This window comes from Lolium perenne, chromosome 6, assembly GCF_019359855.2.
Source record: "Lolium perenne isolate Kyuss_39 chromosome 6, Kyuss_2.0, whole genome shotgun sequence".
NCBI lineage: Eukaryota > Viridiplantae > Streptophyta > Magnoliopsida > Poales > Poaceae > Lolium > Lolium perenne.
Window position 1 is genome coordinate 111,427,095 of NC_067249.2, and position 72,089 is coordinate 111,499,183.

Below are 72,089 nucleotides of genomic sequence, written 5' to 3' on the forward strand. Positions count from 1 at the left end.
GGGACGTTGCCTATCAGAACTTTTCTTGTAGTGGGTGTTAACCCATGGCGTAGTGCGACGCCTTCCACGTCCACAGCCACAGCTTTCGCCAGGAGGTGCACGCCCGCCACCGCGTCCTTGACGCGGCTGTCGATCATCACGGCGATCGTCTCGCCTATCCTCCCTGCGCGCGTCACGGCGATCGTAGTCACCGCGATCACCGCGGTCATGCGGTCACCATAGTCACCGCGAGACCGACGATTGTGTGTAGTTGGCAGAGGTCTCAAACTCGGAGGCAGCAGGTCCACCGAGCATCTCCTGGCGTTGGTCATAAGCCCGAAGCTGGGCATAGAGCGAGGGGAGCGTGAGCGGCGTGGTGACCGCGCCGAAGGCGGCGACCAGCGCATTGTAGGGCGCCCCGAGACCTGAAGGATGAAGGAGATGTGCTCCCTGGTGCGGATGGGCTCGCCATCAGCAGCAAGGGCATCGACGATGCGTTGTATCTTGGTGAGGAACGCATCGGTAGTCATCTGTAGTTTCTTGGTGTTTGCCAGTTCGATCCGTAAGTTCGTGACTTCGGTCTGACACTGCAAGACAAACATCTCCTCAACCGCCTGCCAGACACCGGCGGCGGTCTCGATTCCCTGAACGTGAGGCAGGACCTCAGATCCAATCGACTGAAGGAGATACCCGAGCACAATCTGATCCCGTGAGATTCACGAGTCATAGGCTGGGTTATTGATCTTCTTGGGAGTTTGATCCGTAGCTTCCTTGTCGGTGGGCGCGACCTCAAGCATCTCCGACGGAGCAGCATCGCTGCCATCAAGGAGACCGAATAGGCGAGCACCCCGGATCGGCGGAAGGACTTGGGCTCGCCACCCCGTGTAGTTGACGCATGTCAGTTTGTCGGACGGCGGCTGTCCCAGATTGATGGACTGGAACGATGAGGGCGACGCCATGGAGACGACGACCAGAGATGATCGGGGCGGCGGCGAGGTAGGGGATGGATCGTAGGGTTTTGGCGATCAGTTTCGTCGGTGAAGAGGCCGGCCTGATACCATGTAAAAGATCAGGTAGGTTTGATTCTACTCGGATACCGAGTTTGTATTTCTATCTTGGTTTATATAGGAGTACATCAGGGAGAGATAGAGAAAAGTCCTGAATACATCAGGGTCTAATCAACCGACTCAAGTACTATTTCTAACATGATTAAATGTCAGGGAAACTTGTCGAGGACTGCCAGTACGAAATTAAGCACTTCTTTGATGCCGGCAGTGTAGGCTTTTAGATTTTCAATTACTTTCCAAATTATGTTCAATACTTACTTTATAATCTGCTGTAGAAAGCAATATTAGTTAACCAAATTAATGTGACGCTTTTGCTTCCGTACGCACCCACCACAAACTCGCCAAATCGCGAAAACACATGGACGGTTAGGATTCGTTGATACCGCTTCGGGTCTGGGGGCATGATCGTCATCTCCTGTGTACTTCGGGTTTGGCTGGGTTCGTATCAGCCCACGTACAAGCCCGTATGACCCATACCGCTATGTATTATACGCCTACGTGTCCACGCGCGGCCACGACGGAACCGCCGAGATATATATATCTATCTTTCTCCCCTGTCCTCTTCAGCACATCCATCCAAAGCAATCCCCAAATCGGGAAAAAACCCTAGGTCAAGAATAGCACAGCTCGCTCTCGCTCTCGCTCGTGCTCTTGCTCGTGCTTGCTCGCGCTCGTCCATGGAGAGGGGGAAGGGGAAGGAGGGGAAGGGCAAGGAGGCGGCGGTTGAGGACACCCAGTTGGCCGCACCATCAGCGGCCGGAGCTGCCCCAGATCTGAGCTCCGCTTGGGGCCACACGGCAAGATTCGGCTCCACGGTGGCTGCACCGGCGAGCAAGAAGCGTGCGCACGAGACAGAGGCGCAGATGCGGCGGCGCAAGAAGAAGAACCAGAAGAACCGGGAGAGGCAGGAGAGGAAGGCGGCGGGGCTCAAGATCAACAACCCCGACGACGTGCCCACCTTTGACGAATCCGACTCCGCCGACCCGTCCGAGGTAAATTTCTCAACCTCTCAACCTTTTTTTTTGCTTTAGTTACCATTTTTTGCACATTTGGGGTTGTTTGCAAAGAAAACAGGGCATCATGGTCATGGTTTCTCAATCAGGCCATGGTTCAGAGCGGTTGCCTCCCGCTTCGGTTGTGGCCTAAGCACATGCATTTGCATAATTCCCTAGAGAAACTAAGCAAGATGTAAATGGTAATCTGACAAGTCGTCCATATGTACCTGTGCCTTTTGGCTCATCCAATTAGTAACAAGAGAAATCCAGTGGTCTTTAATCACACCCCTTGAAACATTGGTGTTTTTTGCTTCCATACTCTTGGTTGCATCAAAATAGAGTGATTTCAGATTTGACTTATGTTGTCTCCATCGTTCTCCAATTGTTTTTAATATATACTTTTCCAATCGAGGAGGGTAAAGAAACCTCATCTACATATCCAACAAAAGTAATATTATCATAACATGAAATATAAATCATGCATACAGTCGGTTATTATCATAACTTTAAGACTTAGAAAAGCAATTTACCATAAGCATATAGTTGGTTATTTGACAAAAGGCCTCATGCATATGTCTACCTGACCCTCTTAGCAATATCATGACTCTGTTTATCTCTTTAGTAAGGAAAAGCATGTAAACTAAGCATCACCTCTAAAGCATTTAGTTTCAGGACAGATTGTAGTAGTTTCAGCACATAGGTTTATAAGATAGCATGCTTGTCTCTGGGTAGTTTTGAAAAAAAAGCTGAACCAAACTACTTAAAATACAGAGAGCATGCAATTGCATCTTAAGTTTTCGGTTAAAATAGGAGCTACTCTCTGTACAAGAACACACTGTAGGTAATTGAACAGAAGTCATGTTGAGATTCAGTAGTATCATCATGGTTGTTATGCTATCAACTAGTACTAACTAAGGATATATCATCATGGTTGTACTTACTCATTACAAAAAAAATCGCTTCCACAAAGGATCATCATGTACTAGATGGTGTTAATAAGTATGGGTATATATATTGATTGATGAGAAAAGCATGCACAATGTTGTTTTCCAAGTCATAAACTTCACCCTGTACTAGATGGTGTTAATAAGGAGATCCACCACTGGCTTAGCTGCTTGTTTGTGTTTGGTACATTGTTTGCTTAGCTACTTGATTTCCTGTTTCATGTTGTTTACTTGAATTACATAATTGTGTGGTTCAAATGGAGCTTAAATCCTGGTTAGTAATTTGTATGAATGTGTTAAACTTTTATTTAACTGTGTGATTAAGAGAGGCTTGTCATATTAATTTAACACTTATTTCCATCAATTCGAACAACATTTGTTAACTAGTTAATTCACATTATTGCTATAATGTCTTATTTATACAAGTTTTAAATTGCAGATGCTATCTACAGTTAATAACTAATTTGCATTATTGATTTACTTACTTATTTATGCAAGCTTTAAATTAGATATGGTATGTATAGTTACTAACTAATGTGCATTTATACAAATAATTACTTTGCATTGTTTTCATTCATTTTCTATTTATAGTCATTACATTGTTTGTATGCAATAGCAGCTAATTAAACCAATTTACTTCATTTAACAGGAGGATCCTTCGGATGAAGTTGGTTCTGACCGGGAGGATAGGGACCAGAAGAGTAGGCATGTTCTCCGCAGGCTTAGGTCTGGGGACATTCCCTACCTTCTTGGCCCAGGGAGGTTCAAGTGCCCTCGGTGCAGCCGCAAGGAAATGCCGACGGACTTCCTCGGCATGTACCAGCATGCCACCTACACTGGTGTTGGCAGCGCCCAGACACCCACACATATCAGGGCCAAGCATGCCGCCTACGGCCTGTTCCTCAAGAAGTACGCCCCCAGGCAGTAGGAGCATGCGGAGGATGCTGCCGACCTGCCTGCCTACATGCCTGCCGACCTGCCTGCCTACCTGATGCCTACCTGCTATCATGTTCTTTTAGTTGCGTGTTTGTGTTAAACTCTGTCGTACTTGTGGTGTTGAAACTTGGTTAATGTTGTGTTGAACTATGTTTCTAATTAAGTATGCTTAGTGTTTAAGCATGTGTATGTTGTGCTTACTACATATGCTTATGTGTTGTGCATGCTTGGCCTCATAGTGCTTGGATGCTAGGTAAGCATGTTCTATTTGCTGCTGTTGCTCTAGCCTGTTAGCATGATGTAGTGACAAAGATTTTGCCAAAGTAAGCGTTTGATTATAGGAAATGTATTGTCAGTTTTGCTTCAGGGCAATAAAAAGAGAAGACAGATATTGCTCAGTTGTGTTGCAGACGTTTTGTACATAATTGATAAGGTTTTTTCCAGTGGAAATGGGGAAAAATCTCTGATAATCTAAAATAAAGACGGCGTGTTTGGAGTAGGGTGGAGTTGTTATCTTATGTAATACTTGACAGCAACAAATCTCTCAGTCAACAACAACAAATATCTCATTTGATAGCTACAACACTCGCAGCAGACAGCAGCCCAATCTAGACTTGACTAATGGGCCAACTCCATCCAATTAGGCCCATTAGGCTAGTACAGGTGGTACATATAAAACAGGAACAACTATCTCATTTGACAGCAACAATAATCGCAACGGATAGCCCAATCTAGATTTGACTAATGGGCCATCTCCAACCAAATTAGGCCCATTAGGCAAGTTCAGGTGGTACATATTAAATATCAAAAAAAAATGAAGCAAAAAATGGGTGTTGCCACGACTCGAACCTCAAACCTCATGGGAAGTTGTCTCGCAGGGATAGTCTGGTAACCAGTGGGACGGATAGAAACATATTGACACTTACAAGTAAGAAAGGTACCTATAGTCATTTTATCACTTCCGTTAGGTTATTAAACACATGTTTGTACATTTTTCAACACACAGATCTTTGTGTAGTCTATTATATACAATTCACTAATTTACTAATTGAATATGAAATAGATAATTCAATATGAATCTTAACACTAAATTTTTAATATATATGAATAACAACTTAAAAAATTGAAAATAGCTAAAATTCTTGTCTTAGTGGATTAGAATTTTTTTTGTTGGGTTTTGTAAACAATTTGGTACAAGAAATAGTAGTCATTTGAGGACGAACAGGTTTGAACACACATAAAGACTAACTTAGATTACATAAATATGTCACTTACATAAATAAGGATGTAAACAAGTACCACCGTCGTTACATAGATAAGTCCAGGGACACGACAAGGTACAATATATAAAAACACGACATTTTAAATAAACACGATAAAACTAAAAAGTAGAGAAACATGCATGACAAGCTTCACGAAATTCCTCCTCAACTTTCTTCCACCCTGGCCGCGCTACTCGACCAGTGTCATCAACACTTCACTCCTCGTAGGGGAGGCAGTGCATCTGGTTTTCGGTGGGGAACATGCACTCGTAGTTGGTGAAGATGTTGTACGTCGTGAAGAAGATAGACTCGCAGCCGCACCAGAACATTTGGCCGAGGAGCTCGTACGCGTCCCACGGGTTGGTGAGGGTGACCGTGACCAACTTGAGGGTGACGCCGTCACGAACCTCCTCGAGGTGGAACATTGGCGGCGAGCCCGTTGGGAGGTGGGCAAAGCCGGCGGTGAAGAATGCGTCTGCGAGCTCGACGGGGCTCCTCCACCTAGATTGCGCCCACACACGGAGCGTGGGCTCGACGAGGACGCCCGACGGGTAGCGCAGCTCTGGCACGTTAGGCGGCCGATCGAAGGTCGGTCCGACGTACTGCATCTTCTGGTGGTGCTTTGGGGTTCTAGGAAAGGATGAAGGGCGTCGTGTCTGGAGTGGAGCTGGGTGGTGTGTGGGAGAGGAATGTAGACGTATAAATAGGCTAGAAAAATGTGGTGTGGGAGACGAAGATTGTTGTTTGGCGATGAAACGACGCGAGTGACGCGTGCATGTAGCCGTTGCCGTTTCGCACATTAATCGAGGGGGTGTCCCATGTCGTTGTCGTTTCACACTGAAACGGGGGGCGCATCTGCTATCAGCTGAATCGACCGCACTGAAACGGGGCTTTGTGGCTCATTCATGGCGACGTCGTGGCGATGCATGCATAGCTGAGTCACTGCTGCGGGGCGCATGCATGCCGTCGTCGTTGCTTCCCGCGCATGCAGGCCTAGGCCGGCGCATTGCACAACGGGCACAAGGCCAGACCGCAACACGGCCCAACGGTCCACCTAGCGTGCCCGCTCGGAACCCCCACCCGTGTTCAGGAAAAAAAAAGGAGTCCAGCCAATCAGATTGCTGTATATTCAAATATTCGTAAAAAATTCAGAGAAAATCTAAAAAAAAAAAATCTTCAAAAACAGTCTATACAAATAAAGTAGATGTCTAGGAAATTTATTTGGGTCATATAGACAAGGTCGAAAAAAAACATGCTTAGAAACGAGGTCGTTTACCCTACCTTTGGAGCCTGTTTCTGGCACTTTTTTGACCAACCCTGGGATGACCCCATATTGTCGGCAGTGGTGCACCATGTCATTTAACACACTTCAAGCCATGAGTTTTGCAATTTTCATGTGTGAATGCACTTGTTCATGTGGTGTAGACCCCTCAAATACATGTTTCTCGCTGTCAAAACAGTGGATCGTCTGACGGTGTGTGTGCATAGTGGTCCCATCTTTTGGGATCTGCTTCAGCATGGCATGCAAACACCACTTACATCACCATCCACGGAAGAAAGCATGTGCTCCTTGCCTAGCCACCTCACGGGAGCCCGCACACATGGTTTACGTGCAAAACGGCTCTACCCAGGCCATAAAGTGGGCCCACAACCCTTGGGTGACCCCATGTTGTGGGAACTGGTGCACCATGTCATCCCACCCACTCCAAGCCATGGTTTTAGGGTTTTGCATGTGTGAATTCCCATGTTCATGTGGTGTAGACCCCTGAAATATAGGGTTCTCGTCAGAAAAAGGTGTCAAAACAGTGGATCGTCTGACGGTGTGTGTGCATAGTGGTCCCATCTTTTGGGATCTGCTTCAGCATGGCATGCAAACACCACTTACATCACCATCCATGGAAAAAAGCATGTGCTCCTTGCCTAGCTACCTCACGGGAGCCTGCACACATGGTTTACGTGCAAAACGACTCTACCCGGGCCACAAAGTGGGCCCACAACTCTTGGGTGACCCCATGTTGTGGGCACTGGTGCACCATGTCATCCCACCCACTCCAAGCCATGGGTTTAGGGTTTTGCATGTGTGAATTCTCATGTTCATGTGGTGTACACCTCCTAAGCATAATGGGGTGCCGGAGGCCGGAGATAATGTGTACGTCACACCAGGAAACCTTGGTAACACGGAGGGTACACAAGATAATCCTTTTATCTTAAATGATACCACAAAACTGGCATCATCCTCGGATATACCGGATGACATTTTCGCAAGATCTACCACCAAGGTGAATGCTGGACATAAGGATGACCTACATGACGGTGAAGATGAAGTTATGAGTACTCATAGTGTTGAAACAATGGGACGAGAGGCTAGTAGGAAGAAGGGCAATACATCAAAGTGTGCAAATAGTAATGGTAGAAGGAGAAACGCAGCGGCGGTACAAGTTGGAGGGAAAAGGAAACGAACAACGAATCAAAAATATGGATCACCATATGTGGTCGCGAAACCTAGAGCAAAACGTCAAAGCCGTGTAAAGAAAGGTAACACCATTTATTCGTTATTTCTTTGTTGGCAAATAAATGATGCTGCAAACTGTAACACATATGTTATTACTATTTTGTGCATCAGGGTTGTTTGCAGAACATGAAGATGGGGTATCTTCGGCAGTACCAACACAACATGAAATAGAAGCTGCCGCTATATATGTTAAAATAATATCCAAGATACCAAAACAAGCATCTAAAGGAGTGTACAAGAATGAATTTGGCGCCAGCTTGTCTTCAGAAAAACTTAACGTCGTTCTTGCGCACGAATGGCTATCTGATGATGTAAGTCTTCAAAACCAAAAATTTGCGTTATACTCGTAATTAAACTATTTGAATTTGAAATTATTGTTGTTGTTTTCAGATTATTGATGCTGCTATTGGGTATTTGTCTCTCCGTGTTGGGTCTGATCGAATGTTATGTCCAGCGTGGAGGACAAACTATCTCCTTGAACAAACAGAAAAACAATACAGAAAAACAATACAGAAAAAATACAATATTAAAAATATAGATGAGGTAGTTACAAGACCAAGAGCCATAGGTAGGGTTATGGATGAATATTTCAAGCGTGAGAAGGTACCAGCAGTTTCTTTCAATATTTCATGCCAAATTAGAATAAAACAATATGATAATTGACAAAGTTTTTTCCTTCTCTTGTAGACATTTTTCGCACTGAACATACGGAAAAATCATTACGTAACTGTTGTCATGCATACAAAGAAGAAGGAATTCCAGGTCCTTGATCCTCTGTTTGTTTTATGGGTGTCAAAATCAGTTGTGGAAGACTTGGTATTACACTCTCTACATACATGTCTTTGTGTACTTTCTCATGTCTGTGCAGTAATAAATTTGTTGTATTGTAGATTGGGCAAATTTCACTGGACATACAAGAAGCAAACAATAATTGTGACACAGAATATCCTGATGTCGAGGAATGGCCTATTAAAAGCTATGATATCCCTAAGCAAACCGATACGTAAGTACCTATATTGTATTACACATAAAGAAAGTCAGTTTTGTATATGCGGACACTTTTAAATTTTGTCACATTATATACCAGCAATTCATGCGGATTATGGGTATTGCAATGTATGGAGCACTGGGATGGAGATCAGATGACTTGCCCGATTTCTCAGGTTGGCTATACTATGTTCCATGCACTCGGTTAATTTTAACAATGTTAACAAGCCATGTGTATAACACCTTATATGTTTTGGCAGGCCAGAGTCAATGAATCGAGAGAAAGTACAGTTGCAAACATTGTTTTTTCACCTAACAACATTCTTGACAGGGTGAAAAACAAAGTGAGATTGCTAGCAAAGATCAGGAAAATATAAATTTGATAGTGTGACTGTTCGGTTTGCTCCCGCAGAAGGTTTCCGGATACATGGAATATTGAATTTATAATTGTCTTTGGCTGTAAACAATATTTATTCGGTTATGATTATCTACAAAATTCTGTAAAAATGATTTTATTTCCCATTGTCGAAAGTATGCAATTATTTTATCTTTGTACATGCATGCTATGATGTACATAAGGAAATGCCTACTTCACAATATATAATCTCTTTCGCCATTTTTACAAAAGAACACCAGAGAATTAACAACATCAGTACAAAATAAAAACATCAGTACGTAGCAAACATTAACAACTCCATCGAATACAAAGCTATTTTCGTCCCATTCATAATTAAGGAAATTTACCGCCCTTTAGATAACTATGAAAGAACTACCCTTCCTGCTGCAGCACATTCCTGCACATGTTCACAGACATAAAATTACACAACAAATCATAGGAATCTTTTAAAATATATGAAACAAAATGGCAGAAAAACTTACTTCGGATGAAATATGCATATTGGGTTTCTTCTGTTATGCCCTTCTTCTTGGCATGCCCCGCACACCTGCACCTTGCGTTTCTTGTGTCCTAGTGGTCTTCCATTTTTAGTCATCGGAGATTTCTGCGCTTCTTGCCTAGGTGCACCCTTAGTAGTCACTTTCAAAGGATCACCGATAACAATATCGCATGGTCCACTAGCATCTTCATTTTCATGCACCGACCTGAGGGGACCATATGCTTTACCTTTAGCATACCCCTCTCTTCTAGAAATTATGCCATCAATGGTACTGTTCAGCAGATCATATTCTTCTGAATTGTTTAATGCAATATGTATAGCCTGTGATACCTTAATATTCATCCTGTTGTATTTCATCTTCTCCTCTGCCCCATACCAACCCCACCCAAACATGTCGCTGGTGCGTCTAGCTGGCAACCCTAACCTGGCATTTTTTGTGAATCATCGTAGAGCACAACATTGTGGAATTTCAGTAAATTTCAAGAAATGCAGCACATGCAGTATGTGCTTTCAAGGGACCCCCTTTCGAATCATCCTTTGACAGCTGCACCTTATAATTTCTGCCTCGTTGGGTCTATATTCCACGTAGAACCTGGTCCTTACATGATTCCTCCATGCCACAATGAAGATGTTTGAGTCTCCTGCCTGCATTTTTTCTAAGATCTCTATGCCGCCAATCTTTGAAAGCTCACCTTGAATAATATAGAACACAGCAGGAGTGAAGATTTTTGCAGCAGCAACCTCTAGTTCTTTGAAATTAGTAATTGGCACTAGTGTAGTCTGTGAAGCCGTGCAGTCGTCGTGGGCTTCGTTCTCACGGAGACGGACAATTGCGTTGTCGTAGTTCATAATCATATCAACAATTGTCATTTCCCCATCTAGGTGCAGGTGCAGACAAGAGTTTAAACTTTCACTCCGCTGGTTACTTTTCATACCCAGCCAGAATCCTTCAGAGAGATACGCTGCAGCCCAAAGTTTCCTCTTGTTGTACATCCTCTTCATCCATGTTTTGGTTTTTGGGGATTGCCATTTTCTGTAAAATGCATGCCATCGCTCCTCAAATACTTGCTCTGAGGTGGTGTAATACAGAAGAGTCCTGAACTCATTCAGTTACTTGTTAGGTAGATGTATCTCCATATTTTTTTTTCAATGTGGAAGCTGCAGATGCGATTCGATAAACCAGATGATACTTCGCCGATTGCGCCGATCATCGCGGCATCTGCATCCGTGATTACTGCCTTTGGCTTCTATTGACACATCGCTTTGAGGAAAGTCTTTAAAAGCCAAACATATGTTTGTTCATTCTCGCTTGAAAGGATGGCACACCCAAAAACCGTTGTCCTACGGTGGTTGTTCAAGCCCACAAAAGGAACAAATGGCATCTTCTATTTATTCATCTTGTATGTGCTATCAAACACCAGTACATCTCCATAGTCATGGTAATCCCTACGTGACTGGGAATCACACCAGAACATGTGCTTCAGACGGCCTTCGTCATCAACGTCATATTCATAGAAAAATTCAGGTTCCCTCTTTTTCCTCTTTGCCATAATGCGGATGGCTGTGGTAGCGTCACCGTCGAAAAGCAGCCTCCTCCTCTCCCTAGAGCACATGTTGTATAAATCCTTTCTTGTGAATCCAACACCGGCAAATGAACCGGAGCCTGGAATGAATTTTCTCATAATGAGGTGCTTCCTGACCCCCATGGATCCCAGTGATAATATCTCTGATCTCTGCGCATCGTTGATCGTCCTATGGGACCGAAGAAACGGAGTCTGACATGGTTCAGCTGGGTCATGGTTATGTTTGTCTCAAAAATCTTCAACAACCCAGAAACCAGTTCTTCCATCAAACTTCACCACCAAACGTGCCTTGCAGCCGCAGCGAGACTCAGGTCTGAGCCTATATGCGCGGCCTTCCGTGGTTAGTTGCTTTTTGGGACGTCTGCCTTCTCTGGAACACACACAACACTTTAGCCGAATTACTCCATCATCAAACCGCTTAACCTGGTCCAGCCGGACACTGAACCCATAATCTTTAGCATATCTATTGTAGAAAGAAAATGCTGCTGCTTCAGAAATAAAAGTCATCTCTTTTATCATCCAGTATAAATCCCGATTATTATCAGGATATTCATTGCCATTGCTACCTTTCTGTGTTTTCTCAGGCTGACTAGCGCTTGACGTCGCCTGCTAGTATAAAACGTAGGAATTAATTAAAACTATAAATTTATGTGTTCCAGCTATATGAGACTGATAAAAAAGAGATAACAACCTGGCTCATGTCAACAGAATCCTCAGGAACTGATGCACCTTCCACATCATCAGTATGGCCCGTGTCTAAGTCGGATTCACCGTAATAGTCGTACTCAAGCTGCGTGTCAAATTGTGCCTGAAATTTATTAATGCATCGCGAAATTTAGTAACCATAAATTTTACAGTTGCCATCATTTCATGCACCATTTTATGTCATTTTATGAGTCACTACACATACCTCACTAGTATTTAGACTGTATGTGTGTTCACCATGGTTCTCATCATTTTGATCGTCTGTGTGTTCACCATGGTTGTCATCATTATCAAATTCATCATACGCAATCTGCATAAATTATGACAGGAGGAACCATATATAATTTGATGATGCTGGACTGCTGGTAATCGAAATGAAAAATAGTGCACCAAGAATATATAGTAATGTGGCTCACATCAAACTCGTCTTCGCTCCAGCCGGCTTCGTGCTGCAAATTTTCCTCCATTTCAGAGTCATCGGAATTATAGCCGACGTACTCGTTTTGTTCCTCAATCATACCAGATATAGAGTTCTCCATATTCTGTAGTATTAATTGGACCATAATTAGAATTGAAAAACCGGCAGAATTTCGTCCTCTTACTATGCTAGAAGATGAAGTCATGGGCACCTCTAATTTTAAACCCTAGCGGGGAAGATGCCGAGCTGGTGGCGCGCCTTTCCAAGGTCGTCGATCTGCGGGGGGCGGCGTCGAGATGCGAAACAACCACCGGCGGCGACGGACGTGCCGGCAACAACCACCGATGGCCGGGCCGGCAACAACCGCTTGCGTTTTACCAAGCGACGGCGTGGAACAGCTCGATCAGATCTCCAGGGCCGATGAAAACGATACATGCAATGGGAGCTAATCACGGTGATTAGCTTAGCACATGGGACCCACCCACGTGGGGTCGTCCGTATAGATATGGCTAGGCCCTGTATACCCATACGAGACTTGTACTGGGCTTGGATATGGGTTTTGGCGGGCAGCACAAAAAAACAAAATCGGGACCACCGCACCCCTTCGGCGATGAGTCGCGAGTTTGCACAGGGTGCGCACCGAAGCACACCTCTTAATGTGAAAGTATTTTGAAAACGTTGAATTATCATACTTCCCAAAAGAGACTCCACACGAATCCTCCTCGTTGGGTTTGTGAATCCATTGCACAAGAAAAACAGAGCTTGGCCCCCCTCCCGGGCGGCGGCGGAGGATCTACCCGCCCCGCTCCGAGCAGCCGCCCCCGGATCGCCGCACCTCAGCCGCCGCTGCTGCCGGCCTCGGCCCCAGCCCCGGCCTTGGCCTTGGCCCCGGCTTCGGCCCTGGCCCGGCCACAGCCCCAGCCCCGGCCTCGGCCACGACGGCGGTGGCGGCGCCCCTTCCGTCGAACGACGAGGGGGAGGAGAGGGTTTCCATGGTGGCATTCCATGGGAGGTGATGAAGCGCCGGTGGAGGAAGCCGGGCGGCACGGCTACTTGGCCGGGGCCTGATGCTCGCCGTCGGTAGCCATGGAGGATTCGGTGGAGCGGTGGCGGCCTCCGCCGCGGTGATGGTTCAGCGGTGGTACGCATGATCCGCACCGCCGTCTTCTTCCCTGGTGATCCGGCAGGAGGGACTGGCGGCGTGGGGGCTGCTGGTCTTGCTTTGTTTTTGGTGGCGGTCCTCGGATTTCTCGCAAGCGAAGATCAAGATCTACCGGAGGTCAGTTTGCTTTGATCTGGCTGGAGAGATGAGTTCCGGAAAGCTCCGCTGGCGAATGAAACAGTGCATATTTTGCCTGCAGTTTGCTGGATCGGGTGGTATTCGGTTGCGCGCACCCATGTTTTTATTCCGACCGTTTGGTTCCGGAGGGAGCGTCGTGATACGTCTCCGACGTATCGATAATTTCTTATGTTCCATGCCACATTATTGATGATATCTACATGTTTTATGCACACTTTATGTCATATTCGTGCATTTTCTGGAACTAACCTATTAACAAGATGCCGAAGTGCCAGTTGTTGTTTTCTGCTGTTTTTGGTTTCAGAAATCCTAGTAAGGAAATATTCTCAGAATTGGACGAAATCAACGCCCAGGGTCCTATTTTGCCACGAAGCTTCCAGAAGACCGAAGAGAAGACGAAGTGGGGCCACGAGGTGGCCAGACTATAGGGAGGCGCGGCCCAGGTCTTGGCCGCGCCGACCTATAGTGTGGGCCCCTCGTGACGCCCCTTGACCTGCCCTTCCGCCTACAAATAGCCTTCGTCGCGAAACCCCCGTGCATCGAGAGCCACGATACGGAAAACCTTCCAGACGCCACCGCCGCCAATCCCATCTCGGGATTCAGGAGATCGCCTATGGCACCCTGCCGGAGAGGGGAATCATCTCCGGAGGACTCTACGCCGCCATGGTCGCCTCCGAGTGATGTGTGTGAGTAGTCTACCCCTGGACTATGGGTCCATAGCAGTAGCTAGATGGTTGTCTTCTCCTCATTGTGCTTAATTGTCGGGTCTTGTGAGCTGCCGAACATGATCAAGATCATCTATCTGTAATTCTATATGTTGTGTTTGTTGGGATCCGATGAATAGAGAATACTATGTTATGTTGATTATCAATTTATGTCTATGTGTTGTTTATGATCTTGCATGCTCTCCGTTACTAGTAGATGCTCTGGCCAAGTAGATGCTTGTAACTCCAAGAGGGAGTATTTATGCTCGATAGTGGGTTCATGTCTCCGTGAATCTGGGGAAGTGACAGAAATCTCTAAGATTATGGATGTGCTGTTGCCACTAGGGATAAAACATTGGTGCTATGTTCGAGGATGTAGTTACTGATTACATTACGCGCAATACTTAATGCAATTGTCTGTTGTTAGCAACTTAATACGGAGGGGTTCGGATGATAACTTTGAAGGTGGACTTTTTAGGCATAGATGCATGCTGGATAGCGGTCTATGTACTTTGTCGTAATGCCCAATTAAATCTCACAATACTCATCATAATATGTATGTGCATGGTCATGCCCTCTCTATTTGTCAATTGCCTAACTGTAATTTGTTCACCCAACATGCTGTTTATCTTATGGGAGAGACACCTCTAGTGAACTGTGGACCCCGGTCCAATTCTCTATACTGAAATACAATCTACTGCAATACTTGTTCTACTGTTTTCTGTAAACAATCATCATCCACACTATACATCTAATCCTTTGTTACAGCAAGCCGATGAGATTGACAACCTCGCTGTTACGTTGGGGCAAAGTACTTGGTTTGTGCTGTGCAGGTTCCACGTTGGCGCCGGAATCCCTGGTGTTGCGCCGCACTACATCTCGCCGCCATCAACCTTCAACGTGCTTCTTGGCTCCTACTGGTTTGATAAACCTTGGTTTCATACTGAGGGAAAACTTGCCGCTGTACGCATCACACCTTCCTCTTGGGGTTCCCAACGGACGCATGTTGTACGCGTATCAAGCACTTTTTCTGGCGCCGTTGCCGGGGAGATCAAGACACGCTGCAAGGGGAGTCTCCACATCCCAATCTCTTTACTTTGTTTTTGTCTTGCTTAGTTTTATTTACTACTTTGTTTGCTGCACTATATCAAAACACAAAAAAATTAGTTGCTAGTTTTACTTTATTTGCTATCTTGTTTGCTATATCAAAAACCCAAAAAAATTAGTTACTCGCATTTACTTTATCTAGTTTGCTTTATTTACTATTGCTAAAATGGGTACTCCTGAAAATACTAAGTTGTGTGACTTCACAACCACAAATAATAATGATTTCTTATGCACACCTATTGCTCCACCTGCTACTACAGCGGAATTCTTTGAAATTAAACCTGCTTTACTGAATCTTGTTATGCGAGAGCAATTTTCTGGTGTTAGTTCTGATGATGCTGCTGCCCATCTTAATAATTTTGTTGAATTGTGTGAAATGCAAAAATATAAAGATGTAGATGGTGACATTATAAAATTAAAATTGTTTCCTTTCTCATTAAGAGGAAGAGCTAAAGATTGGTTGCTATCTCTGCCTAAGAATAGTATTGATTCATGGACTAAATGCAAGGATGCTTTTATTGGTAGATATTATCCCCCTGCTAAAATTATATCTTTGAGGAGTAGCATAATGAATTTTAAACAATTGGATACTGAGCATGTTGCACAAGCATGGGAGAGAATGAAATCTTTGGTTAAAAATTGCCCAACCCATGGACTGACTACTTGGATGATCATCCAAACCTTTTATGCAGGACTGAATTTTTCTTCACGGAACCTATTGGATTCAGCTGCTGGAGGTACCTTTATGTCCATCACTCTTGGTGAAGCAACAAAGCTTCTTAATAATATGATGATCAATTACTCTGAATGGCACACGGAAAGAGCTCCACAAGGTAAGAAGGTAAATTCTGTTGAAGAAACCTCTTCCTTGAGTGATAAGATTGATGCTATTATGTCTATGCTTGTGAATGATAGGACTAATGTTGATCCTAATAATGTTCCGTTAGCTTCATTGGTTGCCCAAGAAGAACATGTTGATGTAAACTTCATTAAAAATAATAATTTCAACAACAATGCTTACCGGAACAATTCTAGTAACAACTATAGGCCATATCCTTATAATAATAGCAACGGCTATGGTAATTCTTATGGGAATTCTTACAACAATAATAGGAACACACCCCCTGGACTTGAAGCCATGCTTAAATAATTTATTAGTACACAAACTGCTTTTAACAAATCTGTTGAAGAAAAGCTTGGGAAAATTGATATACTTGCTTCTAAAGTCGATAGTCTTGCTGCTGATGTTGATCTTTTGAAATCGAAAGTTATGCCTAATTAAAATCATCATAATAAAATTGTTACTACAGCAAATGCCATCCAAGTTAGAATTAATGAGAATATAAGATTGATGGCCGAATTGCGTGCTAGGTGGGAAAGAGAAGAAAATGAAAAAGAAGATAATATAGCTAAAGTTTGGACTATTACCACCACTAGTAATGCTAATGCTACACAAGTTGCTGCACCTCCTACTAATAATAACAAAAGAATTGGTGTTAGCAATGTTTCCACTTCTAATGCAAAGCGAGAAACTGCCTCGAAATCGCTAAACCGCTGAAACTCACATGATAAAACTGCTGAAATGTTTTCCAACATTGGGGATGATGATCCCATTGCTTTAGATTATAATGGTTTGAATTTTGATGATTGCAACATCTCTGAAGTTATAAAGTTCTTGCAAAAACTTGCTAAAAGTCCTAATGCTAGTGCTATAAATTTGGCTTTCACAAAACATATTACAAATGCTCTCATAAAAGCTAGAGAAGAGAAACTAGAACGCGAAGCTTCTATTCCTAGAAAGCTAGAGGATGGTTGGGAGCCCATCATTAAGATGAAGGTCAATGATTTTGATTGTAATGCTTTATGTGATCTTGGTGCAAGTATTTCTGTTATGCCTAAGAAAATTTATAATATGCTTGACTTGCCACCGCTGAAAAATTGTTATTTGGATGTTAATCTTGCTGATCATTCTACAAAGAAACCTTTGGGGAAAGTTGATAATGTTCGCATTACCGTTAACAATAACCTTGTCCCCGTTGATTTTGTTGTCTTGGATATTGAATGCAATGCATCTTGTCCCATTATATTGGGAAGACCTTTTCTTCGAACCGTTGGCTATCATTGATATGAAGGAAGGTAATATAAAATATCAATTTCCTCTCAAGAAAGGTATGGAACACTTCCCTAGAAAGAGAATGAAGTTACCTTTTGATTCTATCATTAGAACAAATTATGATGTTGACACTTCGTCTCTTGATAATACTTGATACACACTTTCTGCGCCTGAAAGGCGTTAAAGAAAAGCGCTTATGGGAGACAACCCATGTTTTTACTACAGTACTTGGTTTTTATTTTGTGTCTTGGAAGTTGTTTAATAATGTAGCAACCTCTCCTTATCTTAGTTTAGTGTTTTATTGTGCCAAGTAAAGTCGTTGATAGTAAAGTTCATACTAGATTTGGATTACTGCGCAGAAACAGATTTCTTTGCTGTCACGAATCTGGGCAAAATTCTCTGTAGGTAACTCAGAAACTTATGCCAATTTACGTGAGTGATCCTCAGATATGTACTCAACTTTCATTCAATTTGAGCATTTTCATTTGAGCAAGTCTGCTGTCTCAATAAAATTCGTCAATACGAACTGTTCTGTTTTTGACAGATTCTGCCTTTTATTTCGCATTTCCAGTTTTGATATGCTTGATGATTATTTCGATTCCATTGACTTTCAGTAGCTTTGTGCAATGTCCAGAAGTGTTAAGAATGATTATGTCACATCTGAACATGTATATTTTGATTGTGCACTAACCCTCTAATGAGTTGTTCTAAGTTTGGTGTGGAGGAAGTTTTCAAGGATCAAGAGAGGGAGATGATATAACATGATCAAGGAGAGTGAAAGCTCTAAGCTTGGGGATGCCCCGGTGGTTCACCCCTGCATATATCAAGAAGACTCAAGCGTCTAAGCTTGGGGATGCCCAAGGCATCCCCTTCTTCATCGACAACATTATCAGGTTCCTCCCCTGAAACTATATTTTTATTCCATCACAACTTATGTACTTTGCTTGGAGCGTCGGTTTGTTTTTGTTTTTGTTTTGTTTGAATAAAATGGATCCTAGCATTCTTTGTGTGGGAGAGAGACACGCTCCGCTGTTGCATATGGACAAGTATGTCCTTAGGCTTTACTCATAGTATTCATGGCGAAGTTTCTTCTTCGTTAAATTGTTATATGGTTGGAATTGGAAAATGATACATGTAGTAGTTGCTAAAATGTCTTGGATAATGTGATACTTGGCAATTGTTGTGCTCATGTTTAAGCTCTTGCATCATATACTTTGCACCCATTAATGAAGAAATACATAGAGCATGCTAAAATTTGGTTTGCATATTTGGTCTCTCTAAAGTCTAGATAATTTCTAGTATTGAGTTTGAACAACAAGGAAGATGGTGTAGAGTCTTATAATGTTTACAATGTGTCTTTTATGTGAGTTTTGCTGCACCGCTTCATCCTTGTGTTTGTTTCAAATAGCCTTGCTAGCCTAAACCTTGTATCGAGAGGGAATACTTCTAACGCATCCAAATACTTGAGCCAACCACTATGCCATTTGTGTCCACCATACCTACCTACTACATGGTGTTTCTCCGCCATTCCAAAGTAAATTGCTTGAGTGCTACCTTTAAATTTCCATTCTTCACCTTTACAATATATAGCTCATGGGACAAATAGCTTAAAAACTATTGTGGTATTGAATATGTACTTATGCACTTTATCTCTTATTAAGTTGCTCGTTGTGCGATAACCATGTTCCTGGGGACGCCATCAAATACTCTTTGTTGAATATCATGTGAGTTGCTATGCATGTTCGTCTTGTCTGAAGTAAGGGCGATCTACCACCTTATGGTTAGAGCGTGCATATTGTTAGAGAAGAACATTGGGCCGCTAACTAAAGCCATGATCCATGGTGGAAGTTTCAGTTTTGGACATATATCCTCAATCTCAAATGAGAAAATTAATTGTTGCTACATGCTTATGCATAAAAGAGGAGTCCATTATCTGTTGTCTATGTTGTCCCGGTATGGATGTCTAAGTTGAGAATAATCAATAGCGAGAAATCCGATGCGAGCTTTCTCCTTAGACCTTTGTACAAAGTGTATAGAGGTACCCCTTTGTGACACTTGGTTAAAACATGTGCATTGCGATGATCCCGGTAGTCCAAGCTAATTAGGACAAGGTGCGGGCACTATTAGTATACTATGCATGAGGCTTGCAACTTGTAAGATATAATTTACATGATACATATGCTTTATTACTACCGTTGACAAAATTGTTTCTTGTTTTCAAAATCAAAGCTCTAGCACAAATATAGCAATCGATGCTTTCCTCTTTGAAGGACTATTCTTTTACTTTTATTGTTGAGTCAGTTCACCTATTTCTCTCCATCTCAAGAAGCAAACACTTGTGTGAACTGTGCATTGATTCCTACATACTTGCATATTGCACTTATTATATTACTCTATGTTGACAATATCCATGAGATATACATGTTATAAGTTGAAAGCAACCGCTGAAACTTCATCTTCCTTTGTGTTGCTTCAATACCTTTACTTTGAATTATTGCTTTGTGAGTTAACTTTTATGCAAGACTTATTGATGCTTGTCTTGAAGTACTATTCATGAAAAGTCTTTGCTATGTGATTCATTTGTTTACTCATGTCATTTACATTGTTTTGATCGCTGCATTCATTACATGTGTTTACAATAGTATGATCAAGGTTATGATGGCATGTCACTCCAGAAATTATCTTTGTTATCGTTTACCTGCTCGGGACGAGCAGAAACTAAGCTTGGGGATGCTGATACGTCTCCGACGTATCGATAATTTCTTATGTTCCATGCCACATTATTGATGATATCTACATGTTTTATGCACACTTTATGTCATATTCGTGCATTTTCTGTAACTAACCTATTAACAAGATGCCGAAGTGCCAGTTGTTGTTTTCTGCTGTTTTTGGTTTCAGAAATCCTAGTAAGGAAATATTCTCGGAATTGGACGAAATCAACGCCCAGGGTCCTATTTTGCCACGAAGCTTCCAGAAGACCGAAGAGAAGACGAAGTGGGGCCACGAGGTGGCCAGACTATAGGGAGGCGCGGCCCAGGTCTTGGCCGCGCCGACCTATAGTGTGGGCCCCTCGTGACGCCCCTTGACCTGCCCTTCCGCCTACAAATAGCCTTCGTCGCGAAACCCCCAGTACCGAGAGCCACGATACGGAAAACCTTCCAGAGACGCCGCCGCCGCCAATCCCATCTCGGGGGATTCAGGAGATCGCCTCCGGCACCCTGCCGGAGAGGGGAATCATCTCCCGGAGGACTCTACGCCGCCATGGTCGCCTCCGGAGTGATGTGTGAGTAGTCTACCCCTGGACTATGGGTCCATAGCAGTAGCTAGATGGTTGTCTTCTCCTCATTGTGCTTAATTGTCGGGTCTTGTGAGCTGCCGAACATGATCAAGATCATCTATCTGTAATTCTATATGTTGTGTTTGTTGGGATCCGATGAATAGAGAATACTATGTTATGTTGATTATCAATTTATGTCTATGTGTTGTTTATGATCTTGCATGCTCTCCGTTACTAGTAGATGCTCTGGCCAAGTAGATGCTTGTAACTCCAAGAGGGAGTATTTATGCTCGATAGTGGGTTCATGTCTCCGTGAATGCGGGAAGTGACAGAATCTCTAAGATTATGGATGTGCTGTTGCCACTAGGGATAAAACATTCGTGCTCGGTTCGAGCAGGTAGTTACTGAGTCCCTTCCGCGCAAGACTTAATCCAAGTCTCAGTTGTTAGCAACTTAATATCGGAGGGGTTCGGATGATAACCTGAAGGTGGACTTTTTAGGCATAGATGCATGCTGGATAGCGGTCTATGTACTTTGTCGTAATGCCCAATTAAATCTCACAATACTCATCATAATATGTATGTGCATGGTCATGCCCTCTCTATTTGTCAATTGCCTAACTGTAATTTGTTCACCCAACATGCTGTTTATCTTATGGGAGAGACACCTCTAGTGAACTGTGGACCCCGGTCCAATTCTCTATACTGAAATACAATCTACTGCAATACTTGTTCTACTGTTTTCTGCAAACAATCATCATCCACACTATACATCTAATCCTTTGTTACAGCAAGCCGATGAGATTGACAACCTCGCTGTTACGTTGGGGCAAAGTACTTGGTTTGTGCTGTGCAGGTTCCACGTTGGCGCCGGAATCCCTGGTGTTGCGCCGCACTACATCTCGCCGCCATCAACCTTCAACGTGCTTCTTGGCTCCTACTGGTTTGATAAACCTTGGTTTCATACTGAGGGAAAACTTGCCGCTGTACGCATCACACCTTCCTCTTGGGGTTCCCAACGGACGCATGTTGTACGCGTATCAAGCACTTTTTCTGGCGCCGTTGCCGGGGAGATCAAGACACGCTGCAAGGGGAGTCTCCACATCCCAATCTCTTTACTTTGTTTTTGTCTTGCTTAGTTTTATTTACTACTTTGTTTGCTGCACTATATCAAAACACAAAAAAATTAGTTGCTAGTTTTACTTTATTTGCTATCTTGTTTGCTATATCAAAAACCCAAAAAAATTAGTTACTCGCATTTACTTTATCTAGTTTGCTTTATTTACTATTGCTAAAATGGGTACTCCTGAAAATACTAAGTTGTGTGACTTCACAACCACAAATAATAATGATTTCTTATGCACACCTATTGCTCCACCTGCTACTACAGCGGAATTCTTTGAAATTAAACCTGCTTTACTGAATCTTGTTATGCGAGAGCAATTTTCTGGTGTTAGTTCTGATGATGCTGCTGCCCATCTTAATAATTTTGTTGAATTGTGTGAAATGCAAAAATATAAAGATGTAGATGGTGACATTATAAAATTAAAATTGTTTCCTTTCTCATTAAGAGGAAGAGCTAAAGATTGGTTGCTATCTCTGCCTAAGAATAGTATTGATTCATGGACTAAATGCAAGGATGCTTTTATTGGTAGATATTATCCCCCTGCTAAAATTATATCTTTGAGGAGTAGCATAATGAATTTTAAACAATTGGATACTGAGCATGTTGCACAAGCATGGGAGAGAATGAAATCTTTGGTTAAAAATTGCCCAACCCATGGACTGACTACTTGGATGATCATCCAAACCTTTTATGCAGGACTGAATTTTTCTTCGCGGAACCTATTGGATTCAGCTGCTGGAGGTACCTTTATGTCCATCACTCTTGGTGAAGCAACAAAGCTTCTTAATAATATGATGATCAATTACTCTGAATGGCACACGGAAAGAGCTCCACAAGGTAAGAAGGTAAATTCTGTCGAAGAAACCTCTTCCTTGAGTGATAAGATTGATGCTATTATGTCTATGCTTGTGAATGATAGGACTAATGTTGATCCTAATAATGTTCCGTTAGCTTCATTGGTTGCCCAAGAAGAACATGTTGATGTAAACTTCATTAAAAATAATAATTTCAACAACAATGCTTACCGGAACAATTCTAGTAACAACTATATGCCATATCCTTATAATAATAGCAACGGCTATGGTAATTCTTATGGGAATTCTTACAACAATAATAGGAACACACCCCCTGGACTTGAAGCCATGCTTAAAGAATTTATTAGTACACAAACTGCTTTTAACAAATCTGTTGAAGAAAAGCTTGGGAAAATTGATATACTTGCTTCTAAAGTCGATAGTCTTGCTGCTGATGTTGATCTTTTGAAATCGAAAGTTATGCCTAATTAAAATCATCATAATAAAATTGTTACTACAGCAAATGCCATCCAAGTTAGAATTAATGAGAATATAAGATTGATGGCCGAATTGCGTGCTAGGTGGGAAAGAGAAGAAAATGAAAAAGAAGATAATATAGCTAAAGTTTGGACTATTACCACCACTAGTAATGCTAATGCTACACAAGTTGCTGCACCTCCTACTAATAATAACAAAAGAATTGGTGTTAGCAATGTTTCCACTTCTAATGCAAAGCACGAGAAACTGCCTGAAACTGCTAAAACTGCTGAAACTGCCTGTGATAAAACTGCTGAAATGTTTTCCAACATTGGGGATGATGATCCCATTGCTTTAGATTATAATGGTTTGAATTTTGATGATTGCAACATCTCTGAAGTTATAAAGTTCTTGCAAAAACTTGCTAAAAGTCCTAATGCTAGTGCTATAAATTTGGCTTTCACAAAACATATTACAAATGCTCTCATAAAAGCTAGAGAAGAGAAACTAGAATGCGAAGCTTCTATTCCTAGAAAGCTAGAGGATGGTTGGGAGCCCATCATTAAGATGAAGGTCAATGATTTTGATTGTAATGCTTTATGTGATCTTGGTGCAAGTATTTCTGTTATGCCTAAAAAATTTTATAATATGCTTGACTTGCCACCGCTGAAAAATTGTTATTTGGATGTTAATCTTGCTGATCATTCTACAAAGAAACCTTTGGGGAAAGTTGATAATGTTCGCATTACCGTTAACAATAACCTTGTCCCCGTTGATTTTGTTGTCTTGGATATTGAATGCAATGCATCTTGTCCCATTATATTGGGAAGACCTTTTCTTCGAACCGTTGGCTATCATTGATATGAAGGAAGGTAATATAAAATATCAATTTCCTCTCAAGAAAGGTATGGAACACTTCCCTAGAAAGAGAATGAAGTTACCTTTTGATTCTATCATTAGAACAAATTATGATGTTGACACTTCGTCTCTTGATAATACTTGATACATACTTTCTGCGCCTGAAAGGCGTTAAAGAAAAGCGCTTATGGGAGACAACCCATGTTTTTACTACAGTACTTGGTTTTTATTTTGTGTCTTGGAAGTTGTTTACTAATGTAGCAACCTCTCCTTATCTTAGTTTAGTGTTTTATTGTGCCAAGTAAAGTCGTTGATAGTAAAGTTCATACTAGATTTGGATTACTGCGCAGAAACAGATTTCTTTGCTGTCACGAATCTGGGCAAAATTCTCTGTAGGTAACTCAGAAACTTATGCCAATTTACGTGAGTGATCCTCAGATATGTACGCAACTTTCATTCAATTTGAGTATTTTCATTTGAGCAAGTCTGGTGTCTCAATAAAATTCGTCAATACGAACTGTTCTGTTTTTGACAGATTCTGCCTTTTATTTCGCTTTTCCAGTTTTGATATGCTTGATGATTATTTTGATTCCATTGACTTTCAGTAGCTTTGTGCAATGTCCAGAAGTGTTAAGAATGATTATGTCACATCTGAACATGTATATTTTGATTGTGCACTAACCCTCTAATGAGTTGTTCTAAGTTTGGTGTGGAGGAAGTTTTCAAGGATCAAGAGAGGGAGATGATACAACATGATCAAGGAGAGTGAAAGCTCTAAGCTTGGGGATGCCCCGGTGGTTCACCCCTGCATATATCAAGAAGACTCAAGCGTCTAAGCTTGGGGATGCCCAAGGCATCCCCTTCTTCATCGACAACATTATCAGGTTCCTCCCCTGAAACTATATTTTTATTCCATCACAACTTATGTACTTTGCTTGGAGCGTCGGTTTGTTTTTGTTTTTGTTTTGTTTGAATAAAATGGATCCTAGCATTCTTTGTGTGGGAGAGAGACACGCTCCGCTGTTGCATATGGACAAGTATGTCCTTAGGCTTTACTCATAGTATTCATGGCGAAGTTTCTTCTTCGTTAAATTGTTATATGGTTGGAATTGGAAAATGATACATGTAGTAGTTGCTAAAATGTCTTGGATATTGTGATACTTGGCAATTGTTGTGCTCATGTTTAAGCTCTTGCATCATATACTTTGCACCCATTAATGAAGAAATACATAGAGCATGCTAAAATTTGGTTTGCATATTTGGTCTCTCTAAAGTCTAGATAATTTATAGTATTGAGTTTGAACAACAAGGAAGATGGTGTAGAGTCTTATAATGTTTACAATGTGTCTTTTATGTGAGTTTTGCTGCACCGCTTCATCCTTGTGTTTGTTTCAAATAGCCTTGCTAGCCTAAACCTTGTATCGAGAGGGAATACTTCTAACGCATCCAAATACTTGAGCCAACCACTATGCCATTTGTGTCCACCATACCTACCTACTACATGGTGTTTCTCCGCCATTCCAAAGTAAATTGCTTGAGTGCTACCTTTAAATTTCCATTCTTCACCTTTACAATATATAGCTCATGGGACAAATAGCTTAAAAACTATTGTGGTATTGAATATGTACTTATGCACTTTATCTCTTATTAAGTTGCTCGTTGTGCGATAACCATGTTCCTGGGGACGCCATCAAATACTCTTTGTTGAATATCATGTGAGTTGCTATGCATGTTCATCTTGTCTGAAGTAAGGGCGATCTACCACCTTATGGTTAGAGCGTGCATATTGTTAGAGAAGAACATTGGGCCGCTAACTAAAGCCATGATCCATGGTGGAAGTTTCAGTTTTGGACATATATCCTCAATCTCAAATGAGAAAATTAATTGTTGCTACATGCTTATGCATAAAAGAGGAGTCCATTATCTGTTGTCTATGTTGTCCCGGTATGGATGTCTAAGTTGAGAATAATCAATAGCGAGAAATCCGATGCGAGCTTTCTCCTTAGACCTTTGTACAGACGGCATAGAGGTACCCCTTTGTGACACTTGGTTAAAACATGTGCATTGCGATGATCCCGGTAGTCCAAGCTAATTAGGACAAGGTGCGGGCACTATTAGTATACTATGCATGAGGCTTGCAACTTGTAAGATATAATTTACATGATACATATGCTTTATTACTACCGTTGACAAAATTGTTTCTTGTTTTCAAAATCAAAGCTCTAGCACAAATATAGCAATCGATGCTTTCCTCTTTGAAGGACTATTCTTTTACTTTTATTGTTGAGTCAGTTCACCTATTTCTCTCCATCTCAAGAAGCAAACACTTGTGTGAACTGTGCATTGATTCCTACATACTTGCATATTGCACTTATTATATTACTCTATGTTGACAATATCCATGAGATATACATGTTATAAGTTGAAAGCAACCGCTGAAACTTCATCTTCCTTTGTGTTGCTTCAATACCTTTACTTTGAATTATTGCTTTGTGAGTTAACTTTTATGCAAGACTTATTGATGCTTGTCTTGAAGTACTATTCATGAAAAGTCTTTGCTATGTGATTCATTTGTTTACTCATGTCATTTACATTGTTTTGATCGCTGCATTCATTACATGTGTTTACAATAGTATGATCAAGGTTATGATGGCATGTCACTCCAGAAATTATCTTTGTTATCGTTTACCTGCTCGGGACGAGCAGAAACTAAGCTTGGGGATGCTGATACGTCTCCGACGTATCGATAATTTCTTATGTTCCATGCCACATTATTGATGATATCTAGATGATTTATGCCCACTTTATGTCATATTCGTGCATGTTCTGGAACTAACCTATTCACAAGAGGCCGAAGTGCCAGTGTCTGTTTTCTGCTGTTTTTGGTTTCAGAAATCCTAGTAAGGAAATATTCTCGGAATTGGACGAAATCAACGCCCAGGGTCCTATTTTGCCACGAAGCTTCCAGAAGACCGAAGAGGAGACGAAGTGGGGCCACGAGGTGGCCAGACTATAGGGCGGCGCGGCCCAGGTCTTGGCCGCGCCGACCTGTAGTGTGGGCCCCTCGTGACGCCCCTTGACCTGCCCTTCCGCCTACAAATAGCCTTCGTCGCGAAACCCCCAGTACCGAGAGCCACGATACAGAAAACCTTCCAGAGACGCCGCCGCCGCCAATCCCATCTCGGGGGATTCAGAGATCGCCGCCCGCACCCTGCCGGAGAGGGGAATCATCTCCCGGAGGACTCTACGCCGCCATGGTCGCCTCCGGAGTGATGTGTGAGTAGTCTACCCCTGGACTATGGGTCCATAGCAGTAGCTAGATGGTTGTCTTCTCCTCATTGTGCTTAATTGTCGGGTCTTGTGAGCTGCCGAACATGATCAATATCATCTATCTGTAATTCTATATGTTGTGTTTGTTGGGATCCGATGAATAGAGAATACTATGTTATGTTGATTATCAATTTATTTTTATGTGTTGTTTATGATCTTGCATGCTCTCCGTTACTAGTAGATGCTCTGACCAAGTAGATGCTTGTAACTCCAAGAGGGAGTATTTATGCTCGATAGTGGGTTCATGTCTCCGTGAATCTGGGGAAGTGACAGAAATCTCTAAGATTATGGATGTGCTGTTGCCACTAGGGATAAAACATTGGTGCTATGTTCGAGGATGTAGTTACTGATTACATTACGCGCAATACTTAATGTAATTGTCTGTTGTTAGCAACTTAATACTGGAGGGGGTTCGGATGATAACCTGAAGGTGGACTTTTTAGGCATAGATGCATGCTGGATAGCGGTCTATGTACTTTGTCGTAATGCCCAATTAAATCTCACAATACTCATCATAATATGTATGTGCATGGTCATGCCCTCTCTATTTGTCAATTGCCTAACTGTAATTTGTTCACCCAACATGCTGTTTATCTTATGGGAGAGACACCTCTAGTGAACTGTGGACCCCGGTCCAATTCTCTATACTGAAATACAATCTACTGCAATAATTGTTCTACTGTTTTCTGCAAACAATCATCATCCACACTATACATCTAATCCTTTGTTACAGCAAGCCGGTGAGATTGACAACCTCGCTGTTACGTTGGGGCAAAATACTTGGTTTGTGTTGTGCAGGTTCCACGTTGGCGCCGGAATCCCTGGTGTTGCGCCGCACTACATCTCGCCGCCATCAACCTTCAACGTGCTTCTTGGCTCCTACTGGTTCGATAAACCTTGGTTTCATACTGAGGGAAAACTTGCCGCTGTACGCATCACACCTTCCTCTTGGGGTTCCCAACGGACGCGTGCTGTACGCGTATCACGCCGCGAAGCTATATTCTGTGTTGACATCTGGTGACTTTTTGGTCCATGGTGAAGTCAGAAGAAGGAATATCATGAAGGACGGATTGGTGGACTGACTAAAGGAGGTTCGAGTCAACGTGATGCTGAGGGATCTGCTTGGCGTTCCGGGCTTGCAGCAGTGGTATGCATATGGTGGCGGCAGCACAGGGGAAGTTCGGAGTCTTACCTCTCAGGGTGAAAACCCAAGGTCTGGCCTTAACTGGTTGTGCCTGGCAATGTTCTTGTTGGAGATATTGTTTTGAGAGTGGGGACTATCTTCAGGGAGAAATCCTAAGACCTTTGGTCGAGCGACGACGACGCTGGTGCACTATCCTTCTTGGAGGCGTCGCTTTTGGAGAGTCTGTCGTTAGACCGAGCTATTTTTTCGCGAGGTGGCCGGTTGTCGCCGTGAGTGTTCAATTCTCGTTGAATTCGACGCGTGGAAATTGAGCGGGTTTGAAGCTAATGAAGATTCTCATGAAGATAAATGAATTCCGGTGAGGATTTTGCTGGTTTCCACAGTTTAATTTGGAACCGTGCGTGAACAACTGAAGACCCCACTTGTCACCAGTTGGCCACAAAGTCTTAATCGCATGACATGGCGGGGAGATAAAAACAGCGTATATCTTCCGTTGCCGCCAAGGTAACCAGAGGACCTTATGAATTAGAATAAACATTTTCATTTTTTCTCCAGGAAATCAAGGGAATTTCTCACTTTCGTCGTGGTGTGGTTCCCCGAATTGATCATATGTAGTCCGGCACCTATGTATTCTCTCTAGGTGTGCTTGGTTTTTTTTTTCATTATTGAAAGGACTTTTTTTTCTCTTTCAAGGAAGATGCACAAAGTCATTAGGAGGAAATATCCCTCCTAATTGTATACACTGTTGCATGCAGTCATATTCATTTTTGTGACAAATTTTTAAATTCTTATACTCCCTCCGGTTCAAGATAATTGCCAAAAAAAAGATGTATCTAGACATGTGGATACATCCATTTTTGAGCAATTATTTTGAATCAGAGGGAGTACAACAATCTCTATAAAAAGCTCAGACAACCGCAAAGGGGCTAACATATTTCAATTTATACAAGAAAAAGTCTTAAAAAGCTGAAAACCACAATTATAATACTCCCTCCCGTTCCTTTCTATAATGTCTATTTTTTTTTCGCTTTTGTTTCAGAATATAAGAGTAAAGCTATTTCTTTTTTGCAAAGAACCCCTTCCACCGATCTGTTCCCGTCCAGAAAATCTGGGAACAAATCTGTTCCCGTCCAGAAAATCTGGAAGCCAATCTATTCCCGTCCAAAAAATGTGGAAACCAATCTATTCCCGTCCAGAAAATGTGGAAACCAATATGATTATGGAAAGAATAGAGGGAGAGAGGGAGTACATGACGCGATCGGTTATGGAAACAAGATTATTTTCTGAGATCTGATTTCAGTTTCCCATTTTGTCTCTGAGATCGCTAGGGGGTTTTGTGTCAAAAAAATGGCTTGCGCTAATTTCCGTGCCAAAATACAATAGGCACTATAGAAAGGAACGGAGGGAGTATTATAAATTCCAAAAAAGGAAAAGCACAAACACTAACAAGCAAAAAAAAACTGATCCATTATACAAATTTCAAAAAATTCAAATGCACAAATTCTAACAAGAGGAGAACCCTCAATAACTTGTTGGAATAAATTCTGGACGACCTCCCTAGCTGGCGAGGTTAGGTTTTGTTGATGTGGCGGCGACAGACTCCCTTACCAGTTTGGTCCTCAAGTCTCCGCTCCGTTTTGTTCGTGTGGACCTTCGGCGCCAACATGAGGCTAATGCGTTAATTTGAAGGTTGAGATATCTTCGATCTATAGTTGTTGCGACATCCATAAGTTTGACAGTTTCTTCTCTGGGATGCTGCCACGCTGGTCCGACAACCATAGCCCCAAGGGTTTTCTGACAGAGATCAACAAAAACTTGCTGGCTCCCATGATGGAGAGGCAGTGGCAACCCGTTTCAGAGAAAGAATATGATCATCCCCAAGAAGAGCTTTGTATTTTTTTTTTAGGGGGGAGGGGTTTCGTTGCTAGTTTGATCGTCAGATCCAAAAGGTCTTATTCACAAGGAAAATGCTTGCTAGCAGCCCACCGACCAACCGCGAAAGATTGATCGCCAGGTTCAACAAGTACACTTCCCTAATGGGTCAGCAACCGCTAACCCGCCAGTTTGCTCTATGTTCTCTTTGTGTTCTGTGAACCAACATCTTTTATTTTTGTTGTTGTTGATATTCTTGGTGAAAGAAGTAAAATTTTCTTGCAAATATATTCTCGGACATGAAATTAGTAGTGTGGTTGATTCTTTGTTGTCATTGTCTGTTTTTGTAAACAACCAAAAAAATTGCTGACATTTTTGTTGATTTTTGTGGTGAATCCCTTAGAATTATTTGGAATTGTTTGTTGAAAACGTTGAGAATACGGGACCAATCACAATTTTGAATTTCTTTTTTACTATTGTGTAAATAGACAACATCTTAATTGGAATTGTTGTTGATAATTATTTTAAATAGACACTTTTTGTTAGATTGGTTGTTGATTAATGTTTTACGATACAACATTTTTTGTTGGAATTGTTGTAAACAGTCAAAACAAAAATTTGTTAGAAAGCGACATTTTTGTGGTCCCTCCTTGCATGCGAAATCGACCTTTTCCTTGTCCCTGCTTGCACGAGAAAGCAATTTTTCTGACCCGAGCATCTCATACTTGCAATCCTGTCCATTGGACGGTGAAAATTGCAACCAATTTTCCCGACAAAATCGGTCGACCGACGGCTAGTGCTTGCCTGATCATGAAGACATCGGTTGACGTAAAAGTTATCCGACAAGAACAGCAATGTAGCTAGTATTCCATCATTGTTACATGTGAAAAAAATTCTGATAATACAAACAATTCAATTTTGTAGGAGTCCAGCATGTTTATATAAAAAAAACATTCCACCATGTTACATGAGCATAGGTAGCACACCGTTTCAAATTCCATGCCAGGCTTTTACAATCCACGCACCATCCGACTACAATTCGAAGAGGGCCGAAAAAATGTAGGCCCCGATCGATCACAACTTCACACGATATTGCGCAGTTTCAAGCATGCAGGAACAAACAATTCAAACAGACAGAGAAGGTGCAACAAAATCTAGCTAGCACGCGAGGACAGCTCCAATCTGAAGCCGGAGCGTGATGGAGCAGCTGTTTGGGTCGCCAAACTAAGAGCTGCTCCGGCACCGCTACATGATGGAGCAGCCGGGTGCCTCGCCGGTCGGGTACTCCTGGAACACGACGGTGGCGGGGTACGGCGGCGGAGAGTAGTACTCGAACGACGGCTGCTGGTGCCGGTAATAGTACGGATCAGCTGGCACCGGCGAGTAGCTGGGGCCGTGGTAATTACTGTACTGGCCGTAGGCGGCAGAGTCACTGCGCGCGCCGTCGTGCACCGAGTGGTAGCCGCCGCTGCCGCCGGTGGCGCTGCTGCTCGCGTAGCCGCGGCCCGCCTGCAGGGTGTGCAGCTCGACGATGTCGGCGTGTCCCACCTTCCGGCGGAGCTTGCTGATGAGGTCGTTGGAGTCGACGCCTTCGCCGACCACCCGCAGCAGGCTCCGGCCCTCCCCCGACACCGTCACCGACTCCACTCCTGAACGGATTCAACACAGACGCATCATCGCCTCAAATGTTAACACATTGAGCAATTCCAGAGCTTCTTAGGAAGATACTTATTGATGGAGCTGCTTACCATCGATTGCGGCTGCGATCTTCATGGCCTTGGAGTGTTGGCCCTTCTCGGAGCTCGCCTTCATCCTGATCATCATCTCCGTCTGCAAGAACACCACCAAATTAACAAGAAGAAACAGATCAAACTGCCGTCGGTTCCAGTGTGAATCCATGAATCCATTTTTTTTTTTTTTTTGGAGAAATGAATCCATTTCAACACTAGGAGAACAAAAAGAAGAAAAGAATCCACGCAGAACCAGAAAATGTTACACGTAAATCGACGTGTACTACTGAATACGTACCCTCATGTTGCTGTCGCAGTCGATCCTCAGACCTCAGCTGAGGAGTACGGGCTAAGCCAGCAATCAAGCAAGAGCGAATGGTTACAGAGCAGTGAGCGTCTGTTCGCTTTATATATTGCAGCAGCCTTAGCAAGTTAGCAGTAGACTAACAATATACTAACATGCCGTAGGCCAAGATTCGAGCTGACTGACTTTCATGGCAACTCTACAGGTGCTGTACTTTCCTTGTACATCATGGTTTGCCGGTAGATTCGTTGCGAAGCACACAATCATCAGCATACACGGCGCCGCAATTTGTATATTGCAACCGACCTTGACTTACTGCGACGAAGACTTGGCCGGCCTCTCATCGAAAGATTACACAGCGCGCACGATGAATCCCGGACGTTAATTAGACGCAGGGATTTACTGTCACCGGCGGTGGTTTGACCTGTTAGTACTTTTCGGTAAGACGGTAGTACTAGACAGCGTAGGTGATACCAAATGACCAACTTACACAAATTCCACGGGGAGATTGGAAGTGGTTACCAGTTGTCGTCATTGTCAAACCAAACTTAGGGACCATCGATGATGTGCTCCACAAGGTTTCAAAGTTTTTCTTGAAGTTGTTTTGTTTGGGTTGCTCACCTCATATGGCATACTTCATGTATCTGCCAAAAAATGTACTTCTAGCTTTTACCCTAAATCAAACTTAATAAAATTTCACCAATGTTACAGGAAAAAAATAGCAGCATTTAGAACATTTAGTTAATATTACTAAATCCTTCTTAAAATGCGTGCGGTTTCAAAATACACCAATTTAACGTTATATGTTGCTATTTTTTTATAATATTTTCAAATATTAAACGTAAACTTTTTGCAAAAGCTAAAAGTACATTTATTTTCTGGACCGATTGAATATGGCAGAAGCCAGAAGGCTTAAAAGTTTTTTTTTTTTACGAAATACCAGGACTCTACTATGGACTTTTATTAATTGCAAACAATAGTTACATAGTTTGCAAGTTTCTCAACGATAAAATTAAGGGATTCATCAACCCAGTTATAAGAAACTTTTTCTGGAAACAATCCCTCGCTAGTTCATGAGCAACTTCGTTTGTTCCGGGAGTGATGTTTTGGCACATGAGAGCATATGCTCCCTTTATTTTAAAATACATGTTAGATACATTTTAAAATGTCAAAAAATTGAAACAAAAATTTCGCACGTACATATTTATGTGCTATGCGCTCACAAAGTCGTTTCATGAAAAATCGACATGTCATGTGGCGTGTGTAAAAAAGACAAAATTCGGTGCTGGAACAAAGACTTGACACAAGATAAATTTTCTCTTTTTCGCTTAGACTACAAAAAATATTATTTTTTCGTGAAACTTGACGAATACACATATATTATGGAGATGTACATGTAAACTTTTTTGTCAAAAATTTTTAACACTTGGAAATATGTTTTTATGGTAGAGGGATCATACGCACCCGGGAGCCGAATTGAGTTTCTAGTTTGTTCCCCTCAAACAACGCTGGAAACAAACTGTACCAGCAAGTATCTCCAAGTCTATGTAATGTGCAAAAACAGCCGATGACTCGATCTCCCAGCCAAGATTCTTCTCCCGTAAATGCTTGAATAATCTCAGTGGCGTCAGACTCCGCCCAAACATTGTTGCACCCTAAGCGATTGAAGGCTTAAAAGTTAATGTTAAGCTAATTCGGCATCAAATGTTTGCGTGAAGTCCTTTTACTGAAAAAAGGAGGCAAATCATTTCCTAGAGTATCACAGGCCGTTCGGGAATAAAATGATTTTTTGGCAGCTAGGTACTGCGGAACCTGACTAGAACAGTTCCGGATTTGACTATACTTATAAATTTTCTTAAGTTACATGGTGTTCGCATACTTAGTTACATGCATTTTTGAAAGTTACGGAGTTTCTTCAGATTGTTCATTATAAAAATTGCCATTTCCCCCCAAGCTAAATATTTTTGAATTTCAATACTCCCTCCGATTCATATTAATTGACTCTAATATGGATGTATCTAGCACTAAAATGTGTCTAGATACATCCATATTAGAGTCGAGTATCACAGGAGTACGTAACTTGACATGTACATAAGTACATGCAATCTAAACATGTAAAAAAAATTATCCATTTTTTTTGAGAATTCTAGGGCCGCACAGTGAAACGGGATGAGCAGGACCCAGGTCCTGTCGAGAACCAACATGTGGTTGGGTGGTTAGGAGAGCAGTGGTACCCCCAACCCCCCAGAGTTTAAACCTCAAGTTTAACACTTTGATATCTCATTAAAGGTGAAATATTCTTCAGCGGAAGGCGATGTTCCCATCGACAGTGAGGCGCCGGTAGTGACTTCATCAATCTCAAGACCCGTCGAATGAAATTTCTTTGACCTGGTCTCTCGAAAGTGCTCATAAGGGTAGAGTGTGCGTGTGTGCGTTTTTAGGGGTGAGTTTATGCGCCTTTTATGTCAGCGCCTACATATGTAATGTGTTTCGCAAAAAAAAAAAAAAGAACCTGGGTCTTGTCACGTATTTCCGGTTTGGGAAGGAATACAAAGGCAGTTCAGCCATTCCGATGATTTTTCTTTTATCAGGCTACATCGCTTGATCTCTTGCTGGGCCACAAAGACCATAAATACTACACAACACTATGGCTCTTATCTATACCTAATAATAAAGAAAATAAGGTTTCTTGTCGGTCCGTTTTACTTTTTCCGATTTTGCCCTCCCACCACACATGAAATTACCCACCAACGCCATTGGCAAGTGAAAATAACGGTTCGGGAAAAAAAATTGCGGCGTCGTCTGTCTATTCACCAATCGTCACAAACCACCTCCGAGGTAGCGCCGCCCCCCATCGCAGAGATGGCCGTGCACGCACGACGCTCGCCATCAAGGCCGCTGCGCACCAGACCTTGCACACCTACTCCCCCGCCAAGTAGCCGTCCACCATAATCGTCGCCTCCACTGACTTCCCCGTCCCCGGCGGCGCCAATCTCAAGATCCCCGACAGCTGCGCCTTGGTTCTTGTGAACATGGTGGCGGGAAGACCCCCGATGTACAGCATGGTCCGATGCCATACTCCAGTACAAGATTGATGAGGGCTGATTTTGGATCCAGGCCGGGCCTTAGAAGCCAGGCTCCGTCTCGTCGGATCGGTGCTGAAAAGCGGCGGAGGACGTCACTCACGGTTCCCAAGGCCGGTGGCATCTCGCCCTCTTGCGACGCCTCCCTTTTCTGTGATTTTCTATCAGCGCAGTGCTACAACCAAATCGGTGCAATTATGTCTTCAGCTAATGTACCCGATGGCCTTGGCAGAAGATTTACTCCATGATTAGCAATATGATCCCAAATAACTGGTACGGTCTCAGGTACTGCCCACACACTAGCAAATTCATGGCTTCGGTCAGTGTCGCATCGACCGATTAATTCTGTTTTCCTGTGTAACAAATTCATCATTCCGAAGATTAATTCGCACTGTACTTGGGACTGGTGTACTTGCATTTCATATCATCTGCTATGGATAATTGAAAGCAAAAATCTGTTAAGAATCCCGAAATTTCTTAGCAAAACCATATATGGAAAAGTTTTTCATATGGGTAAGTTGATTGGTATATGTGTCTTCCTATCCACCGTTCAGATTCTTAATTCTAGAGTTTTAATCTTCAGTTATTTCTGCTATATATGTATTGCTTTAGATGCATTGGTTCTGCTATACCAACTTGCTACAATTTTTCTTGTAGTACATTTTTGGTTCAGCTTTGATCAATATTTTGAGCAAAATACAGTTTTTTTCATTTCAAGTTTGGTCATTTTTCGTTTTAGGCGTAAGTTTTTATTTTGAGTTGTTCGATAAATTTATTCGGATACACCTCGCTTATGCGAATAAGACGATAGCGATGTCTTTCTATCCATAGGTGAGACCCACCAAAAATATTCAAGAACAAGAGTTAGGGGGATTTTCTTTTTGGCTTCTACGTATAGTTTCACCCAAAAGTTGGAGGTGGCGTTTTGGCTCATAGGAGCAAATGCTCCTATTATACAAAATAATTAAAAAACAATTTTAAAAATGTCAAAAAATTCTGACATAAATTTTTTGTTGTACATCGTGACATTCTATGTTAGTGCACAAGTTTTCATGGAGAAACAACATTTTATGTGGCGTGTACAAAAAAGATAAAAAAATGTCCTATACGTAGTCGTGTTATAGCATCAAAATTTGTCTTTTTTACTGGAGCCACAAATTTTTATAGTTTTTTTTGAAAACTTGTGTACGAACATAAAATATGTAGATGTACATGAAAATTTTTAGTTTAGAATTTTTTGACACTTCAAAATGTAGATTCACACAATGGGAGCAAATGCTCCTATGAGCCAAAGTGAATATCCCCCAAAAGTTACCCTTGCTTAGCTTCTTCGAGATGCCCGTCTTTCAAACTTATTTAAATTTATAAATCGATCTTTCTAATAATAATTTACAAGTTTAAACAAGTTTAGTAGACGGGCTTCCGAGAAAAGCTGAGAGAGGATAAGCCCTTCTAAAAGCCAAGAAGAAGTTCGCCTTATACTTTTGTTTTATCTTTGCAGCCGTCTTTATTAAGAAATGTAAAATTGTTGATGTGACAAAATGTAATAAATGCTCATGAAGTGGCTTAGATCCTTCAGCTAAGGATTTTGTGGGGGATTTTAGCTATTTAGAGCATCTGCAGCCACGTTCCGCAAAGCGTCTTTTAAAGGAATTTGGAGCGTGCCGAACAAAAAAAAAGTACCTAGCCGCATGCCCTAAAGTCTTTTTTTGTCCGGCGCGGCCCAAGACGGTGTCCGGCGCGTCGAGCCCGCTACACAGAGGACGCTCCGGGCACGCCAGACACAGCGAAATGCGACGCTAGGAGACACGGGACCGACGCGTCAACGACTCACGGACGGCCGCTCAACCACCGCCTACCTAGGGACGGTGCAGTTGCCGGGAAGGGGAACCGTCGGATTTTGGCTATTTAGAGCATCTGCAGCCACATTCCGCAAAGCGTCTTCTAAAGGGATTTGGAGCGTGCCGAACAAAAAAAAAGTACCCAGCCGCGTGCCCTAAAGTCTCTTTTTGTCCGGGGCGGCCCAAGACGGTTTCAGGCACGCCGAGCCCGTCCCCGCTACAGAGAGGATGCTCCGGGCACGCCGGACACAGCGAAATGCTACGCTAGGAGACACGGGACCGACGCGTCAGCGACTCACGGATGGACGCTCAACCACCGCCTACCTAGGGACGGTGCAGTTGCCGGGAAGGGGAACCGTCGGATTGGCAACCGCGTCGATCGACGCACGAACCGCTGGAATGGAGCGCGAACTCTACGAAAGAGCAACCGCCGCTCTCTTTGATATTTGCGCCGCCGTTCATCCGCGCTTAATAAGAACCCTACGTATGCGCTTTCTTCGGTCTACAACCGTCCGCCATTCATCGAAAGCTCTCCTCGCTCACAATGAGCGACCTCTCTCAGCTACCATCAGACATCGACATCGAGAGTAAGCCATCGGGATGGCGTCACTGGTGGGACAAAGTTGCGACTCCTAGCAGCAATGATTCCCCGCCGCTGGACAGCGGCGAGGAATGGGAGGCCGAGGAGGAGGAGGAGGAGGAGGAGGAGGAGGAGGAGGAGGAGGAGGAAGAGGCTGACGAGGCGGCGGCCCGGGCGAAGGCAAAGGCACAGCCGGTGAGCACCGTCGATGACGAGGAGGACACAAGTTCCTCCGACGCGTCGAACGACACACCAACTTTTCAGAAGAGGTGACGAGCAGGAAGCGCTACCGTGAGGACAACGAGGTGGGGCTATCATTGAAGAAGTAGTTTAGTTTTTTATATGTAATTTGTTTATATTTTTCAAAGTTTTTATATGCAATTTGTTTATGTTGCACCGCTTTGAATATTAGCAGCAATATTAGTATATCGTAATTACCTATGCATTTCTTCTATCTACTAAACTAAAAAAATAGTATTTTCAAGTTTGGGGACGCCGTTTGGGGAACGTGGCTGGGGAGCGACGCCCCCCAAGTACGGCACGAACGAAACACATCTCTAAACGATAATTCCGGCGCCGTTTGGGGGACGCTTTGGGAGACGCGGCTAAAGATGCTCTTAGAATCCGCAGCAACGCCGCGGGCATATTTCCTAGTCACATCCTATTGTGAAATCGCATCCACTATTTGTTGAATACAGCAAGTTGGACCGGAAATTTGCTTGCAGCGCTACCTGCACGCGCTAGGCCCATTTGCGCTGATTTTTTTTCCTTTTGCTTTCCCTTAATTTTTTTCTTGTTTTCCTTTTTCTTTTCAGGTAATACATGAATACCATTTTTCGAGCTGGAGAATTTAATTGAATATGCCAAAATTCTTTTGAATACTGAACATTTTTCTTGAACCAATGAATATTTTTTCAAGCCCGGGAACCTACGTTCGGTATCATGAATATTTTTATCACACTCGATGGGATCAAGATTTTTTTTTTGAACTATTGAATATAAGCCTGGGAAATTACATTCGAAATCGTGAATATTTTTATCAGACTCGACGGGATTAACACTTTGTTTTGCAAAACATAAACATCTTACTTGAGATATATGAATAGTGCTAAAATGCTAAAACATTTTTAAAATACGTGAATTTCGTAAAGTATGAACCTTTTATATATAGGTGAATGATTTTTTGAACCCATGCCATTTTCCAAACATGATCACATTTTTAATATATATGGACAATATTTAAATAACACGAAACATATTTAAAGGAATGAACAGTTGTTTGGTACAAGTGAACATTTTGTAACACACGAACATCTTTTCAATGATTTTTCATAATTACAGAACTGATTATAAATAAAAACATATCATAATTTGTGAGATAACATTAAAATGCAAAAAATAAAATATGCCAATTGGTGGGCCGCACCAAAGACGTTCCAATGGAAGACCGCTGCGAGCAACCACTCCCATAAGTATAGGAGTATATGGTTAGGATTCATCTATCATGGCTATTTGATTCTAATACAACTCTATCTCTAACAGTATGAACTGTTGGAAACGGGCTGGTAACATATATTTCAACACTTCCCTCACGTCAAGGCTAGATATATGCGGATGTTGTAGCCATTGAAAGATATTTGAAACGTGAGATCTATAAAAGACCGCAACTATTTTAGATTAAGAATGCAGCTAGCAGTGGGAGGGTTATAAACTTGAGACCATTTGGATCTAATATCGTACTCCCTCCGTTCCTTTCTATAATGCCTATTATTTTTTTGCATTTGTTTCATATAATAAGGGTAAAGCTGTGTTTATTTTGCAGAAACCCCCTTCCACCGATTTGCTCAAGGGCTAGAAATAAGGAAACAATCAAGTAGCTGCTAAAAATCTGGAAACAATCAACGTACCTGCTAAAAATCTGGAAACAATCAGCGAATAACGGGGCAGGGGAGTACTTCACGCGATCTGTTTCCATCTCATGCGATCGGTTATGGCAAGTCTAGGATTTCCTCCGATCTGATTTCGTTTGCTTTTTCCTCTCTCAGATCGGTAGGGGGTTTTCTGTTAAAACGATTGCTTGCGCTAATTTCCGTGCTAAAAAACAATAGGCATTATAGAAAGGAACGGAGGGAGTATTAGATTGATGAGTCGGGAAGTTAATTAAAAAATCTGAACCATTGAAGAAGGGGCTGGTAATATATATTTCAAGATGCATCATGATCCTTACACAAAAAGATCATGAACAACGACCTAAACATTGTGTTATTGAATACACCTGGTAAGCTGCGGAATGCACATTAGGACACCCCATTGACATACAGATTTGTTTTGCGTGAGCAACCCACCATCGGAAGATTTCACAATCATCCATTTCTACTCTCATCGTCATCAATTTCCAGGTAGCTCGCCGGTGACTTTGGCTTGCATAACCCGGCTCGTTGCCTCTCGTCCGTTTTTTTTTTTTTTTTTTTTTTTTTTTTTTTTGATATGGAACACTCGTATTCCATTAAGACACGGCTATATCGCCGGTCACCAAACGGGTTACAGAAGCAGGGTAGTCTGACAACTACAATGTTTGTTCAGCTACACCTACACCTAAAGCCGCAAGCTCATGTGCAGGCTTATTACAAGATCGGGGTGCATACACCACATTAGCATCAATAAAGCTCATACGGAGCTGATACCTCAAATCATTTAACAAAACACCAATAGGAGATAGACTGTAGTCACTCGTCGTCACAGCAGTCACCAGGTTGAGGCAGTCCGATTCAAAAATGACTCGCCCAACACCCAGACTTTCTGCAACCTCTATGGCATGCGATAGGGCAGTCGCTTCAGCATGGAACGCATCTCTCATATGCTCTAGAGGGCCAGCAGCAGCGAAGCAGACATCCTTGTCGCCGTCTCTGCAAATGGCACCCCATCCTCCACTCCCTGTCAACTCCCTAAAAGCAGCATCGATATTGATTTTAACTGTTTCTTGCATCAGAGTTACCCAATTCGTGGGGACGTTCACTTTGGGTTGGGCTTTTTTATGCAGAAATTTCTCCCAATCATCCACATGCCTACGCACATTAAACTGAAAATGTTCAATGCTTTGACTTGGCTCTCCATGGTTCCTTTTGTTTCTCTCAGACCACCAGTTCCATAGAAGCGAAATTGCAAGGAGCTTCTCTTTTGTTGACAAAGCAAGAACCTCTTGTAACATTTCAAGAGATGAGCTGCAAGGCAAAAGTTTCAATCTAACGTCCTCAAGAAGCAAGGCACGCCATCTCTGCTTGACATACTTGCAGCTTAGAAAAAGATGACCACCATCCTCAAAAAGTGTATGACAGACTGCACATATTGTATCTAATTCCACTCCTCTTCGGGCAATGTTCATGTATAATGGATGACTATTATGCGCCAAACGCCACATGAAATGGTGCACTTTTGGCGGACACTGAACTTTCCACGGTCTAGCAAAAACTTCAGTTTTTAGAGTTGTCGTTTCTGAGCCCTGCCCTTCCTGCCTGACAGACGCTCGTCGTTCCATCTCCACATGAATTTTGTACGCTGACTTGACCGAGAAAATACCCTTGCAATCAAAATGCCAAGCGATAAAATCCTCGGTATCTTCCCGGAGAGGAATGCTTAGAATGATTTTCACATCATTCGGATGAAAATATTGGTTGATCAGCTCCTTTTTCCAAGTACATGTACCTTCATCGATCAGCTCCGAGACTAAAACGAGTGGGCAATCATCCTTGTATGTGGCCGGCTGTCTTGTAATACCAAAAGGTAACCACGGGTCCTCCCAAATCCTCACTTGCGATCCATTTCCAATCCGCCAAATAATCCCCTCCTTTAACACTGTAATACCCTTAAGTATGCTCCTCCACACATAACTCATACCAGTTTGTGGTCTTGCAGATAAAAGGTCCCCGTGAGGGAAATACTTAGCTCGCAAAACCTTAGCACAGAGTGAATCAGGGGTCTGTAGTAATCTCCATCCTTGTCGCGCAAGCATAGCTAGATTAAAGGAATAAAGATCCCTAAAACCTAACCCACCTTCTTCCTTAGGTAATTTCATCTTCTCCCAACCGACCCAATGCATCTTTTTAACCTCGTCGTTTTGTGACCACCAATATTTGCAAAGCAAGTGCCCTATATCATCACATAGTGACCTTGACAAATCAAAACAAGCCATCGCATATGCTGGTATCGCTTGCGCTACAGCCTTTATTAAAATTTCTTTTGCAGCCATTGACATCAAACGTTCTTTCCATCCCTGGATCCTTTGCCAGATTTTCTCTTTTATATATGCAAAGCACTTCGTCCTAGAACTGCCAATATATGTTGGCAAACCTAGGTACTTGCCATCTATTTCCTCCGAGCCCAGCTCAAGTGCTTAATCTCCCTATTGGTCCCGGACATATACCTTCATGCTGACTGTTGGGCAGGAAATAACTTGTAGTTGTACGTAGCACTACTAAATTCAGGGTCAAATGAATTGATATTATTTTTAATAAAAAATAATATTTTCACTTTTTGCGGGTTATCCATATGGTATCATATTGGGTTCAGCTGTGGCTCTAGTGTCACCGGAGGAGCAGCGGGATGCTTGGCTTCTGGATGCACACGGTTCCAGATGGTCGTTCAGAATATCTTGTGTCAGAGCATCTCTAACAGAGCCCGAAAAAGTGCAAACCGAAAAAGTGGTTTTTAGTCTTCCGAAAACGATAGTTCGTTCGAATTTGGCAGTGACGCAGATTAGAAACCGTAAAAATGGAACTGAAAAGCAGAATTTGAAAGGGCGCGGGTAAATTTGGCGATGATCATAGTTCGACATCAAATTGATGCTCCGATTGAGCATCAAAATATACATTGTTCGTAGAATTAAACCTACATTACTGGTACACCGGCGGGCGCTAGTTAGCTAAAGCAAAATGCGGCCAATATAGTGACCTACGCGCGCGGCGATGCCGGTGGTGGCGCAATGTTTCGGCGGCAGAGGGCGCCGACGATGTCGTCGATGATCTTCACGCGTCGTCGGCGTCAAGCTCGAAATAGTCGAGGCGGACGCGGGCCTCCCGACGGGCCGCCTCGTATTCACGGACGAGGCGGACGGCTTCCGCCTCCTCCTGGCGGAAACGCTAGCGAGCCTCCGCCGCGCTGATGGCCTTGGTCTGCGCGAGGACGGCGTCCTCCACGTCGCTGGTGTGGACATAGTCCCCGGCGGAGAAGGTGGGCGACCGCGCGGGGACGAGGTCGTCGTCGTCGCTGCTGTCCGCGACGGGGAGCCGCGGTGCGCGGCTTGACTGGCCGGACGAGGAGCCCTCGCCGGCGTTGCCGTACCTTGCTAGCTTCCCTGGGGGCGTGAGCCCCCAGTTCATCCATCGGCGGGCGCTGCGCTTGCGCACGCCCTCCGACCGGTTCCATTTGCGCCGCTCCGCGTCGGTGCGGAAGACGGATAGACGCGGCGGCGAGTCGCCGCCGCGCAATCCGGCGCCACGGCCTGCGGAGCCGCCACGGGACGCCATCGCCCACCATCGGCCGGTGGATTGCTGATGGGATTCGTAGCATAGAAAACAAAAAATTTCCTACCGCAAGAACGAAAACCAAGCCAAGATGCAATCTAGAAGATGGTAGCAACGAGGGGATCACGAGACTAACCCTTGATGATTTCCAAAGCCTACGAGATTAGATTTCGTTGTTGCAGAAGATGATCACTTGCCGCTTTCAAAAGCGCGTAGAAGATCTTGACGGTACCACAATCGGGCAGCACCTCCGTACTCGGTTACACGTTCGGTGTTGATGAAGACAACCTTCTCCCCATTCCAGCGGGCAGCGGAAGTAGTAGATCCTCCTCGGAATCCCGTCAGCACGACGGCGTGGTGGCGGTGGTGATGGAGAACTCCGGCAGGGCTTCGCCTATGCGCTGCGGGAGTAGTATGTGGAGGAGGGGCGTGATACGTCTCCGACGTATCGATAATTTCTTATGTTCCATGCCACATTATTGATGATATCTACATGTTTTATGCACACTTTATGTCATATTCGTGCATTTTCTGGAACTAACCTATTAACAAGACGCCGAAGTGCCAGTTGATGTTTTCTGCTGTTTTTGGTTTCAGAAATCCTAGTAAGGAAATATTCTCGGAATTGGACAAAATCAACGCCCAGTGTCCTATTTTGCCACGTAGCTTCCAGAAGAACGAAGAGTCAACGGAGTGGGGCCACGAGGTGGCCAAGAGGGCAGGCGGCGCGGCCCCACCCTTGGCCGCGCCGCCCTATCTCCTGGGCCCCTCGCGTCGCCCCCTGACCTACCCTTCCGCCTACTTAAAGCCTTCGTTGCGAAACCCCCAGTACCGAGAGCCACGATACGGAAAACCTTCCAGAGACGCCGCCGCCGCGAATCCCATCTCGAGGGATTCAGGAGATCGCCTCCGGCACCCTGCCGGAGAGGGGAATCATCTCCCGGAGGACTCTACGCCGCCATGGTCGCCTCCGGAGTGATGTGTGAGTAGTTCACCCCTGGACTATGGGTCCATAGCAGTAGCTAGATGGTTGTCTTCTCCTCATTGTGCTTAATTGTCGGGTCTTGTGAGCTGCCGAACATGATCAAGATCATCTATCTGTAATTCTATATGTTGTGTTTGTTGGGATCCGATGAATAGAGAATACTTGTTATGTTGATTATCAATTTATATCTATGTGTTGTTTATGATCTTGCATGCTCTCCGTTATTAGTAGAGGCTCTGGCCAAGTTTTTGCTATTAACTCCAAGAGGGAGTATTTATGCTCGATAGTGGGTTCATGTCTCCGTGAATCTGGGGGAGTGACAGAAACCTCTAAGATTACGGATGTGCTGTTGCCACTAGGGATAAAACATTGGTGCTATGTCCGAGGATGTAGTTACTGATTACATTACGCGCAATACTTAATGCAATTATCTGTTGTTAGCAACTTAATACTGGAAGGGGTTCGGATGATAACCTGAAGGTGGACTTTTTAGGCATAGATGCATGCTGGATAGCGGTCTATGTACTTTGTCCGTAATGCCCAATTAAATCTCACTATACTCATCATAATATGTATGTGCATGGTCATGCCCTCTCTATTTGTCAATTGCCCAACTGTAATTTATTCACCCAACATGCTGTTTATCTTATGGGAGAGACACCTCTAGTGAACTGTGGACCCCGATCCAATTCTCTATACTGAAATACAATCTACTGCAATACTGTTCTACTGTTTTCTGCAAACAATCATCTTCCACACTATACATCTAATCCTTTGTTACAGCAAGCCGGTGAGATTGACAACCTCACTGTTTCGTTGGGGCAAAGTACTTGGTTTGTGTTGTGCAGGTTCCACGTTGGCGCCGGAATCCCTGGTGTTGCGCCGCACTACATCTCGCCGCCATCAACCTTCAATGTGCTTCTTGGCTCCTACTGGTTCGATAAACCTTGGTTTCATACTGAGGGAAAACTTGCCGCTGTACGCATCACACCTTCCTCTTGGGGTTCCCAATGGACGTGTGCTGTACACGCCATCAAGCAATTTTTCTGGCGCCGTTGCCGGGGAGATCAAGACACGCTGCAAGGGGAGTCTCCACATCCCAATCTCTTTACTTTGTTTTTGTCTTGCTTAGTTTTATTACTACTTTGTTTGCTGCACTAAATCAAAATACAAAAAACATTAGTTGCTAGTTTTACTTTATTTGCTATCTTGTTTGCTATATCAAAAACATAAAAAAATTAGTTACTTGCATTTACTTTATCTAGTTTGCTTTATTTACTATTGCTAAAATGGGTACTCCTGAAAATACTAAGTTGTGTGACTTCACAACCACAAATAATAATGATTTCTTATGCACACCTATTGCTCCACCTGCTACTACAGCAGAATTCTTTGAAATTAAACCTGCTTTACTGAATCTTGTTATGCGAGAGCAATTTTCTGGTGTTAGTTCTGATGATGCTGCTGCCCATCTCAATAATTTTGTTGAATTGTGTGAAATGCAAAAATATAAAGATGTAGATGGTGACATTATAAAATTAAAATTGTTCCCTTTCTCATTAAGAGGAAGAGCTAAAGATTGGTTGCTATCTCTGCCTAAGAATAGTATTGACTCATGGACTAAATGCAAGGATGCTTTTATTGGTAGATATTATCCCCCTGCTAAAATTATATCTTTGAGGAGTAGCATAATGAATTTTAAACAATTAGATACTGAGCATGTTGCACAAGCATGGGAAAGAATGAAATCTCTGGTTAAAAATTGCCCAACCCATGGACTGACTACTTGGATGACCATCCAAACCTTTTATGCAGGACTGAATTTTTCTTCGCGGAACCTATTGGATTCAGCTGCTGGAGGTACCTTTATGTCCATCACTCTTGGTGAAGCAACAAAGCTTCTTGATAATATGATGATCAATTACTCTGAATGGTACACGAAAAGAGCTCCACAAGGTAAGAAGGTAAATTCTGTCGAAGAAACCTCTTCCTTGAGTGATAAGATTGATGCTATTATGTCTATGCTTGTGAATGATAGAACAAATATTGATCCTAATAATGTTCCGTTAGCTTCATTGGTTGCTCAAGAAGAACATGTTGATGTAAACTTCATTAAAAATAATAATTTCAGCAACAATGCTTACCGGAACAATTCTAGTAACAACTATAGGCCATATCCTTATAATAATGGCAACGGCTATGGTAATTCTTATGGGAATTCTTACAACAATAATAGGAATTCACCCCCTGGACTTGAAGCCATGCTTAAAGAATTTATTAGTACACAAACTGCTTTTAACAAATCTGTTGAAGAAAAGCTTGGAAAAATTGATATACTTGCTTCTAAAGTCGATAGTCTTGTTGCTGATGTTGATCTTTTGAAATCCAAAGTTATGCCTAATGAAAATCATCATAATAAAATTGTTACTACAGCAAATGCCATCCAAGTTAGAATTAATGAGAATATAAGATTGATGGCCGAATTGCGTGCTAAGTGGGAAAGAGAAGAAAATGAAAAGGAAGATAATATAGCTAAAGTTTGGACTATTGTCACCACTAGTAATACTAATGCTACACATGTTGCTGCACCTCCTACTATTAATAATGAAAGAATTGGTGTTAGCAATGTTTCCACTTCTAATGCGAAGCGCGAAAAACTGCCTGAAACTGCTAAAACTGCTGAAACTGCCTGTGATAAAACTGCTGAAATTTTTTCCAACATTGGGGATGATGATCCCATTGCTTTAGATTATAATGGTTTGAATTTTGATGATTGCCACATCTCTGAGGTTATAAAATTCTTACAAAAACTTGCTAAAAGTCCTAATGCTAGTGCTATAAATTTGGCTTTCACGAAACATATTACAAATGCTCTCATAAAAGCTAGAGAAAAGAAACTAGAGCGTGAAGCTTCTATTCCTAGAAAGCTAGAGGATGGTTGGGAACCCATCATTAAGATGAAGGTCAAAGATTTTGATTGTAATGCTTTATGTGATCTTGGTGCAAGTATTTCTGTTATGCCTAAGAAAATTTATAATATGCTTGACTTGCCACCGCTGAAAAATCGTTATTTGGATGTTAATCTTGCTGATCATTCTACGAAGAAACCTTTGGGGAAAGTTGATAATGTTCGCATTACCGTTAACAATAACCTTGTCCCCGTTGATTTTGTTGTCTTGGATATTGAATGCAATGCATCTTGTCCCATCATATTGGGAAGACCTTTTCTTCGAACTGTTGGTGCTATCATTGATATGAAGGAAGGTAATATTAAATATCAATTTCCTCTCAAGAAAGGTATGGAACACTTCCCGAGAAAGAGAATGAAGTTACCTTTTGATTCTATTATTAGAACAAATTATGATGTTGACACTTCGTCTCTTGATAATACTTGATACACACTTTCTGCGCCTAGCTGAAAGGCGTTAAAGAAAAGCGCTTATGGGAGACAACCCATGTTTTTACTACAGTACCTTGTTTTTATTTTGTGTCTTGGAAGTTGTTTACTACTGTAGCAACCTCTCCTTATCTTAGTTTTGTGTTTTGTTGTGCCAAGTAAAGTCGTTGATAGTAAAGTTCATACTAGATTTGGATTACTGCACAGAAACAGATTTCTTTGCTGTCACGAATCTAGGCAAAATTCTCTGTAGGTAACTCAGAAAATTATGGCAATTTACGTGAGTGATCCTCAGATATGTACGCAACTTTCATTCAATTTGAGCATTTTCATTTGAGCAAGTCTGGTGCCTCAATAAAATTCGTCAATACGAACTGTTCTGTTTTTGACAGATTCTGCCTTTTATTTCGCATTGCCTGTTTTGTTATGTTCGATGGATATTTCGATTCCATTGACTTTCAGTAGCTTTGCGCAATGTCCAGAAGTGTTAAGAATGATTATGTCACCTCTGACCATGTATATTTTGATTGTGCACTAACCCTCTAATGAGTTGTTCTAAGTTTGGTGTGGAGGAAGTTTTCAAGGATCAAGAGAGGGAGATGATACAACATGATCAAGGAGAGTGAAAGCTCTAAGCTTGGGGATGCCCCGGTGGTTCACCCCTGCATATATCAAGAAGACTCAAGCATCTAAGCTTGGGGATGCCCAAGGCATCCCCTTCTTCATCGACAACATTATCAGGTTCCTCCCCTGAAACTATATTTTTATTCCATTATGTGCTTTGCTTGGAGTGTCGGTTTGTTTTTGTTTTTGTTTTGTTTGAATAAAATGGATCCTAGCATTCTTTATGTGGGAGAGAGACACGCTCCGCTGTATCATATGGACAAATATGTCCTTAGGCTTTACTCATAATATTCATGGCGAAGTTTCTTCTTCGATTAAATTGTTATATGGTTGGAATTGGAAAATGATACATGTAGTAATTGCTATAATGTCTTGGATAATGTGATACTTGGCAATTGTTGTGCTCATGCTTAAGCTCTTGCATCATATGCTTTGCACCTATTAATGAAGAAATACATAGAGCATGCTAAAATTTGGTTTGCATATTTGGTCTCTCTAAGGTCTAGATAATTTCTAGTATTGAGTTTGAACAACAAGGAAGACGGTGTAGAGTCTTATAATGTTTACAATATGCCTTTTATGTGAGTTTTGCTGCACCGGTTCATCCTTGTGTTTGTTTCAAATAGCCTTGCTAGCCTAAACCTTGTATCGAGAGGGAATACTTCTCATGCATCCAAAATACTTGAGCCAACCACTATGCCATTTGTGTCCACCATACCTACCTGCTACATGGTATTTCTCCGCCATTCCAAAGTAAATTGCTTGAGTGCTACCTTTAAATTTCCATTCTTCACCTTTACAATATATAGCTCATGGGACAAATAGCTTAAAAACTATTGTGGTATTGAATATGTACTTATGCACTTTATCTCTTATTAAGTTGCTTGTTGTGCGATAACCATGTTCCTGGGGACGCCATCAACTACTCTTTGTTGAATATCATGTGCGTTGCTATGCATGTTCGTCTTGTCTGAAGTAAGGGTGATCTACCACCTTATGGTTAGAGCGTGCATATTGTTAGAGAAGAACATCGGGCCGCTAACTAAAGCCATGATCCATGGTGGAAGTTTCAGTTTTGGACATATATCCTCAATCTCATATGAGAAAATTAATTGTTGCTACATGCTTATGCATAAAAGAGGAGTCCATTATCTGTTGTCTATGTTGTCCCGGTATGGATGTCTAAGTTGAGAATAATCAATAGCAAGAAATCCAATGCGAGCTTTCTCCTTAGACCTTTGTACAGGCGGCATAGAGGTACCCCTTTGTGACACTTGGTTAAAACATGTGCATCCCGATAATCCCGGTATACTATGCATGAGGCTTGCAACTTGTAAGATATAATTTACATGATACATATGCTTTATTACTACCGTTGACAAAATTGTTTCTTGTTTTCAAAATCAAAGCTCTAGCACAAATATAGCAATCGATGCTTTCCTCTTTGAAGGACCTTTCTTTTACTTTTATGTTGAGTCAGTTCACCTATTTCTCTCCACCTCAAGAAGCAAACACTTGTGTGAACTGTGCATTGATTCCTACATACTTGCATATTGCACTTATTATATTACTCTATGTTGACAATATCCATGAGATATACATGTTATAAGTTGAAAGCAACCGCTGAAACTTCATCTTCCTTTGTGTTGCTTCAATACCTCTACTATGAATTATTGCTTTATGAGTTAACTCTTATGCAAGACTTATTGATGCTTGTCTTGAAGTACTATTCATGAAAAGTCTTTGCTATATGGTTTATTTGTTTACTCATGTCATTACCATTGTTTTGATCGCTGCATTCACTACATATGCTTTACAATAGTATGATCAAGGTTATGATGGCATGTCACTCCAGAAATTATCTTTGTTTATCGTTTACCTGCTCGGGACGAGCCAGAACTAAGCTTGGGGATGCTGATACGTCTCCGACGTATCGATAATTTCTTATGTTCCATGCCACATTATTGATGATATCTACATGTTTTATGCACACTTTATGTCATATTCGTGCATTTTCTGGAACTAACCTATTAACAAGATGCCGAAGTGCCGATTCTTTGTTTCTGCTGTTTTTGGTTTCAGAAATCCTAGTAAGGAAATATTCTCGGAATTGGACGAAATCAACGCCCAGGGTCCTATTTTGCCACGAAGCTTCCAGAAGACCGAAGAGTCAACGGAGTGGGGCCACGAGGTGGCCAGGAGGGCAGGCGGCGCGGCCCCACCCTTGGCCGCGCCGCCCTGTCTCCTGGGCCCCTCGCGTCGCCCCCTGACCTACCCTTCCGCCTACTTAAAGCCTTCGTTGCGAAACCCCCAGTACCGAGAGCCACGATACGGAAAACCTTCCAGAGACGCCGCCGCCGCCAATCCCATCTCGGGGGATTCAGGAGATCGCCTCCAGCACCCTGACGGAGAGGGGAATCATCTCCCGGAGGACTCTACGCCGCCATGGTCACCTCCGGAGTGATGTGTGAGTAGTTCACCCCTGGACTATGGGTCCATAGCAGTAGCTAGATGGTTGTCTTCTCCTCATTGTGCTTAATTGTCGGGTCTTGTGAGCTGCCGAACATGATCAAGATCATCTATCTGTAATTCTATATGTTGTGTTTGTTGGGATCCGATGAATAGAGAATACTTGTTATGTTGATTATCAATTTATATCTATGTGTTGTTTATGATCTTGCATGCTCTCCGTTATTAGTAGAGGCTCTGGCCAAGTTTTTGCTATTAACTCCAAGAGGGAGTATTTATGCTCGATAGTGGGTTCATGTCTCCGTGAATCCGGGGGAGTGACAGAAACCTCTAAGATTATGGATGTGCTGTTGCCACTAGGGATAAAACATTGGTGCTATGTCCGAGGATGTAGTTACTGATTACATTATGCGCAATACTTAATGCAATTGTCTGTTGTTAGCAACTTAATACTGGAAGGGGTTCGGATGATAACCTGAAGGTGGACTTTTTAGGCATAAATGCATGCTGGATAGCGGTCTATGTACTTTGTCGTAATGCCCAATTAAATGCGGTGACCCAGCATACCACTGCATGTTGTAGTATACAAGTCGTTGATATGATCTTTGCGAAGGGACTTCTTCACAAGTTGCCATATCCCTCAGAGTGGTACAACAGAAACATTGCAGGTCATAACACTCCATACTTTATTACAAACATTGTCTTAACAAGTTGGTATTCTCACAGGTCCTATGAGAACACCCTAAGATACTACTTAAGTACGATTACAACTCATAACAAATATAAAGAGCTCAACAACTTATTTAGGTAAGTTCTACGTTGCTCGGCTCTATGATGCTAGGTATATCACTACTCCTCCACCTCCGTGTCATCTGGTCCGTAGACTATCCCATAGTCTACAACTTCCACTCCGCCGGTAAGATCAGGTTCTTCGTAGACCAGCTCGTAACTTCCTTCTGGTGCTCCATCGTTGATGGCCTCCACTTCCGGATCACAGTCTAGCAAGGGTGTCGAAAGAAAGTGAGTACAGAGGTACTCAGCAAGTTCTAAAAGAGTAAAAAGGTGTTTGATGCACTAGCTACGACCATTGATCAGGAAATCGCAGGTCAATGCATGTTTTGAAAACATTTCTTCAAAAGGTTGCTTTTATTATGAAAACTATGCCCGTCAGTCTTCACAGGTTGACTAGAACTTCGTGGAGTTCCTTTCCTGCCGCGTTCGCAGTTCCCTTCCCGGAACAAGGAGTGACAGCCACAATTTGATACACTCTGCAGAGGTGCGTTACTTTTCCCACAAGAGATCTCACCCTTTTTTCCATCCGCAGGGACTTGCCCCCGTTCACACTTCCTTTGGTGTGAGGCCAGGTATAAAGATCCAAGCCCACACTGCCTTCTCCGCGACTACAAACCCACCCTTTTGTCCACCCGTACACCTCCAGTAGACTTCCCCTGATAATACGGCTTTACTCATGGTGTACTTTGGACAATCCTTCATAGATCGTAGAGCCATCATCACTAATGGATGGGGATTTAAAAGGCTATCCCAACCTATGGCAGTGCCTCCAACACCCCGCCGGCTCTACCAATCCGTTGGCGTGCAGAAGGGAAAAGATACGACTGGCTTCCCCAGAGCCATTATAGATCTCATGGCCAACGCGATTTGTACGGCGCTAGAATCACTGGACGGCATTGGTAATTTAATCCTAGGGTGATATAACCCATTGCAATGGAACCTCCACCATATCAACACATACCATGGTTCCATTGCCAGCCACATAGTCATATTCATAGTTGTAAAGTAACATTTCATTTGCGATGCAGGAATGATAAGTATATAGATTTGCATTAAAGTAGTAGAAAATACTCAAGTTGACATGAGCAAGGGTGAACTTGCCTGTGGACTGCGAGATAGTGCAGTTCAATGCAGTTGATGGAACCTGGACCTCGGGTTCTGTAAGAAGCATCATTGTCCGGTAAGGACAATGTTATAAAATCCAAATAATGCAATCATGGATGTATTATTTTATGTTAAATCCCTTTACCCCGCTGAGTTATAGCAATTTAGGGTTGCGTTTAAGATTTATGTCTTTGACAGTAATTTACAATTGATTTAAAAGTGTAAACCATTTTAATTTACACAAAGTACAACAATCCAAAGTAAAACTATTTACTGGGTGATTCCTTTAATCATTCCAAAAATAGTTGAAAATTATAGAGTTACCTCTATAGTTTTTTGGAAATAAAAGGAATATAGTATTTTTCTGAGAAAAATACTCTTTTTCAAAAGAAATGACTTGGAATATTAGAATTTCATTTTGAAATGTTTGAAAATAAGTATTTGAACTTATTTGAGATTTTTCCTTGAATTTTAAATACAAGGAAATAATAATTTTAAATTCCAAGTTAATATTTAAATTCTTAAAATTCATAATTTTGAATTTGTTTCATAAATTCAATTTCATATTTTATTCTTGTTAAGATTTATTTTTCATTCATAAATCCAATTTTTATTGGATTTTTAGAGTTGTTTTTGATTTATTAAAATTTGGTAAAGTTTTGGTCTTTTATTAAATGTAAAAAGACCAAAATACCCCCCCTGGACCCATATTGGGCCCAGCCCAATAACCTAAACCCAGGGACGGCCCAATAAGGCTGATCCCCTTTTGGGTTCGGTGGCGCCGAAGCGGCCCACCTCACTCTCCTCACTCGGCCCTCTCACTCGCTCGACCTAACCCTAACCTCTGGCGACTCCCGTGGCGATGGCGTCGCCGCCATGGCCGCCGCCTCGCTCCGGCCATCGCCGTGCTCCTCCGCCATAGCCACCTACCGAACCTGAATCACCGCGTGCAGATCTATCGATCTGTTCGCGCAGTTTTCCCCTTCTCGTCCTCTCCTGGCGAATCGCCTCCGTCCTGGATCTCGTGGAGAATCGTCTCGACGAACTCCGGCGAGATCTCGTCCTCGCCGACGATGGGTACGCGCCTGGGGTTGACCTAGCGCGGGTGCTGCTCGCAGTACTCGTGCCGTTGATGTCTACGTTCCCCCTCCTTTCCTGTAGACAGTGTTGGGCCTCCAAGAGCAGAGGTTTGTAGAACAGCAGCAAGTTTTCCCTTAAGTGGATCACCCAAGGTTTATCGAACTCAGGGAGGAAGAGGTCAAAGATATCCCTCTCATGCAACCCTGCAACCACAAAGCAAGAAGTCTCTTGTGTCCCCAACACACCAAATAGGTGCACTAGTTCGGCGAAGAGATAGTGAAATACAGGTGGTATAAATAAGTATGAGCAGTAGCAACGGTGCCAGAAAATAGCTTGCTGGCGTGTAGTAAACAAGTAGTAGTAACGCAGCAGTAGTAACACAGTAAAACAGTAAACAAGCAGTGATAGCAGTATTTAGGAACAAGGCCTAGGGATTACACTTTCACTAGTGGACACTCTCAATATTGATCACATAACAGAATAGATAAATGCATACTCTACACTTTTGTTGGATGATGAACACATTGCGTAGGATTACACGAACCATCAATGCCGGAGTTAACAAGCTCCACAATTAATGTTCATAAAATTTAGTAACCTTATAGTGTAAGATAGATCAACATAACCAAATAGATCACATCAATACCATCATAGTAATAGTTAACTTCACAATCCATAAGAGATCACGATCATAAACTAAGCCAAGAACTACATGATGCACACCCTGTCCACTTTACACCATGCAGGAGGAATAGAATACTTTAATAACATCACTAGAGTAGCACATAGATGAATTGTGATACAAAACTCATATGAATCTCAATCATGTAAAGCAGCTCATGAGATTATTGTATTGAGGTACATGGAAGAGAGATGAACCACATAGCTACCGGTACAGCCCCGAGCCTCGATGGAGAACTACTCCCTCCTCATGGGAGCAGCCGCGGTGATGAAGATGGCGGTGGAGATGGCAGCGGTGTCGATGGAGAAGCCTTCCGGGGGCACTTCCCCGCTCCGGCAGCGTGCCGGAACAGAGACTCCTGTCCCCCAGATCTTGGCCTCGCGATGGCGGCGGCTCTGGAAGGTTTCTGTGGTTTTCGTCGAACGTATCAGGGTTTTCGATCCAGGTTCTTTAAATAGGCGAACTGGCGGCGCAGAGGGCTTCGGGGGCCCACACTATAGGGGGCGCCCCCCTGGCCGCGCCGGGGTGTGGTGTGGGGCCCCCAGGGCTTCCCTCTGGTCCTTCCCGGGTGTTCTGGATGCTTCCGGTGAAAATAGGAACTTGGGCGTTGATTTCGTCCGATTCCGAGAATATTTCGTTACTAGGATTTCTGAAACCAAAAACAGCAGAAAACAGGAACTGGCACTTCGGCATCTTGTTAATAGGTTAGTTCCAGAAAATGCACGAATATGACATAAAGTGTGCATAAAACATGTAGATAACATCAATAATGTGGCATGGAACATAAGAAATTATCGATACGTCGGAGACGTATCAGCATCCCCAAGCTTAGTTCTGCTCGTCCCGAGCAGGTAAAACGATAACACAGATAATTTCTGGAGTGACATGCCATCATAACCTTGATCATACTATTTGGAAAGCATATGTAGTGAATGCAGCGATCAAAACAATGTATATGACATGAGTAAACAAGTGAATCATAAAGCAAAGACTTTTCATGAATAGCACTTCAAGACAAGCATCAATAAGTCTTGCATAAGAGTTAACTCATAAAGCAATAATTCATAGTAAAGGCATTGAAGCAACACAAAGGAAGATTAAGTTTCAGCGGTTGCTTTCAACTCATAACATGTATATCTCATGGATATTGTCAACATAGAGTAATATAATAAGTGCAATAAGCAAATATGTAGGAATCAATGCACAGTTCACACAAGTGTTTGCTTCTTGAGGTGGAGAGAAATAGGTGAACTGACTCAACATTGAAAGTAAAAGAATGGTCCTCCATAGAGGAAAAGCATCGATTGCTATATTTGTGCTAGAGCTTTGATTTTGAAAACATGAAACAATTTTGTCAACGGTAGTAATAAAGCATATGTATCATGTAAATTATATCTTACAAGTTGCAAGCCTCATGCATAGTATACTAATAGTGCCCGCACCTTGTCCTAATTAGCTTGGACTACCTGGATTATCACCGCAATACATATGCTTTAACCAAGTATCACAAAGGGGTACCTCTATGCCGCCTGTACAAAGGTCTAAGGAGAAAGCTCGCATTTGGATTTCTCGCTTTTGATTATTCTCAACTTAGACATCCATACCGGGACAACATAGACAACAGATAATGGACTCCTCTTTTAATGCTTTAAGCATTCAACAACAATTAATTCTTTTCTCATTAGAGATTTGAGGATGTTTGTCCAAAACTGAAACTTCCACCATGGATCATGGCTTTAGTTAGCGGCCCAATGTTCTTCTCTAACAATATGCATGCTCAAACCATTCAACTCAGTGTAGATCGCCCTTACTTCAGACAAGACGAACATGCATAGCAACTCACATGAAATTCAACAATAGAAAGTTGATGGCGTCCCCAGTAAACATGGTTATCGCACAACAAGCAACTTAATAAGAGATAAAGTGCATAATTACATATTCAATACCACAATAGTTTTTAAGCTATTTGTCCCATGAGCTATATATTGCAAAGGTGAATGATGAAATTTTAAAGGTAGCACTCAAGCAATTTACTTTGGAATGGCGGAAAATACCATGTAGTAGGTAGGTATGGTGGACACAAATGGCATAGTGGTTGGCTCAAGTATTTTGGATGCATGAGAAGTATTCCCTCTCGATACAAGGTTTAGGCTAGCAAGGCTTATTTGAAACAAACACAAGGATGAACCGGTGCAGCAAAACTCACATAAAAGACATATTGAAAACATTATAAGACTCTACACCGTCTTCCTTGTTGTTCAAACTCAATACTAGAAATTATCTAGACCTTAGAGAAACCAAATATGCAAACCAAATTTTAGCATGCTCTATGTATTTCTTCATTAATGGGTGCAAAGCATATGATGCAAGAGCTTAAACATGAGCACAACAATTGCCAAGTATCACATTACCCAAGACATTTATAGCAATTACTACATGTATTATTTTCCAATTCCAACCATATAACAATTTAACGAAGAAGAAACTTCGCCATGAATACTAAAAGCTAAGAACACATGTGTTCATATGCAACAGCGGAGCGTGTCTCCCTCCCACACAAGCATTTATTCAAACAAAAACAAAAACAAGAAACATACAGACGCTCCAAGTAAAGTGCATAAGATGTGACGGAATAAAAATATAATTTCAGGGGAGGAACCTGATAATGTTGTCGATGAAGAAGGGGATGCCTTGGGCATCCCCAAGCTTAGACGCTTGAGTCTTCTTGATATATGCAGGGGTGAACCACCGGGGCATCCCCAAGCTTAGAGCTTTCACTCTTCTTGATCATAGTATATCATCCTCCTCTCTTGACCCTTGAAAACTTCCTTCACACCAAACTTCTCATAAAATTCATTAGAGGGGTTAGTACATAATCAAAAACTCACATGTTCAGAGGTGACACAATCATTCTTAACACTTCTGGACATTGCTCAAAGCTACTGGAAGGTAATGGAACAAAGAAATCCACCCAACACAGCGAAAGAAGCAATGCGAAATAAAAGGCAGAATCTGTCAAAACAGAACAGTCCGTAAAGACGAATTTCTAATAAATACTTCCGTTGCTCAGATCAGAAAACTCAAAACTAATGAAAGTTGCGTACATATCTGAGGAACACGCACGTAAATTGGCATATTTTTATGATTTTTCTACAGAGAAAACAGCCCAGATTCGTGACAGATAGAAATCTGTTTCTACGCAGAAATCCAAATCTAGTATCAACCTTCGATTAGAGGCTTCACTTGGCACAACAAAACACAAAACTAAGATAAGGAGAGGTTGCTACAGTAGTAAACAACTTCCAAGGCACAAAATAAAAACAAAGTACTGTAGCAAAATAACACATGGGTTATCTACCAAGAAGTTCTTTCTTTATAGCCATTAAGATGGGCTCAGCAGTTTTAATGATGCACTCGCAAGAAATAGTATTTGAAGCAAAAGAGAGCATCAAGAGGCAAATTCAAAACACATTTAAGTCTAACATGCTTCCTATGCATAGGAATCTTGTAAATAAACAAGTTCAAGAAGCATAATGCAACAAGCATAGAAAGATAAAACAAGTGTAGCTTCAAAAAATTTAGCACATAGAGAGGTGTTTTAGTAACATGAAAATTTCTACAACCATATTTTCCTCTCTCATAATAACTTTCAGTAGCAACATGAGAAAACTCAATAATATAACTATCACATAAAGCATTCTTATCATGAGTCTCATGCATAAAATTATTACTCTCCACATAAGCATAATCAATTTTATTAGTTGTAGTGGGAGCAAATTCAACAAAGTAGCTATCATTATTATTCTCATCAAGTGTAGGTGGCATAGTATAATCACAACAAAATTTACTCACCATAGTAGGTGGCACCAAAAGACCACTATCATTATAATCATCATAAATAGGAGGCAAAGTATTATCAAAGAAAATTTTCTCCTCAATGCTTGGGGGACTAAAAATATCATGCTCATCAAAGCCAGCTTCCCCAAGCTTAGAATTTTCCATAGCATTAGCAACAATAGTGTTCAAAGCATTCATATCAATAACATTCCCATTAGCATGCATATAAAGTTCCATGGGTTTTTTAATTCTCTCTTCAAACACATCATGTCCTAATTCAAGATAAAGTTCATAAAGATCTCTCATATTTTTGTTGTTTTCCATTATGCCTAACTAGTGTAAACAAGAAACAAAAAGTTGCAATTGCAGGATCTAAAGGAAATAGCTTCGAGTACTTACGGCGCCGGAAAATAGCTTAGTAGCCGAGATCCGGAGTGTGAGTACCTTTTACCTTTCCTCCCCGGCAACGGCGCCAGAAAATAGCTTGATGTCTACGTTCCCCCTCCTTTCCTGTAGACAGTGTTGGGCCTCCAAGAGCAGAGGTTTGTAGAACAGCAACAAGTTTTCCCTTAAGTGGATCACCCAAGGTTTATCGAACTCAGGGAGGAAGAGGTCAAAGATATCCCTCTCATGCAACCCTGCAACCACAAAGCAAGAAGTCTCTTGTGTCCCCAACACACCAAATAGGTGCACTAGTTCGGCGAAGAGATAGTGAAATACAGGTGGTATAAATAAGTATGAGCAGTAGCAACGGTGCCAGAAAATAGCTTGCTGGCGTGTAGTAAACAAGCAGTAGTAACGCAGCAGTAGTAACACAGTAAAACAGTAAACAAGCAGTGATAGCAGTATTTAGGAACAAGGCCTAGGGATTACACTTTCACTAGTGGACACTCTCAATATTGATCACATAACAGAATAGATAAATGCATACTCTACACTTTTGTTGGATGATGAACACATTGCGTAGGATTACACGAACCCTCAATGCCGGAGTTAACAAGCTCCACAATTAATGTTCATATTTTAGTAACCTTATAGTGTAAGATAGATCAACATAACCAAATAGATCACATCAATACCATCATAGTAATAGTTAACTTCACAATCCATAAGAGATCACGATCATAAACTAAGCCAAGAACTACATGATGCACACCCTGTCCACTTTACACCATGCAGGAGGAATAGAATACTTTAATAACATCACTAGAGTAGCACATAGATGAATTGTGATACAAAACTCATATGAATCTCAATCATGTAAAGCAGCTCATGAGATTATTGTATTGAGGTACATGGAAGAGAGATGAACCACATAGCTACCGGTACAGCCCCGAGCCTCGATGGAGAACTACTCCCTCCTCATGGGAGCAGCAGCGGTGATGAAGATGGCGGTGGAGATGGCAGCGGTGTCGATGGAGAAGCCTTCCGGGGGCACTTCCCCACTCCGGCAGCGTGCCGGAACAGAGACTCCTGTCCCCCAGATCTTGGCCTCGCGATGGCGGCGGCTCTGGAAGGTTTCTGTGGTTTTCGTCGAACGTATCAGGGTTTTCGATCCAGGGGCTTTAAATAGGCGAAGAGGCGGCGCAGGAGGGCTTCTGGGGGGCCCACACTATAGGGGGGCGCGGCCCCCCTGGCCGCGCCGGGGTGTGGTGTGGGGCCCCCAGGGCTTCCCTCTGGTCCTTCCCGGGTGTTCTGGATGCTTCCGGTGAAAATAGGAACTTGGGCGTTGATTTCGTCCGATTCCGAGAATATTTCGTTACTAGGATTTCTGAAACCAAAAACAGCAGAAAATAGGAACTGGCACTTCGGCATCTTGTTAATAGGTTAGTTCCAGAAAATGCACGAATATGACATAAAGTGTGCATAAAACATGTAGATAACATCAATAATGTGGCATGGAACATAAGAAATTATCGATACGCCGGAGACGTATCAGCCGTCGCCTCAGGTGCTTGTTACGGTGGTGCTGGTTCGTGTCTGGGTTCGCCGGCGTAACGTCGGCGCCTTCCCTGGACTTGCAGTTGTTAGGGCCGCGCGAGCACTGCCTCGCCATGCCCTAGCCTCTGCTTCCAGGCGCAAGTAAGTGTTGCATCTCCACCTTCTCTTCTGTGCGCCTCCCCTTGTTACTGTTCTTCTTCCTCCTCATGCTCTGTTGCTCTCTGGTGATCCTGTGATCACACATAGCCATGCTATTCCTATGCAATTTGCCTGTGCTTCTGTTAACTGCAAGTTCATGGCCCAATTACCATTTTACTGGTATTGGCACATGCTGCTTTGCTTGCTATTCATGCTGTGCTTGCTCCTCTGCTGCTCCTAACATGCTCTATACTTGCTATGCTCTGTTGTACTTGCTCAACAGCTAACTATGCCATGCTATGCTTGGTCATGACTTGCTTATGCTTACTGGTAAATCATGCTTGCTTGTCTAGGTGTACTTGTGATGCATCTGTGACACTTGTGTGTGTGCCAGTGGTGCCTGTGATATGCTTCAGTGCTACCTCTGCAAGCCAATGATCCATTGGATCATTCCTTGCTTGTTGGCTAACTTCCCTGTGTAGCTTGGCTTGCTATAATTGACCCATTTGATCAATTGATTGTCAGTGATAGCTTGTTGGCTAATACTGTGGCTAAATGATTCAATTATCTTTGTGATGCTGATGCTCAAGCATCACTGTGTTGTTGCTTACTTGTGCTGTTTCTCATCTTAGCTACCTAGACTTGCTCTAGTGGCTATAGATTAACTGTGTTGCTCAACAGTGTGCTACTGTCAGTGCTTAGCATGGATCTGTGATAAATTCATGCTTGTATTAATTAGATTATGATGAACTGCTTCTGCAGTGATGATTAAGTTACTTGCTTGCAAATGATTTGACTGTTCATGATTATCTGGCAAGTAAATAGAATCTGAATCCATTTCTGGATAGTGATGTGATATATTTGGCTTTCTCTTAAATGGGTGCTAAGTGTGATGTGACCTCAGTAGCCTTGCTACTGATTGGTTGCTCACATGATTGGTTGGATTTTGTTGGCTACTCATCTTTGCTTGCATATTTGGGGATCATAATAAATATGAATGCCAATATGCTTGCCTGTGAAGAAATCTAGGGTTTCTGATGGTTGTATGCTTAGGATTTACTGTGTAGTCTTAGCTGCTAATCTTTGCCATCTACTGGTGCTATCTATGCATCTAATCTGGCTAGTGTGTGCATCTGTGCATATGTGCTAGTTTCTGTGTATAAGATCTGTACCTAAATGCTTTCTATTTTAGTGGCTTTTGACTGGCAGTAATCCTTGGTGAAAACCAAGTGATGATCTATCCATATGAGCATCTGCTCATCCCATGCTTATTTCATGCATATGATGGATCAGATCCCTTGGATCTTTTCCAGGTATTTGGTATACCTTGTTCCAGCTCCTAGAAAGAAATGTTTTGTTGATGCAGACTTGGGTTTGTGTCACAGCCCTTCACCTCCAGGTCTTGGATGATCTTCTCAGGTCACCATGATTTCTGGTGGTTGATTGGTTGTGTATGTTGGTTCTGTTCTTGAGCAAGAACTGGATGAACTGTGCTTGTTCTTGCTTCACCCTTACCTGGTGAATCCTTATCTGGTCGACTGGTTACTATTTCTAGGGTTTGTGTCCCTTTTATATGAACCCTGCTTCTATCCTTGCATTGACACACAAGCCTGGCTTGCTTTGGTGACTAATCTGATGCATGGCCTTGCTGTTGCTGCCCAGCACACTTGAGCTGTGTGCTCTCATATGCTAAAACTTGAGCCCCTGGTGGTGCTCAGGTTTGGTCTGCTGCTGCTCTTATCTTGTGCTGTCCATGGTTTTGGACAAGCACAAGTGTGAATGACACTTGGTTCTGTCCAAACTGAATTCTTTGGCTAACACTAACATTCTGGCTAGTGTTGGTTCTTTGTTTTGCAGATTTTGAAGATGATTATGACCATGAAGAGATACTTCAAGTCATTTAGTCTAGGTTTTAGTTTAGGAACAATATTGTAATCTTCATTTTCATTTCTGTTTATTATTCATCAATTCTTGTATCAAGAATATTGTAAAGACAATGTAATCTGTGTTGTGATATCAATAAAGCCCAAGTTTTTGTTTATGAGCTTTTTGCTTTATGTAATATTTATATTCTGGAATAAATATTGTATTTATTATTCACTTTGAAATTCAAAGTTGTTTGATTTCATAAGTTGTGTTTAAATTATGAATTCCATTTTTATATTGTTCAATGCTTATTGTTTAATGTATTAACACTTGTCAAATGAAATCAATTCCCCAAATCAACAAGATACAAAAGAGATCATGTCGAAATTTCCCTAACTCAAGTTGCCTAACCCTAAGTGCAAAATGAGAGAGAACCTCGATCCCTCTTAGGTTTAGTTGCAATAAGGCGCGAAAATTTCCCCCATTTTGCGATGAAATGCACATCCCTTTTCTAAATCTACCCTTCGTTGTTCCTATGTTCTGGGTTATTACAGCCTCTCCCCCTTAACAGAAACTTCGTCCCGAAGTTAAGATTGGTACCTGAACATCTCGGGGTAAGACTTCCTTAATTCTTCTTCCGTCTCCCAAGTTGCTTCTCGCTCAGGATGATGTTGCCATTGCACTTTACAGTATTTGATTGCCCTGTTTCTTAACTTCTTCCACTGTACTTCTAAAATCTTTTCCGGTCTTTCCACATAAGTTAGGTCAGATTGCAATTCTATTTCTTCATATGTGATGGGATCATCCGGTGCCTTCAAACACTTCCTGAGTTGTGATACATGAAATACATTATGAACTTGACTTAGTTGTGCCTGTAACTCCAACTCAAAAGCTGTTCCTCGATTCTGACTGATTATCTTAAATGGTCCAATATATCGAGGGCTTAACTTTCCTTTCACTCCGAACCTCTTAAGTCCTTTCATTGGGCTAACCTTCAGATAAACCATGTCTCCCACTTTCGGTTCCCAATCTCTTCTCTTTAAGTCGGCGTAACTCTTCTGACGACTCTGAGCTATTTTGAGTCTATCCCAGATTACTTCGATGACGTCTTGTCTTTCCTTGATGTAGTCTGGTGTAAACTCATTGTTTTCTCCGGTTTCAAACCAACAAATTGGTGATCTACACTTCCTTCTGTACAATGCTTCGTACGGTGCCATCTGGATGCTACTCTGATAACTATTGTTATATGAGAACTCCGCTAGAGGTAAATGGTCCTCCCATGAGCCTCCAAAGTTCAGAGCACAAGCTCTAAGCATGTCCTCAAGTATCTGATTAGTTCTTTCAGTTTGTCCTCCGGTTTGTGGATGGTATGCTGTACTGAAATCCAATTTGGATCCCAAAGATTCTTGTAGTTGTTTCCAGAATGCTGATGTGAAAATTGAACCTCTATCTGAGACTATCTTCTTTGGTACTCCATGCTTGCTAACAATCTCCTTCACATATATATCCACAAGCTTTTCTGCAGTATCCTTTGTGTTTACGGCTATGAAATGAGCACTCTTGGTAAGTCTATCCACTATTACCCATATCATATCCTTCTTCTTACTAGTCATTGGTAAACCAGTAACAAAATCCATTCCGATTTCATCCCATTTCCATTCCGGTATCTCTAGTGGTTTGAGTAATCCCGCAGGACTCTGATGCTCTGCCTTCACTCATTGACATGTATGACATTCCGAGACATATTGTGCTATTTCTCTTTTCATGTTGTTCCACCAGAACATCTCCTTCAAATCCATATACATCTTAGTACTTCCCGGATGTATGGAATAAGGGGTTTCATGTGCTTCCTTTAATATGATTGACTTTACTTCTGGATCATCTGGTACACAGATCCTTTTCTGGAAGTATAATGAATCAAAATCCCCTAGATGGAATTCCGATGGTCTTCCTTCGCCAATCCTCTTGATTTCCTCTTGGATGAACAAATCATCCGCTTGCTTTCGGATAATCTCATATTTCAAGTCTGAGTACATCTCATCCATAATCCTCATGGTTGCTATATTTCCTTTGACATCACCTTGAATAAACAAAATCTGAGCATCCTCTAGCTCCTTCCGAAGTTCCTTTGGAATCTCCCATTCCGTAGGTTGATTCTCCGTACTCTTCCTACTTAGGGTATCTGCTACTACATTGGCCTTGCCTGGTGTATAGTTGATCTTAAGGTCGTAATCCTTAATCAACTCTAACCATCTCTTCTGTCTCATGTTTAATTCTTTCTGGGTGAAGAAATACTTCAAACTTTTGTGATCGGTGTATAACTCACACTTGGATCCATATAGAAATTGTCTCCAACTCTTCAGAGCATACACAACTGCCGCTAACTCAAGATCATGTACTGGGTAGTTGTGTTCATGTGGTTTCAACTGTCTTGATCCATAAGCTATTACCTTACGATCTTGCATAAGAACACATCCAAGTCCATTCTTGGAAGCATCACAATACACCGTGTAATCCTTTCCAGGTTCAGGAACTGCTAATACCGGTGCTGTGGTTAACTTATCTTTGAGTGTTTGGAAGCTGGCTTCACACTCATCTGTCCATACAAATGGAGTATTTTTCTTGAGTAACTTGGTCATTGGTCCTGCAATCTTCGAAAATCCCTCTATGAATCTCCGATAATAACCTGCCATACCAAGAAATCCTCGTATCTCCTTAGCATTTTTAGGTGATTTCCATTCCAATACGGACTGAACCTTGCTTGGATTCACCGCTATGCCTTCTTTGGTTATAACATGTCCAAGAAATTCAACACTATCTAACCAAAATTTGCATTTGCTAAACTTCGCATATAGCTGATTGATACGTCTCCGACGTATCGATAATTTCTTATGTTCCATGCCACATTATTGATGTTATCTACATGTTTTATGCACACTTTATGTCATATTCGTGCATTTTCTGGAACTAACCTATTAACAAGATGCCGAAGTGCCAGTTGCTGTTTTCTGCTGTTTTTGGTTTCAGAAATCGTAGTAACGAAATATTCTCGGAATCGGACGAAATCAACGCCCAGGTTCCTATTTTTCCCGGAACCATCCAGAACACACGAGAGGGGCCAGAGAAGGGGGATAGGGCCGCCAGACCACACCCCGGCGCGGCCAGGGGGGGGGGGGCGCCCCCCTATGGTCTGGGCAGCCCAGGCCCCCTCCGACTCCGATTCTTCGAGTATTTAAGCCGTCGTGACCTAAAACCTCGATACAAATTGACGAAACTCCAGAAAGACTCCAGGGGCGCCGCCACCGTCGCGAAACTCCAATTCGGGGGACAGAACTCTGTTCCGGCACCCTGCCGGGACGGGAAAGTGCCCCCGGAAGGCTTCTCCATCGACACCGCTGCCATCTCCACCGCCATCTTCATCACCGCTGCTGCCCCCATGATGAGGAGGGAGTAATCCACCCCCGAGGCTGAGGGCTTCGCTGTAGCTATGTGGTTCATCTCTCTCCCATGTACCTCAATACAATAATCTCATGAGCTGCTTTACATGATTGAGATTCATATGAGTTTTGTATCACAATTCATCTATGTGCTACTCTAGTGATGTTATTAAAGTATTCTATTCCTCCTGCATTGGTGTAAAGGTGACTAGTGTGTGCACCATGTGGTTCTTGTCGTAGGCTATGATCATGATCTCTTGTGGATTGTGAAGTTAACTATTACTATGATGGTATTGATGTGATCTATTTGGTTATATTGATCTATCTTGCACTATAAGGTTACTAAAATATGAACATTAATTGTGGAGCTTGTTAACTCCGGCATTGAGGGTTCGTGTAATCCTACGCAATGTGTTCATCATCCAACAAAAGTGTAGAGTATGCATTTATCTATTCTGTTATGTGATCAATGTTGAGAGTGTCCACTAGTGAAAGTGTAATCCCTAGGCCTTGTTCCTAAATACTGCTGCAATACTACCACCATCAACTACACGCCAGCAAGCTATTTTCTGGCACCATTGCTACTGCTCATATATATTCATACCACCTGTATTTCACTATCTCTTCGCCGAACTAGTGCACCTATTAGGTGTGTTGGGGACACAAGAGACTTCTTGCTTTGTGGTTGCAGGGTTGCATGAGAGGGATATCTTTGACCTCTTCCTCCCTGAGTTCGATAAACCTTGGGTATCCACTTAAGGGAAAACTTGCTGCTGTTCTACAAACCTCTGCTCTTGGAGGCCCAACACTGTCTACAGGAAAGGAGGGGGAACGTAGACATCAAGCACTTTTCTGGCGCCGTTGCCGGGGAGGAAAGGTAAAAGGTACTCACACTCCGGATCCCGGCTACTAAGCTATTTTCCGCCATTGTAAGTACTCGAAGCTATTTCCTTTAGATCCTGCAATTGCAACTTTTTGTTTCTTGTTTACACTAGTTAGGCATAATGGAAAACAACAAAAAAATTGGTGAGCTTTTTAATCTTTTTCCTGATTTAGAATTGTTTGATGCGAAAATTAAAAAACCTATGGAACCTTATTTGCATGTTAGTAGCGATGTTATTAGTATGAATGCAATTACTGCTAATGCTATGAAAAAGTCTAAGCTTGGGGAAGCTAGTTTTTGTGATCTTTTTAGCTTCCCATCTTTAGGGGAGAAAATTTGTTCTGATAATGCTTTATCTCCCATATGCGATACCTCTAATGATGCTCCTGATATTTTGAATCCACCTGCTGAAAGTATTCCGTATAAAATACCTATGAAAATTATTGAACGTGTTATGGACAATCACTATAAAGGGGATGGAACTGTCCATCCTAGAGATCATTTACTGTTTTTGCACGAATTATGCGGGTTATTCAAGTGTGCAGGTATCTCTATGGATGAAGTGAAGAAGAAGCTATTCTCCGTTTCGCTGTCTGGTAAAGCGGCGCATTGGTATAAATTGTTGGAGAATAGGCATTCTCTTGGTTGGGAGGAAATTGCATCTCTCTTTTATTCTAAATTTTATCCTCCGCATGAAGTGCATATTGATAGGAATTATATTTATAACTTTTATCCTCGTGATGGAGAGAGTATTTCTCAAGCGTGGGGGAGATTGAAATCTCTAATGCTCAAATGTCCCATTCATGAGCTCCCCCGTAATGTTATTGTTAATAATTTTTATGCGAGGCTTTCAGGACAACACAAGGACCATCTGGACGCGTGTTCGGAGGGATCTTTCACAAGCAAAGAGGTTGAAGCTAGGTGGGATCTTCTTGATCGGATTAAGGACAACGCTGAAGGATGGGAGAACAATGAAGGTAAAGAGTCAGGTATAAATTATGATTATGAATGCATTGAAGCTTTTATGGATACCGATAAATTTCAGAATATGAGTGCTACTTATGGTCTTGACTCTCAAGTTGCTGCAAATCTTTATAAAGCCTTTGCTTCTCATTTTGAATTGCCTAAAAATAATTTTGATAAGTATCATGAACCTTTTAAAGAGGCTTGCATGAAGAATGAAATTGTTGTTAATTATTGCAATAAGCATGCTCAAACTCCTAAAAATGCTATTTCTTATAAGCATGTTAATTTTTGTGGAATGCATAGACCCTGTGGAATTAATCAAGTCAAAGATGAATATTGCATCCATCATATTAATGAAAAAACTAGAAAGTGGCTTAGGGCTCTAGATGATCTTGGTAAAAAAGTTTGTGCCCTCTATCCTTTTATTTGTGAAGTTTGCCATGAAGTGGGTCATTTTAATTTTCAATGCTCCTCCAATGATAATTTGAACCCAATGAGTGCTGCAAATTTGTATTGTGATGATGAAATTACTCCTAATCAACATGATGAACTTACTTTATTTTTGGGGTGTGAAGAACTGTCGAGAAAAATCTCTTTGTTACATATGAGTGATCTTGATATTGATGATGTCCTGCATGGGTGTTTTTCTTATTGCATTGATAATAGCTATACAAATACTTACATACAAAATATTTTAGAAGATGACACCTTGCCAAAATATGATAGGACCGCTGTGTGTTTTCAACTAATTAATGAAAAGGAGGGATCCTCCCAAGTTTCTTCTATTGTTTCTGAAAGTAAATCAGGTTATGCGGACAAGCTACCCTTCAAGCCTCTTCCTCCTAAAGAAGGGAACGAGGAGAAGGAAGAGAAGAAGAAGAAGAAGAAGAAGAAGAAGGGAACGAAGAAGAAGAAGAAGAAGAAGAAGGAGAATAAAAAGAAAGAGGTAACGGCGTATCCCCGCGTGAATGAGATAACGCTAGGTAACCGTAAGTATGTTGCTCCTAATGATTATTGTGATAATGAATCTGAGTATGATGATCTCCCTATGCCCTTTACATACATTAGCAATCATGATTTGAATGAGCACACTACTTTTGATATTGCAAATCTCTGGGAAATTAATTCTGAAAATGATGATGATAATAATTGCCATAGTGTCAGTGCTATCCATGCTTCCTCCCATAATGATATAGAAAGCTCTAAGCTTGGGGAAGAGGTGTTTGCAAATCCTTTAGCTACTGGTCATTATGTTCTTGATACATCTCCTTCTAATAACAATAATGGTGTGGACACAGATAAACCGATTGTGAAAGATAACTATTCTATTTCTTATGATGACACTGTGCCTCCGATCTCTAAAGATTATTATAAAGAATGCTATGATATAGGTTCTAACTACCCTTATGAAACTTGTCATAGTCATGATTGGGTTACCAAAAACAATCCCCTTAATATGCAACTTGTTTACCATGTTCAAATTCTTGGTAATAATCTTGCTCCAATTACTATTAATGAGAATAACTCCTCTTATGCCAAATTTAATGATACTTCTATGCATATGAACCATGATAAGAATGTTTTAAGTGATGGGTATATTGTGGATTTCATCAATGATGCTACTGAAAGTTATTATGAGAGAGGGAAATATGGTCGTATGCATCTTAATAATATTAAGTTTCCCCTCTTTATGTTGAGAATCTTGAAGTTACTCGTGTTTTATCCTCTTATGCTTGTCACTTTGTTCTTCATGAATTCATTTGTGTACAAGATTCCTCTTCATAGGAAGCATGTTAGACTTAAATTTGTTTTGAATTTGCCTCTTGAAGCTCTCTTTTGCTTCAAATACTATTTCCCGCGAATGGTTTATTAAAACTGCTGAGCCCATCTTAATGGCTATAAAGAAAGAACTTCTTGGGAGATAACCCATGTGTTATTTTTCTACAGTAATTTGTTTTATATTTGTGTCTTGGAAGTTGTTTACTACTGTAGCAACCTCTCCTTATCTTAGTTTTGTGTTTTGTTGTGCCAAGTTAAGCCGTTGATAGAAAAGTAAGTACTAGATTTGGATTACTGCACAGTTCCAGATTTCTTTGCTGTCACGAATCTGGGTCCACCTCCCTGTAGGTAGCTCAGAAAATTAAGCCAATTTACGTGCATGATCCTCAGATATGTACGCAACTTTCATTCAATTTGAGCATTTTCATTTGAGCAAGTCTGGTGCCATTTTAAAATTCGTCAATACAAACTGTTCTGTTTTGACAGATTCTGCCTTTTATTTCGCATTGCCTCTTTCGCTATGTTGGATGAATTTCTTTGATCCATTAATGTCCAGTAGCATTATGCAATGTCTAGAAGTGTTAAGAATGATTGTTTCACCTCTGAATATGTCAATTTATAATGTGCACTAACCCTCTAATGAGTTATTTCGAGTTTGGTGTGGAGGAAGTTTTCAAGGGTCAAGAGAGGAGTATGATGCAACATGATCAAGGAGAGTGAAAGCTCTAAGCTTGGGGATGCCCCGGTGGTTCACCCCTGCATATATCAAGAAGACTCAAGCGTCTAAGCTTGGGGATGCCCAAGGCATCCCCTTCTTCATCGACAACATTATCAGGTTCCTCCCCTGAAACTATATTTTTATTCCATCACATCTTATGTGCTTTTTCTTGGAGCGTCGGTTTGTTTTTGTTTTTGTTTTGTTTGAATAAAATGGATCCTAGCATTCACTTTATGGGAGAGAGACACGCTCCGCTGTAGCATATGGACAAGTATGTCCTTGGTTTCTACTCATAGTATTCATGGCGAAGTTTCTCCTTCGTTAAATTGTTATATGGTTGGAATTGGAAAATGATACATGTAGTAATTGCTATAAATGTCTTGGGTAATGTGATACTTGGCAATTGTTGTGCTCATGATTAAGCTCTTGCATCATATGCTTTGCACCCATTAATGAAGAAATACATAGAGCATGCTAAAATTTGGTTTGTATATTTGGTTTCTCTAAGGTCTAGATAATTTCTAGTATTGAGTTTGAACAACAAGGAAGACGGTGTAGAGTCTTATAATGTTTTCAATATGTCTTTTATGTGAGTTTTGCTGCACCGGTTCATCCTTGTGTTTGTTTCAAATAAGCCTTGCTAGCCTAAACCTTGTATCGAGAGGGAATACTTCTCATGCATCCAAAATACTTGAGCCAACCACTATGCCATTTGTGTCCACCATACCTACCTACTACATGGTATTTTCCGCCATTCCAAAGTAAATTGCTTGAGTGCTACCTTTAAAATTCCATCATTCACCTTTGCAATATATAGCTCATGGGACAAATAGCTTAAAAACTATTGTGGTATTGAATATGTCATTATGCACTTTATCTCTTATTAAGTTGCTTGTTGTGCGATAACCATGTTCACTGGGGACGCCATCAACTTTTTCATTGGTTGAATTTCATGTGAGTTGCTATGCATGTTCGTCTTGTCTGAAGTAAGAGAGATCTACCACCATAGGGTTAAGCATGCATATGTTAGAGAAGAACATTGGGCCGCTAACTAAAGCCATGCTCCATGGTGGAAGTTTCAGTTTTGGACAATAATCCTCAAATCTCAAATGAGAAAATTATTAATTGTTGTTATATGCTTATGCATAAAAGAGGAGTCCATTATCTGTTGTCTATGTTGTCCCGGTATGGATGTCTAAGTTGAAGAATAATCAATAGCGAGAAATCCAATGCGAGCTTTCTCCTTAGACCTTTGTACAGGCGGCATAGAGGTACCCCTTTGTGACACTTGGTAAAAACAATGCATTGTGATGATCCGGTAGTCCAAGCTAATTAGGACAAGGTGCGGGCACTATTAGTACACTATGCATGAGGCTTGCAACTTATAAGATATAATTTACATGATGCATATGCTTTATTACTACCGTTGACAAAATTGTTTCATGTTTTCAAAATCAAAGCTCTAGCACAAATATAGCAATCGATGCTTTTCCTCTATGGAGGACCATTCTTTTACTTTCAATGTTGAGTCAGTTCACCTATCTCTCTCCACCTCAAGAAGCAAACACTTGTGTGAACTGTGCATTGATTCCTACATACTTGCTTATTGCACTTATTATATTACTCTATATTGACAATATCCATGAGATATACATGTTACAAGTTGAAAGCAACCGCTGAAACTTAATCTTCCTTTGTGTTGCTTCAATGCCTTTACTTTGAATTATTGCTTTATGAGTTAACTCTTATGCAAGACTTATTAATGCTTGTCTTGAAGTGCTATTCATGAAAAGTCTTTGCTATATGATTCACTTGTTTACTCATGTCATATACATTGTTTTGATCGCTGCATTCACTACATATGCTTTACAAATAGTATGATCAAGATTATGATGGCATGTCACTCCAGAAATTATCTGTGTTATCGTTTTACCTGCTCGGGACGA

General features: G+C 41.9%; 2 protein-coding genes across 2 annotated transcripts; both read right to left on the reverse strand.

Moving 5' to 3' along the window:
• Positions 1-31,364: 31,364 nt before the first annotated feature.
• LOC127326419 (uncharacterized) lies at positions 31,365-32,505 on the reverse strand. The gene is made up of 3 exons (XM_051353276.1): positions 32,417-32,505; positions 32,137-32,218; positions 31,365-32,037 (listed from the first exon to the last, which is right to left on the reverse strand). Exons 1-3 carry the CDS (start codon positions 32,420-32,422, stop codon positions 31,634-31,636), a joined length of 492 nt encoding a protein of 163 aa, XP_051209236.1. The 5' UTR covers positions 32,423-32,505; the 3' UTR covers positions 31,365-31,633.
• A 7,987-nt stretch (positions 32,506-40,492) lies between these two features.
• Positions 40,493-41,308, reverse strand: LOC139832476 (uncharacterized). The gene has a single exon (XM_071822250.1). It carries the CDS (start codon positions 41,306-41,308, stop codon positions 40,493-40,495), a length of 816 nt encoding a protein of 271 aa, XP_071678351.1.
• Between the last annotated feature and the right edge of the window lie 30,781 nt (positions 41,309-72,089).

Excerpts from the sequence above, each read along its gene's own strand:
- LOC127326419 (XM_051353276.1), bottom strand. Across the intron at positions 32,038-32,136 it reads GATCGCAGCCGCAATCGATG|GAGTGGAGTCGGTGACGGTG; the intron begins GTAAGCAGCTCC and ends GAATCCGTTCAG.
- LOC139832476 (XM_071822250.1), bottom strand. The coding sequence starts at position 41,308 with ATGAACATTGCCCGAAGAGGAGTGGAATTAGATACAATATGTGCAGTC.